Genomic DNA, 71,346 nt, shown 5'->3' with positions numbered 1-71,346 from the left:
AGACAGTTATCATTCAACTTTGTACTAAATTGGCTTTGCCTGACCATGATAATGTTTATAAACTATCAGTACTCCATTGTTCCTATTTGTAAAGAAAGGGGCAAACCAGTTCTTCATTATTATAACTCAGTGTTTCCTTGGGTTTTTTTTAATTTTTACTTTCCAAAAGTTATGAAACCAGGTTCTCTGTGTCTCAACTACTAGGCACATAAATGATTAAACTAGGAGAAGCAGGAATTTTTTTTACTCTGTGGATTGTGCAAGAAATTAGTATTTAAGAAGTTCACAACAGGAGAGGTCTTCAATTGAAGAGTCTCTGAAAAGAGAAGTGTGGGTCAATGCCACATCAAAAGAGTTGCTAATCAGAAGGACCCAAAGATAACTTTCTAAAAGAAAACCCAAATTTATTTGAGTACCAGTATCTATCACCATCCATTACAGTTATTCCAGAGATTTACACGAATGAATTTTATCACAGAAAATAATCAATAACTTCTATTATGAATATAAGTTTTATTATAATTTTGAAATTGTTTTCTTGTCTTGTGGGGTGTTTGGGGGAATTTTTTTAGCATATGAGTAGTAGATAAAGTCCACAGTTGATTATTTAACCCTGGTTTTTCTAATAAACAAGTCCTCAGGTGGACAGGTGGACTACAAAGGGATTTTGGCAGGGTACTGAACATATTGAGAAAAGTTCATTTTTTCTGCTATTATTTGCCATTCTAAGTTAGTCTCATGCCAATGTTTGTGGTGAATGTCACCAAAGAAAAACCAAAAACCAGGAAATAGACTGATGAAATATGCTTTAGAAATCAAACCATATGAAAAATTTTATTAAAATACATTTTATACTGAGTCCAGTTCAGTATTGTTCCTCCCATTCCACAGCTGCTGCGGTGTGGGTTGGACATTACCAAAGCTGACTTTGGTCATCTCTATGTCAACGGGTTTATAATGAGCAATGGCTATGTTGACATGGTAGCTCATCCCACATTCCAACCCCAAACAACTTGCAGCCCCGCCCAGATGTCTATTGGACCTTAAAAATATGAACTCATGTTTCAGCTGTGGCCCTCTGGGCATATCAGCCAGTCCTCAAGATCCAAATACTTGTACATCTCTTGTCTGTCAAAATTTCCAAGGACATATGACCATTTAAAGAAGTAAACTGTCACTGCTGGAAAATGGTCTATAAGATGGTGTATTGCCATTCCTCTTGGACAAAGAGTTAAACTGTTTGCAAACAACCTTCACCTGGTTCTCAAGGTTCAGCACACATGGAGCTTTAAGCTGCTTACAACACAGCATTTCTCCTGCCTCTTCTTCCATGGCAAACCAAACTCCTTTTAGATAGCAGTTTCCAAAAAAATTAAGTTCATGTTCTATAACAGTACTCCAGACTGATTTTTTTTTTCTAAAAGCCCATCATTTTAAAGTGCTTCATATATATATATATATATATATGTACAAGAAACGATAAACATATACAGTCTCCTAGACTTAAAGAGTGAGAAATTGCATATATACCTATATATGTATGTATCAGTATATGATCTCTCCTAATTTAAAGGGCTACGCAAAATGCTTGTCAGCATTTTGTTACAGAGAAAATAGTGGGAGAAAAAGTGGCTTATTAATACTTGCAGTATCACTGCCATCTGGAGAGGCTCAGCCTACACTGGGATGTAAGATTTGGACTCAGATTTCTGATGTGTGATCCTAGACCTCAAGTTCAATCAGTCAAAGATATGCCTGTAGTTTTAGCCAGCATTTCATACCCATTTGGCACCTGTATAAAGGACTACACAGGGTGCAGAGTAAATGCAGAATTAGTCCCACTGAGCTTAATAAACACCTATGAAGGGGGGAAAAAAATCATAGTTCATTTGTGGACCCCTGAGATAAGTATTTTTTTTATAACTTAAAAATGTTCTGAGAGGTGCCAGTATAAAAAAAAGAGGTCCAGTACATCCAAGAGGAAAATAAAAAAACACAAATAAAAACATCTGTAGACCCCTGGGAAAAAAGCTAAAATTTGTCTTCTACAAACCCCCAAACACATACTCCCCTGTTCTTCCTGCATCTTATGAGGAAAGGGTGGTTCTGGATTTTCTCTCCAGATGAAGAACACAGCAGCCTATTCCCATCGAGCACTTCTTCCATTATCCACATTATCCTGCTTCCTCTAACCCCTGCTACAAAATATTTCATACTTGTTCTGTCTCACTCAAGGTACAGGAAGAAAAGGACACTGGCACCACCAAAGGTTGTGCCCAACACTGTAACTGACTCTTCCAGAGCAAGCTGTCTCTACTGTCCTTGTGTTACATGGGTAAAGGTGTCTGTTTCATAGACATCATCCAAGGCACAGCAGCAGCACTACAGGAGCTGATACCTCAAATTCAGTGTGAATGAAAAGACTCATGAGATTCCCCTGGCTAGCCTTCTTTTATGATTTTCTATCTCATAGTATGTGATATTTTGAAGATGGAGTGCTCCTACTATTGCACATGAGTGGCCTGTGGCAATAAGTGAGGAAGAGACTTTTCCAAGCCCCACACAAGGAAATGTATTAAAAATACATTAAAAACCATGCTAGCTGTGTGGGTTCAGGTGGCTTATTGAGATGTAGCCTATTGTAACACCACAAAATCTATTACATGCATCTGTCATTGTTTAATGTCATACAACTTTCATCAAACACATGTTGGCCAAGATTATCCTGTCCTTCCAGATTCATGTTTGTTCATGTACACCACAAAGCTCAGTCTAGTTCCTTCCTTGTCCTACTCCTTATCAAGAGTGGAAGAGCCTGGAAAATATTATAGCCCCCTTCAAGTAACAGACTCTCCAAAGGCCCATGGACAAACTTGGAACAGCTTTGTGTCTGTCCATGCAGAGGCCAAGCCACATGCTCCGAAAAGCTTCATATTCAAAATGTTGTGCAGCAAAAAAAAGGGACATTACAGTTGCTGGATATGTTGTCTGAGACTGTCCTCAGTGGCCCAATCTTCACCAGGAGCGTCTGGTGGGACACTACAGGAGTGCAAGAGCAATACAAATCATTTGGAATGTCCATTAGAGGTAGCCTTCTTACCTTGAGCCATTAATTCAAGTATGAGCTATGTCAGAATAGAATAGAATAGAATAGAATAGAATAGAATAGAATAGAATAGGATAGGATAGGATAGGATAGGATAGGATAGGATAGGATAGGATAGGATAGGATAGAATAGAGTAGAATAGAATAGAATAGAATAGAATAGAATAGAATAGAATAGAATAGAATAGAGTAGAGTAGAGTAGAGTAGAGTAGAGTAGAATAGAATAGAATAGAATAGAATAGAATAGAATAGAATAGAATAGAATAGAATAGAATAGAATAGAATAGAATAGAATATTTCAGTTGGAAGATACCTACAACACTTATCTAATCCACCTGCCTCACTACTTTGCATCTGACCAAAACTGGCATTTGTCTAAATGCCTCTTAAATGCTGACAGGTTTGTGTTTCAGTATTTGAAATCACCCTTTCAATAAAGAAATGCTTCCAAATGACAAGCCTAAAGCTTCCCTGACACAGGTTTAAACCATTCCCACAAGTCCTGTTGTTGGACCCCAGGATCTCCCTCTCCACTTCTCCTCCTCATGAAGCTGTAGACAGCAATGAGCTCACCTCACAACCTCCTTTTCTCCAAACTAAACAAATCCAGAGTGCTCAGCTGCTCCTCAACTACCCAAGCTTAGGCCAAGAAGGACCGCAGTGGAGCTTGTCATCTCATGTTGGTAGGTCTATTTCTGTCTGTCCAAGGGTGTCTCCTTAAAAATGGAAGTTGACTTACAGGACCACAACAGAGTTGTTCCAAAGGTCAAGGACAAAGAAGCAGTGTTGGCATGATACGCAAATTATTAATAATTAATTATAAAATAAAACAATCTGACCCTTTTGCTCTCCAAAACTGAGACAATTGTTTGCAATAGATTCACCACACAAATTTCTCAAAGTAACCCAAGGGCTGTACTCCTGTCTGCTGTTTGTGTTGACCTGGAAAAGTAAGCGATGAGGAGTGAGTCCACGACAACTACAGATTAACCGTATGTGTCCCAAAGAGAGAGTCATATTCTCTACTCAGAAGTTGCTTTGGGATGCATAAGATAAGCATTGTAATAACATATACTGATTTAGGGAAATTATATTCTCGTATTATTCCAGGTTTTCTGGAAAATTACTGTTTCCACATTAACCACTTCTAGACATTGAACAAACTTTTATCCCACTGATAAGAAATGTGAGTAACCTTATATTTTCCATCCACTCTCACATGGAGCAATGCAAACACATATACTGTTGTACCCTTTTTACATTGGAGATAAGATTTTTCAATATTTACACCACTGTCCTGAAATTATATTCACACACTACAAAAAATTTGAAACAGTGGTAACAGCAGAGGTGGGAAAAATCTGCTTTTCCTTTTTTCCTGGTTTGCTGCTAATTTAATGATATGTGACATTGCTATCAGCGCAATGCAATAAAACTTAAATGGTACCCAATGTGCACAGACACTATGAAAATTTTAAATGACAACAGCAACAACAAAAATTTTCCTTTCCTATGTCCTTTGCATTAACATAAGGATATGTGACTTTGCTATCCATGCGCTGCAACAAAATTAAATTGGTGGACAGTGTGCCCATTGAGAGCCTTCAAATAAAAAAAAAAAAATTAAAAATTATACTCCTTTGCATCATGTAAAGGATAGACGATATGAGGAACAAATTTTACTTCAGTACCACATCACAAATAATATGCCATCTGAGAACCTATATTTCTTTCTCATCATGAAGGAGAAAAAAACATACTTTGGAACAATTTCTTCAAACTTCTTTTCATTTTTTTAAACACTAAAAATATGTTTTAAAACATTTTCTTATATTAGAGTCATTGTGTTTATACATTTCCTAAATGATTTTTTTTTGTAACATATTTGTGTCTAACATTACTTATATAAATAAAAATACACAGCCATTTTATGGGATAATAGGCAAACAGACATCTGCATGCAACATTTTCCTCATTAGATGTGTTCATGTTAGCATATTTTTATGACTTCACTGCAGAGTACAATGTGCTGATTTGAAACATTCTTAAATATAGCTTATTATGTATGTTAACAACCCAAATGCTTTAGTTATGCTCAGAGAATTGTTTAATAAAGGAGCAGTTAACACTACTGTAGTGTGAGGTGATGTGACCTAGAAGAATATGCCCACAGGCACAGCAGGAGCAAAAGCAGTAACTCCTCATCTCTGATCAGTAAACTGCTGATGGTCCACAGGTCCCTTCTTCAAGATGACAAGACAGCCAGCTCACTCTCCTTGTTTAGAGCTACTAAACCACATTGCAAATATTTAGGCATGTATTCGGTGACTTAGGACTGTTTTTCCACTATGTAGCTTTCAACATTAACACAAAGATGCATAGGTTACGTTGAAAATAGGCAGTGGAACACAGAGTTGTTCCAACGACCGTGAGTTTTGAAAAAATCTGGTCTGTGATTCAAAACAACAACAGTAAATGAAAGGCATCAGTCTAGAAGACTTAGACTAAGGAACTCTCCCAGTTTAATGGGAGTGAGCTCCATCTCTAAGTGTTGCAAACCAATTACTGCAATGGTTTAACGTGAGCACAACCTTTGCAGCTAAAAGCCCTCCATGGAACAGGAGGAACAGAGAGTTCAGCCACTGGCAACATCAGGCCAAAGAGCCTTTAACACATGAGCAGATTGGGGTATCTGTGAGTTTCAGTTTCACTAGGATGCATTTGACCAACTAAGCAAAAACCAAGGAATTGGAGGGGTTGATAATCTGGCTGCAAAACTGCACAGATGCACTGCTCAAGCACTTTCACATCATACTACAGAAGAGCCAGGCAGGCCAAGCTAAGGAAACCGTGGGCTTCTGACGAAATGATTTACACACTGGTCAGTCTGAACGAACAGTCTGTTCTGCTCTGGACATATTTAAAGGCTTTCTTCACTGTGATTGTAAGAACAGAATGAATCCTCCAAACCCTTAGTGCTTTCAGCTGGGTTTGATAGTATTGTTACACCTTCTATGCCCATGCTCTGAAAGATGAATACATAATTGAGAAATTCTCTCTTCTAAAATATTTCTTAAATCCAACAACAAAAGAGTTTAATCAGAAAGTTTCTCCCTTTCAGGGATAGTTCTGCCATAGCTGTTTAGATAAAATGATTTGAAATCAGAGCTATAGTCATTTAAATAATCTCTTAAAAAGCTATTACGTTTCCATAATGCTAGTAGTTTTGAAATGGCTCTTGGTTTGATTCATGAACAATACATGAACAGTACATGATTCACATGGGCAATTTTTATTAAGCACTTATCCTCAAAAGAATGTCAGACTGGGTGAAATCTATTGTATACTGCAGCATTTTCATACTTTTTTAATAGCATGCTTTAAGGTTCAACTTCTCACAGACCAAAGTTGACAGAGAAGTTCAGGCTGCCACAGAAGATCAAGGAGCCAACAAAGGCTGAAAGATATTATATAGATAATTGTAAAGATCTTGCTGCAGTTCAAGTGCTTTTGAAGTTCTGTAACGACTTCTTGCTATCAGAAACTGTCAGGTTTAATTGAATTCAAAGCTTGTTACTAAATCATGAGATCCATAAGTGTGTAAATATTAGTGCTGCTGCTAAGCAATGAATCGCCTTAGTATTAACTACAAAAAAAAAGAATACTTTGCACTGCTTTGAGAGCAGGGCACGTAGTGGGCTATGCTGAGAGGTGTACTGGTGTATTTGCAGGGAGGATCATGCAACTTCAGGAGATCGAGACCTTCTGCTTTTAATTCGCTTTTTAACTGACTTGGTGTAAGGGTTGGGTATGTCACTTTTCCTCCATAAAACTGTTTCTTCATTTTCCCTGCTGTTATGTATGGACTACATCAATAATCACCCACCTGGCTGGGATACTGTAAAGTTTAAAAATTTAACCATAATCTTAAATTTTCATATAATTTAAATTATTCAAATATTTCTCCAATTTGAAGTTCAGTATAACAGATAATATGTGATCATGAAGTCAGTCACTTAGGGCTTTGAAACCCTTGTAGTAAACATATCCATACTTCACATACACAGCCACTGTAGATATGATTTTAAAAGAAGAGTTGTTGTTAATTGCCATTTTGAGACAAACAATATGATTGAAATTCAAAATATTGTTTCTACTGTGTTATAAAAGTTGAATTATGCAATTCAGTACCAAAGTGACTTAGATTTCCTGAAACAGTTCTAAGTTATGGTGGGCAGATAAGCAGATATAACCAATGAGCAGAGATTTAATATGGATCACAATGGGATTAGTGAATAAATATCAGGGTCTTATGTTACCTGTTTACAATCACATTTAAAACTAGAACTACAGCTGTTAGTTATACTTGGGGTACCTTTCACACAGGAGACTAGGCAGTAAACTGATGTGTCTGCACAGCCTCTTGCTTGAGCTGCCTGGGACACAATATTTCAGTTTTGCAGATCATCCAGTTAAAGTTCATCTACTTTTCAAAGTTTTGTGGAAACTTTAACATAGATTTTAACACATGGCATTCTTACAGCTCTACAACCCACCACATACCGGAGGTTCCCTGGGGGAAAAAATGGTGTGGATAGGATCCTAGGTAAAGTGTACCTCTAGGACACATTAAATTTTAATGAACCCCAGTTGTACTTCATTTTGGGATTCCTCTTTTATTGTTGAGTTAGTCAGGCCAATAATCAGGTTCCTAATATATTCAACAAACCATCAGGATACACGAAATATCTTACCAGATAATCCCCTCTGGAATCCACACTTCAGTTTTTAAGTATTCCTTTCACTAATCTCTGTAATCCTGTGTTGATAGAGGTCAGTAAAACAGTGGCTAAAGCCTGTATGATAAAACTAAGTCTAGATTTTGCAATCATTCATTTTATACTTTTTGCTGTATTTTTCTCAGCTGTTTTTACTCCTGAAGGGATGTGACCAGCATTACAGACGTTGCATATGACAGTGCCCAGAAACCGTGAAGAAAGTCTTTACACCAGTACATCAGTGAAGAGCAGAGATCCACCAGCAAACTCAATATATATTCAGAAAATATATATGAAAGTCAAAACAGGGACTCTATGCTGCTTGATAACTGAGGTTACATTAGCTCACTGGTGTTCGCAGCCACTAGATTAGCAATCACATGTAATGAAAGTTAACAATGCTGGGTTTATATTGTCCAAAAAAATAGTTGAGTGTGTTTTCTCCTTTTGATTGCAGTTTATTTAAGGGAAGAATAATACTGCATGATTTGAAAATATTTTATGTGTCTTTGGCTGATGGAACACACAAAACATTCAAATAGGCCCATTTACTTAAGCAGAAGCATTAAAGAATAGTTTAAATGTGAACATCCATGTCACAAATTTTGTAACCTTTTTAATGTAGGACAAATCTGTGTATTTAAAATAGTCTTTCTTCAAAGCCATCTTTTCCTTCTTTTTTTTTCAAACAGTCATAAAGGAAACTCTGATTTGTGCTGCGTGAACAATGCCAGCGCTGTCTTTGTAATGTTATCCATATGGGCTTCTAATAATAGATAAGTTTTTAGAGATTTGTATTGTATTTCTTAGAGACATTTAAAGTCTTGATAAGGAAAGGCTGATTTCATTGGCCCCACAGTTAAAGGAAAGCAGATCCTAATTAAAAGAATTCTGTTCTGAATTAACTAGTTTGACATGTGCTAATTGACAGTTCCTGTGAAATGGTTCTAATTAAAGTCAATATGTCTTTTTCAATTAAAAGGAAATTAAGAATATACTAATATACATTAACAACTTAATCTGCCTTCAATATCCCATGCATCAGCTGCTTTTTTTCTAATGTTGTTGGAGAACCATCTGACATACATCTTCAACTGTTTCATTATGATATCTTATTATCACTCAACAAGAATACAGGCACTGGTGGATAACCTCTAGAGCAAGAAGAGAACTTGTCTCTACTCCCTGCATGCAATTCCTTATCACTTGCCCAATAAAAGGTTGTCATGGTTTAGGAATGGTACTACCCAATTCAGTGTCCCCACTGAGACTCTCCCAAACCACATGCTGTTCAATCACTCCCCCATTCCCATCCCCCTTCCCACTCCAGCGAGATGGAGTTGAGAGCTGGAGGCACAACAGGTAAAGATCAAAGGCTGAGGTAAGAACAATTCACTGAAAACAGTATTGAAATAAGGAAACTAAAAGTAACAGCAACAATATTAATAAGAGAAGTGTGCAAAAGAAAGGGTGATTCACAAACAAAAATACTCACCAGGGACCCCGAGACAATGAACAATGGTGAACAATGCCACCACATTTTTTGGACTGGAAGCCACGCACTTCTCGAAAGCCAGAGTGTTCCTTCCCCTGGTAATGATGTGAGGTGGTTTAGAATAACCTGCAGGTCCTGGCCAAAACTAGAACAAAGGTAATACTTCTATATTTTCCACAAAGAAGGAAAAAAGATCTTTCTCACAACCAGAGATCTCCTTATTAATTGCATGCTGGGGCAAGTATTGGCAATTAGTGAATTAATTCAATTTTTTTCTAGAAGTCTTATAAGCAATGCTTTTCTCCTCAAGTTTTCTTTCAGTATTTGGCCCAAGGAAAGGCAGGAATTTTACTTTTGAGTGACATCTCTCCTGCTCTTTCAGAAGTGAATGCAGGGCAAAGTTCTCTGGTGGGAATGGTTTTAATTGTGTATACAAGAAGAAAATAAAAAGCATGCCTCCTTGGTAAAGCAGTGCTGAAAACAATCCAATTGTTGTTGCTGGAAATGTGATGCAGTTGTTTTTAGCCACAAAATTAAGTATTCAAATGTGCAGTTGTGTTCTTGCTACCAATTCCAAGGCTCTACTGCTACTGACTTTACTAACTAAAAAAAGCACCATTAAAAGTAGCAGCCCCTATGCCAATAAGGACGCTGTCCTGAATGTATGGATGACTATACAGAAGATTGACATCTTCTCGTTTAAGCTTTGCTTTTGATTTTTCATAATTTTTATTTTCTTATTTGGGAAATAATAATGAAAAATTCATCTGATACATTTTGGGGAGAGGTGACAGAGTAATTGACTTAAAAGGGAATTATATGTCTGTTTTTAAAAAAAATTGCATCATATAGCCTGTTAAGGACATATTTTCACTTCTGTTATAAATTTTATATTTCATGGAACACAACTTCAGCCATGAATATTCACTCTGCTGAATGTTTCACAAAGAGAATATATTATCTAGCCAGATTTTACCAAAATATGACTGTGCTCCAGCAGCTTATAGCATTTTTTTAAGTGACTCTTTTAAATTATAATAAAAATATTTATCTCTTTTCACAAATATTAAAATTCAGCAAATAAAAATTTACCTGTGACATTATGAGACAAAATTAAGTGACAGAGAGTAGATTTTTGTAGCTCCAGAAACTGCACTAAAGAGTGCAACTAAGATTCAGAAACTGTATAAAATACTCTGGGAAAAATTGGGTGTTGTGGTGAAATGTTATTTTTCACTTTTGTTTGAAGATACTGTCTTTCCTGCTATTTGTTGAAATTCATAGTCATTTTAAGAAGCAGCTAATATCCAAAATATTTCATACTGTTGAAATAAAAATTACCACAATGCATGTTATTGTCTGGTTTTGATTAAAAAAAAAAATACAGCCAAACTTTTGGGACTGTGTGACCAGATTTTATATAGGCAGCTACTTAATTTTTTGCAAAAGCAAATGTCAATGAAAGACTTTAAACTTTGTCCCAAAGCATCTACTATACATCTCACAGGGCCTTATCTTAAGGCTAAGAACAACTTTCTTGATCAGCCTTCTTAAAAGCATAGAGACCACTTACACAAGGGTTTAGACTTGGGTAAAGCACCTTGAGTCCTAGACTAGATGAAGATTTTTAGATAGTCATTATGCGACCATGAAGTTTCTTACCCAGCTCCCTTCATTTGTGCTGCTGGTGGGTCTCTGCAACTCTAAAGGAAGATTTTGAAGGGAAAAATATTTCATAAAACCTGCAATAAAGAAAAGGAGTAGCTAAAGTAGTCATCTCAAAAAGTTACTGTTTGGTTTTGCCAAATGGAGGTAAATACCCAACTCCCCTTGAGGATGCAAAATAAATGGCCTGATGTTTTATTTCAATATAATAATTCTATTTGACAAAACTAGGTGCTAAGATAATCAGGTCCTAGAGACCCCAATGTCCTAAGGAAAAATACTCATACCTTTACAACAAAATCTGAAATAATATGTTAAATTTTTCCTTTATTTTAAATGCAGAAGACCCCCCACAGCAGCGAAGTGGACTGGACTTTTTGATGCCACATCTTTGTGTTCATTGTAATATTTTAATATTTCATTACCTAAGCTGGGGATACATTCATTTATGTGTGTATCTAGGGCTGTATATCACTCACAGACACCACCTTTCTCAGCATTAGATTTGTTAACCATAACCTCAGTATGGTGCTGGTACAGATGCAACACTGAACTCAGACATGAAATGTGTCTCTAAATCAACAAATAAACGGATATCTGGTAGACAGCAGAAACGCTGTTTGTATTCGTTAAAATTCCATGGTACTTGGCACAAGTGGAATGCTAATCCCAGAGCCTAAACTGAGAACCAATCCCACAGGTAGTTAAAATGTTTTTAAAATAGAGTAAGACTACCTGCAAAGTTCAGTTTGCAGTCCTGGGTGATCGCTTATCCTCAGTATTCTCCCTGTACAAAATGCTGCTTCTTTTTCCACTGGCTGCATTATGCTTTATTCTCTCTCCTTTCACTGTAGCTTTGCTGTAAACTGCTAGGAATTTATTTCATGTATTTCCTATTTTGGCTGCATTTTATGAACAAGTGACAGGATGGGGATTATGGCATGTGAAGCACTAGGAAAATTGTTTTCCTCTTATTCCCCTTGCTAATCCTCTTTCAGTATTTCCACTCCTTGGTCTAAAAGTGGGGAGAAAAGGGGAAAGAAGGAGTCACATAGTGTAAAAGCCAGTTGACTTGAACTTGAAAACAGTTATGAATAAGTTCCCCTTGACTCATAAAAATAGGCACATTGATTTGAAAAAGCTACTGTTTGCTGGAACTCATAAGTGTAATGCATTTCCAGGACATGTAAGAATATTCTTCCTACAGTGCAAACATTTGCGTTTGATGAGGTTGGTGCTGGTAGCTGTGGGGTACTGCTTGCTTGTACAAGTAATCTCAGAAGCCGGTGGGGCAGGAAGGAAGAGAAATTCTTTGTCCAAGTAAAGATTGTGCTTTAGAGAAATGCTTTATTATTGTTGTTGTTGTTGTTGTTATTATTGTTGTTGTTACTATTATTATTACAATAATAATAGTTGTAATTATTATCATTATTACTACTATCGTCATTATCATTAAATAAAGAGTAGCAATAATCTCGGGGTGGGGGGGGAAACCACTGTGTGAATCAGAGTAGTAATCTTGTGGATTACCTTCCTGTGGATGAAGGTCTAGATGGTTTCCGGTGGAGTCTGACAGCTCTGAAAGTCAAAAACACAGTAAGACCCAAAAGAAAATCAACTACCAGTTCCTACTAGCCTTCCAGAATGCAGCTATCTCTGCCTTTGTATAAATAATTGGGGAAGTAGTCTTTCTGTTTATATCCATCCTAGCTAGATAGAGCTGTCTGTGTGGGGAACGAACTGCCGTGTTCTTGATGCAAGCCAAGCACATCTTATGAATTTTACAGTCCAAGAAAAAAATTGTCTTGGCAACAGGTTTGCTTGAGAAACCAGCAAGTGGGACATGAGGTGCTGTGGTCCATGTAAAAACCTCTGGTTAGCAAGTTTCTTTGTCTCAAACATCTCTCCTTCTTACGATTTTTCCTTCTTCTTCCCTCCCTTTCTACAGCACTTACTGTATGTAGTCACATTTTCCTAGCTGTAAATGCTGTACAAGTTATACATGCTCTTAATACACGCATTATGGAATACATTTGGTTTTGTTCTTAGAAGAGATAAACATATTTTCAACATGGATTTTCTAATGAGCTGAAAAATAAAGTCATGTGAGGTGTTTTTAATATCTTGTTGGCTTTGCTATGGAGAACTTTGGGCCCCAGGCAGCCTCCATTTATAAACCATGCCCCACGACTTTTCTGTTACTGTTAACTGAATATTCACATTACAGTGTTCCCGATCTTGACCCCTATTTTTTTCACATGCATTTTGTACTCGGTAGCATCCATTTGTCTGGCACTATTAATATTATCATGCAAATAATTATTTCGTTAAAGTCATCCTCTTCACTGACTGCAAAAACAACTTCAGATTGAGAATGTGTCTGCATCCCTCTGTTTCATTCAGACAGATAGATCAGTACAGAAAATAACCATGGCTAAGAAGGAGTACCAGTTTAATCTCCTATATTTTAAGTATTCGAGCTTTTCTAACCTTTACTTTCATACCTCTACATTTTGGGCTAATCTTTGTGGTCTTCACGTTTGCTCCAAGAGATCTTTTTTAAGTGAAAACATGAAGTTAACTAGAAATATATACATTTTTTTTAACTTTAAGAGAAATTTCATCCAAAACAACTAACTGTTGGTAGTTAAAACACAGCATGGAGAAACTTTCCAAGAATGTTATCTTCCACTATGACAGAGAAATCTAATTGGAACTGTTCTTTGACTGAGATTTTGATAGCTGTATTCAAGTCATTCTGAGTCCACAACCAGGGAAGAGTGTGCTGAACACATGCATGGATGAAACTGTTGCTGAGTGGGAGGTGAGCAGAAGTGGTAGCAGGCAAGGAAGGTTGTACCTGTTTTGATTTAGTCTCTGCAATTCCTTGTATATCCAGCAAGGAGAAATCCTGTTGGGATGCCCTTCAAAGCATTCTGCAACTCCTGATAGTTGTCAAAATGGTCATCCAAAATCTGGCGATGGACTGAATTCATACCACCTGACATGAAATTTTATTCAACCTTTGCACATTTTTGGCCAGCCATGTGACCTTTTATAAGTCAAGGAGTTGCAGAAAGAATTCAATTGTGCATGGGTTCACTCTGAGACCTTCCAGTCCTGCTCTAACCCAGACAACCAGCTGTAGGCACATAGTACTCCTGTGTTGATTTATGAGCTAAGATACTCAGAAGTCCCAAAGCAGTTTTTCTTCTGGGTCCTCCACCATCTTTCCCTGAAATGCTGAAATGCTGCAGAAACAGTAAATGTGCCAGGCAGAGTCCAGTAAAAGTATATGAAAAGTACCCTGTAGAGAGTACTCATATTTCTGACAGGTAATATTAAAATAGATAGCAGTGAAAGCAGACTGGCACTGTAAAGCTCTCTAAAATATGTAAATATCTTTGTTCTACTATCACAGAAATAGTGACCCCGTGTAATGGTCTGTTAAATGTTTTGGGTTGCTAATTAAGCTTTCATGCCCATGTTACTTACAAGCAAATTTGAAAACTCCAATGTAAGACAGCAAAGACAAAGGAAAACAAGCATGGGTGTCCTGAAACGATCATCTTTTTTTCTAGGTATTGCCATTTTACTGCTGTAGTCCATTTCAAATATACTAAATACTGCCATTCTCTAACATATGTGTCATGGCTGTCTATCTTCTTAAAGCTGTGATAATACTTAAAGAATACTACACTTTTTTGATGAAGAAATACCCCATATCTTCAAAGTAAAAATTAACGTAACCTCAAAGACCAGACTAAATGTTCCAGTGGAGCTTTGTCGTGTTCTTGTTTGGGTAGTTAACTATCATGTCTTTGATCCATGAAATGTCTTCCCAAGCCAAAAAAGCAGTCCAGTGTTAAGCATGTGACTGTCTTTGCACAGTTGTAGTGGGTTTCTGTGGCTGGGCTTTTGTAGGGGAGGCGGGGGGGAGTAGCTACAGGGTGACTTCTCTTAGAAACTGCTACAAGCTTCCCTTGTCCCATGGAACCAATGTCAGCCGGCTCCAGGATGGACTTCCTGCCACTGGCCAAGGCTGAGCCAGTCAGCAGTAATAGTAACGCCTCTGGGGTAACATATTTAAGAACAGAAGGTTGTGGCACAGAAAGAATTCCAGCCAGGGAAGAGTGGAGTGAGAACGTGGGAACAATGTAGACGCCAAGGTCAGTGCAGAAGGAGGGGCAGGAGGTGCTCCAGGCGCCAGAGCTGAGGCCCCTGCAGCCCGTGGTGCAGACCATGGTGGGGCAGCTGTGCCTCTGCAGCCCAGGGAGGATCATCAGGGTACTGAGACCCACCTGCAGCCCCTGGAGGAGCCCATGCTGGAGCAGGTGGATGCATGAAGGAGAGTCCATGGGAGGCCCAGGATGGAGCAGGGTCCTGCTGGAGACCTGCAGCCCGTGGAAAGGGAAGCCCACGCTGGAGCAGGTTTTTCCCGGATAGGACTTGTGGTCCCTGTGGGGGACCCGCGTCAGTGCAGCTCATTTGTGAAGGACTGCACCCCATGGAGGAGTGACCCACGGGACAGCAGTTTGGGAAGAACTGCTGCCCGACGGATGGACTCACACCGGAGAGGTCCATCAAGGATTGTCTCCCATGGGAGGGACCCCACAGGAGCAAGGGAAGGACTCCTCTGTCTGAGCAGCAGCAGAAACAACAACTGACCATAACCCCCATTCCCCGTCCTCCTGCGCCACTGGGGGGGAGGAGGGAGAACATGGAAGGAAGGAGGGGTGGGGGAAGGTGTTTTTTAAGACTGTTTTTTTCCTCACTCTTTGGCTCTTATCCTGTTAGTAATAAATTTAAGTAATATCCCCACTTTGAGCCTGTTTTGCCCCTGAAGGTAACCAGTAAGTGACCTCTCCCAGGTGTTATCTCAACTCATGAATCCTTAGCTGTTATTTTTTCTTTTCTCTCCTCTACCCAGTTGCAGAGGGAGAGTGAGAGAGCAGCTTTAGTGAGTACCTGGTATCCGACCAGGATTAACTCACTACAACAGTTCGAATTGCAAGACTGGAGACTTGAAGCGATGTTAAAACAAGGCCAGATGATGGTTGTATGTGACACCTCTTACTCAGCCCAGTTGAAATAAATGGGACTGTGGAATGAAAAAATAAAATATTCACAAATGATAACAAGGAATTTCCAGTCTGATCTTTCATGTTCCACATAGTTTTTGTATATGTTTATTGAAAATGAGATGCCATTTTATATTTTATAGTTTGAACCACATAGAATCAGCTTAATTTATACAGAATCCCACATACCTGTTAAGTAGTCAGAATGCTTTTCAGGAGGAGAAAGTATGTATAAAGACAGATCCAATATATCTATATATGTACGTGTGCAACTAGCAGACCAAATTTACTGAAAATAACTTACTGGAAAGAAGCTCTCTAGCTGTGACATTTTACACCAGTCTTCAGGACACAGAAAGACAATTTTTTGTCTTCTTGTATCAAAAGGGGTTTTGAAATTCATTTCATTCCTTTTCCTGTTTTTCAGTAAACACAGAATGACAATTTGCTGGGGTGATGGGGAAGCCTTATCCTGAGGTTTCTGAAAGGCAAAACTCAGCCATATCCCATGACACAGGCACATGTAGAGGAGTTATTTTTGTGAGTGTACAGTGAGATAATGTGTTCAGGGACCCCTATTTCCCTGTGGGAGGAAGAGGGGTCCAAGAGAGTTAGTGGATGCTCAAGGCTCAGTTCCTTCAGGCTCAAGAACAATGTATCCCATTGACAAAGAAGGTAGGCCAAGGGAACAAGAATCTTCTGTGGATGATAAAGAACTCCTGTCATTGCTCAAGTATAAGCAAGAAGTTCACAGGAGATGACAGCAAAGTCAGGCCATTTAGAGTGAACATAGAGAGGTAGTCAGGATAAGCAGAAATGAGAGCTAGAATTAAATATGGCCCATCTAGACTTAAATCTGGTCATCGATGTCAAGAATAACAGAAAAGGCTTTTTTCAAATACATAAATGACAAAAGGAAAAAAAAGAATAATGTTGACCTATTTATAAATGGAAGGGGGACCCTGGTAACAAAGAATGCAGAGGAGGCAGTTATTGAATGCCTTCTTTGCATCAGTCTTCACCAATAAGACGAGCCCTCAGGTATCTCTGACCACGGAGACCAGACTATGTGAATGTCAGAAGGAAGACTTTCCCTCAGTGAAGGAGGATTGGATCAGAGAATACCTAAACAAACTTGACATCTGCAAGTCCATGGACCCTGACGAGATGCATCCACGAGTGCTGAGAGGGCTGGTGGACATTATAGCTAGGCTACTCATGATCACCTTTGAGAGGTCATGGAGATCAGGAGAGGTGTCTGAGGACTGAAAGAAAACAAATGTCACTCCAGTCTTCAGAAAGGGCAAGAAAGAGGACCCAGAGAACTACAGGCCAGTTAACCTCACCTCAATCCCTGGAAAGGTGATGAAACATCTTATTCTGGAGGCCATCTCTACCCACATGAAGGACAAGAAGGTGATCAGGATCAGTCAGCATGGGTTCACTAAATGTAAATCGTGTTTGACCAACCTGATTCCCTTCTATGATGAAACAACAACCTGGATGGATGAAGTGATAGCAGTGGATATTGTCTACCTTGACTTCAGCAAGGCTTTTGACGCTGTCCCTCCTGAAATCCTCATAGGCAAACTCAAGAAGTGTGAGTTGGATGAGTGGACAGTGGGATGGTTGGAAAACTAGCTGAGTGGCAGATTCCAGAGAGTTGTGATCAAAGACAGAGTCTAGTTGGAGAGTCTAGTGGTGTCCCCTGGCGTTCTGTACTGGGCCCAGTGTTGCTTAACTTGTTCCTTAGTGACTTGGATGAAGGGGCAGATGCCTCCTCAGCAAGTTCTCTGAAGACACAAAGCTGGGAGGAGTGGCCAATATCCCAGAGTGTTCTTCTGGCCTTTCAGAGGGACCTTGGAATGATGGACAGAGGAGAACCTTCTGAAATTTAATAAGGGTAAATGGAGGGTCCTGCACTTGGGGAGCTTCAACCTCAGGCACCAGTAGAGGCTGGTGGCTGATCCACTGGAAAGCAGCACTGAGGAGAAGGACCTGGGGGATCTGGTGGACAACAAGCTGTCCATCAGCCAACTGTGTGCACTTGTGACCAAGAAGGCCAACAGAATCCTGGGATGCACTAGAAAGAGCATTGTCATCAGGTCAAAGGAGAAGATCCTGCCCCTTCACTGAGCCCTTATGAGACCACATTTGGAGAGAGACATGGAGCTCCTGGAGCAGGTCCAGCGGAGAACTATTAAGTTGGTCAAGGATCTGGAGAATCTCTCTTATGACAAAAAGCTGAGGGATCTGGGCCTGTTCAGCCTCGAGAAGACGTGACTGAGAGGAGACTTCATCAATGGGTATAGATATCTAAAAGGAGGGGTGCCAAGAGAATGGAGCAGGCTCTTCTCACTGAAGCCAACCAATAGAACAAGAGGCAACAGACATCTGCAAGTGATGCACAGGAAATTCCATCTAAACATGAGGAATAAGTTTTTACTGGGCAAGTAACCATGCACTGGGGCAGATTGCCCAGAGGTTGTGGAGTCTCCCTCACTGGAGATATTCAAGAACCATCTGGATGTAATCCTGTGCCATGTGCTCTAGGATGACCCTGCTTGAACAGGGAGATTGGACCAGATGACCCACTACGGTCCCTTTCAACCTGACCAATTCTGCAATTCTGTGTGTAGGGAAAGCTGAAGCAGTAACTGACTTGAGTTGCAGCAGAGGTGTTGTGTTGTGTTTGTCTAGGTCAATGCAAAACAGGTGAACCTTCCCAGACTTTTAATCACCGTGGCTGTGATGAAAACATTGCCTGCCTGGGACTAAGCGCAAGGTGGGCCTTTTCTGCAGGCAGCTGCCAATTTTTTAGCTACCTGGTCTGCAGGTTGAGAGAGGATGCATCCCTGTTTTCAGCATGTGGGATCATTAAACTGAAATGAAAACTGAGAGTTTTCTCTGTGTTTATATTATAGATTCCCCCTTGTCTCTTTGTTTACAGCACAAATGACAGCTGCCAGATCTGAGATAGCCCTAATGCCAAAGTCTTATTTCTCAGCGTTATAGAAAGTATGTGCTTGGGTGTTACATTTTTGGTTTTTTGAGAAAGGATCTAGTCATTGCTCACGTACATTTGAAGTGTACATGTGTATATTCAAGTAAGAGCCAATGTATACTCATTTATAAAACATAAATTCCGTTCTATACAGCCTATGGAAAACATCTGCAGATTTTTAATGAAACTCATGCTTGGCATCCAGGGCTAACACCAAAATCTTTTGAAGAGTAGTGGAAAAGCAGTAGACAGAAGCTCCTGGCAGAGCTATATTCTAGCAAATTTAAATGTCCTAAGAGCCTATATAAAAAGCACATGCACCAGCAATTGCATTAGTACAGTCCAAATTGCGTGTGATAAGGAAAGTACTCAGGATTTTTGAAGAATAGCATTTTCAATCCTTTACCAATGTGTTGTCTACAAATATCACTGTTTATCTGATGTACCTGCTCTTTGGCATGGGGTGATCTGCACGAATTATCTTTGCAAGACATTGAGAAAAAAAGCTCAAGAAATTATACTGATCACCAATTAATTTTTAAAATTTGCCAGCAAAATGACAAAATAAGGAAGCAGAGCACAATATTTTACCTTCAGTGCTAGAATATGGGTACATGTAAAACATACATTATTATTAGAGTCTTGGGATCCCTCTCTGTGTTTGTCTTTGCAGCCATAAGATGAGGGAGTGATCACCACTGGGAAACAAATAGTCACTACAGTGTCAGATTGGGCTGGAATCTGTCATACTTGGAAACCAGGGTGAATAGCATGGTCTTATACTCAGAATAAGAAAGGAACATTAAAGTTCTGATTGGGTAAAATGATACATAGATAATAATAAAGCAAGACCACTCAGTTCTTAGGATGCACATAAATATAGTTGGACAATTCACATAGCTTAAGTTTATACATCATCTTAAAATTTTGTTGTTGTCTTTTTGTTTGTCTGTTTTTTAAAAACTAAATTTAGAAAAAAGTAATTGAGTATTTGTGAATTGCTCAGAACTCTTTGTAAATATTCAGTGACTTACTAGTGGTAATTTATTGTCTTACAAAGCCAGGGTACTCAAGAATTCAATACTTAGTAATGTATGGCCTTTGTTGTAGGTTATTCTAATGGAGAAGGCACATTTCCAGAATGCAGCGCACAAACAAACAAGCCCTAGCACAACTTGTTTCAGGTAAATACATTAAGTATCTTTTTGCTGATATCAAATTTGAGCTAAGATAATGTTTGTTAGCATAGGAGGAGGTTGTAATGGTTTAATCTAGAAAAATAATTATACTTAATTGAGGTACAGTTCTTCCAAAAGAGGTTAATGATATGTTCCCTTTTTTTCCCCCTTCAAAGAGACACATTACAAAGTCAATTAATCAAAGCAGCAGCTAAGGTCACCTTGACACATACTTCTCTGTCAGCCTTGTTGAATCAACAGATGTGTATAGTGACTGCAAACCACGAGGTGAACCTCAGTGCAGGTTAGAGATGAGCATTTTACTCTAAATTCCTTGTATGGTGCTGGCTGTTGGAGTGATCAATTGGTCTTTGTGATTGCATCACACAATAGACTTTCTAGTCAGGGCTAACTTTTCTTGTAAGAAAACCATAGTTTCAGCAACAATGGTTGAACACTTACCTTTTCATATGCCTTTTGGGGCCATATTGATTTGAGGCATTTATGACCTGAGATGCTTAAGACAAAGAACATAATGTCCAGTGAAGAAATTTACAAATTTTACTTGGAAATCATGCCCAACTTGCATCAAAGCGAGTTCGCACTTATCAACAGGGCCACAATTTTGCCTGGTTTTGCCATAATTGACCCTTCTACTGTTGTGTAACTTGATGTGTAGAGATAGTTAACATCAGATTTTCCCTCCATAACGCACGTGCACGTGGCAAAACACAATTGAGTATATATTTATTAACCTTTGACCATAAGCCAGAAACCTAAAAGAAGCTATAAAGAATCCTAGTGAGTATAGTATCTCTCCTGAGCCAAATCTTTGTATACTGAGCCCAGCCTAGTATCTCTCATTAGTATTCTTAATATGTCCAGTTGTTTGGCAGAAGATTTTTAGGCCTATTTGGGAATACAGGATAAAGCTGCTGTCTGCAGCCTAGGTCTTATTCTGTCTCTTCAGCTCCTGTCACACATGAAGTGATATCACAACCTTTTGAAAATTTTTCATGTCTTTTGGTATATGTGTAGGTACTACCATAAGACATTATAAAATTAATCTTTGTTTGACAGGGACTGTGTTTAATATTGCTCATTGAAATATCTAGCTATAAAAAATATGTGGGACTCAACTCACCCGACTGTAATTGTCTAAAATTTAGTCCCTCTCGTGTAGAAGTATTTATTTCCCTCCATGGATATAAAAGGTCAGAAAATAAAGAACAATACAGAAGAGTTGGTGTTTTCATTTCAGGTTGTGTACCCAACCAACTCCTCTTTATTTGAAAGAGATTTCTCGTGGTGGGCAGGACTATTGCAAGGTATTGCAGGTTTCTTGACTTCTCTCCTTATCATTTTGAATTTTTAGCTCTTTTCAAAGTTTGCAGTTGTAGGCAGCTTAGGAACAGAGAAGAGTTTGAGGAATATAGGGCAAGGGATGGCCTAACTTTAATGTTGTATTTGGCTTTATGCAGGAGATGGAGGGAACAAGGGTCACCATGGAGCAAAGATCCTCTTTGGGCTTCCACCTTTGTGCAGGAAAGGGATATTAAGTCTAGCTGACATCCTAACTATGTGATCAGTACAGGAGACTGGACTACTAACGACAACCTCTGTTGCCTTATTCTCTCAGCATCTTCAGAACAACTTTCGAAATCAAAGTGACCAAGTTTCATCTAGTCAGTTGTTCAAAAACTGTTTATGCCAAACAATTTGTGTCTGCTTGTGCAAATCAAAAAAAGTTGTTGCCCCCACATAGGGGTCACACATAAGTTACATACCCCACTCTCAATATCAAGGTTGAAAAATAATTTCACTCTTTCTAGACAGAAAAAATTAAAAATAGATCATTCATTAAAAAAGCTGTCTGCTACAAAGTACTCAGTTACATATATCTTCCACAATTCTTTGCTTGTGAATGTTTTACAAGCAGAACTAGATTTTCAAAAAAGTCAAGAGGGATAAAAAATAAATAAAGTAACCTAATTTTAAAGTGTCTTGGGAAATCCTTAGCCCTAAGTTTATGCCTGTCTCTGCTCTGCTGCAACTCAGATCTGTACGTGTCTCTCTGAAGCTGGCATTCAACCCTGTGTCTTCAAAAATGCTCAGTGCTGTCTCCTATATTGACGCTGTTTTAAAACTGACTCATGGATTATGACTGATCCTCTGATGTTTTGGGTGAATGTCTGAACTACCATTTTATGCAAAGCCTGGCTGGATTCCCAAGCCATCCCACCCAGCCTCATTTTTCTCTTATTTTCTGTCCCAGCTCAAAAAAAATATGCTCTCAGAGAAATTAAACAGATTCAGGACAAGATGGAAAAGACAGAAAGAAAGTTAATTGTCAGCTTGGCTCCCAGGGCTGCTCATGGACCTGCTCATACTCCTTACACCCACAGCTAAATTAAGAAATTGATCTGGTGGACAAGGATTCATTCCTACTACAGTACAATTTTTCGAAAATCTAGTACTGGAGACATCTAATCAGTTGCATGCACTTAAACATAGGTTAATGAAGGAGGACAGATAAAGAGCCAGGCCGTAAATCAATGGCAGAGTTTGAGTGATCTTCCACTGGCCATCTCTGCCAGTGGGATACAAGTACGGAGATTCAGACAACATTCTCACCTAGAAGCACATCTCATTGCTTTGGGATGAAGGAAAGGAAGCAAAGGGGGAAGGTTCTTTCTCTGCAGTCCCACAGTTTTGCTTTGGGTGACAGCTGTGGGAAATGGTCAAAAGTGTCCTGTCAAAATTTCCAAGTCTTACATGCACAGCAACCTGACTTATCTAACTGTACATATGAGAAGCTCTTCCTCACTCATTTCAGTCAATTTCTTTTTTATGTTCACCTAGGAAATGGGTTTTAGGTAGCTAAAAATTTAGAAAACTGTAAAGCATTAGGAAGTTATGGCCTGAAACTTTCTGACTTCCTCACCATGGTAAATCATATCTGTATTTTTTCCCTTTTTTCCTCAGATTATTCAGTGTAGCATTTCCATTGGCATTAATTAATGCCATACAAGCCAAAAGACAACTCGTGGGTAAACAGGAAAACCTGTCTTTTCTCATACATTTGCATGGGACCACTTGAGTCTTTGTTGTCTTTTTCTTGAGATGGCTTTTGACTTTGCTGGTGTCAAGTGAGGGACACCACAAACATTATTAACAAACCTCAGCCACACAGACACCTTTGAAGCAAAGGCGATTCATGGCTCCACCATTTTTTATTTTATACGAAACTCAATAACAGTTTTATCCATCAAGTACTTCAGGCCACAGGAAACATGTACACTTGTTTGTAGAAGTTGATGCCTGTCTACAATAGCTTGCATTTTGCACAGATACATACATGCACACTAGAAAACAGCACAAATCTAGAGTCAGTAAGAACAATAACCACAGAATTAATTTTTGAATTAATGCAAGAATTTCAAACATAGTTTCTTCATTCACTTCTTTCTACTCAACTCATCCACAGCACAGCCCTACCAGCTCTAAGGGGACTCTACTATAGGTGAAAACAGCTCACACACTGTGCTGCCCAGGGGCAGTAGCAGCCAGGACTGCTGAAGTAAGGCTGATACCAGCTCAGTGCACAGCACTCACTGTATTATCAGTGTGAAGATCCAAGTACTTTTTAAAGCTTTATTTTTGGGAAAGGGATCATTCTTCCTGTTAGCACTTCCTACCTACAGTCTCATCTCTCATTTGCAGTAGGTGAGTTTCATTCCTAAGGTGAGACGCACAGACTTCTAAAATGGTTATATGCTCTCTCTGATTTTTATTCCCCCAACTTTATATTTACTCCGTGAAAATAATGGACAGAGATCCAAAATGCTTGATAGGTCCTTGGTAACTCTTTAAAGTACTGTGCAGCAGCTGATGTATGTTTGTGCTGGCATTGTGGAGTGGAGTTCTGGGAATAAAGAAAATTTTTTCAGAGAAACTAGACCAGCTTCAAAGCGAGTAACTCTCCCCAGCTGATAGAACTTTTACTGAAGGAAAACAACAATGAAGTAAGAAGCAGGCCAGCGGTATCTCCTGTTACTCCTCTGCAATCCTTTTCAAAACTTTCTTTTCATTTATCTGATTATGCACTTACGTTTCTAAACTTATGTTTCTAAAAGATTGCTTTTGATGGTTTTACCTTTTCTACTAATTTAGGTGTTTCATTGTAGAATTCAGTGTGAGACCGTGTTACGTCAAGAAACTTCCTGTAATGCAAAATATCCTTGGAGGTCTCTCAAGAATGGGAAGCAAATATAAGGTCTACTCGAAAACTTATTTTTGTCTTTCTTTTTGTCTTTTTTTTTTTTAATATAGATTAAAAACCTGTTATCCCTCAGTAATAAGGTAGCCCACAGTTTTTGTTCACTCATGCTGTGGTATTTACATAATATAGTTGATCTAGTTTGACTATGCTTGGCCTCGTATGAGACGGTTGAAATTAAAATTTTGGACACCAAAACATGAGCCAGGAGATTCAAGAGAAGGCTGAAAATCGCAGACTATGAGAGGTTATGCTGAAAATTTTATATGCTTTAAAATTTACTTTTTCAAACAAAGAAGAGGAAAAGAAGAAGTCCTCCTCACATGGTGCCTAATACCAGTTTTGTGTTATTTTTAGAAGAGCAAGTCTGGATTCTCACAGTTAAAAATCTAGTCATTCCTATGGTGAAAATTCTGAACAAAATCAATATACCTACACCTGTTATGTCATTCCACTTTACACCAGCTGAAGATCTGTTTACGAGTGGACCTCCCAATGCACGTTACTGACGTGCGATAACATCTCTGCCTTTCACTTGAGGAAGATTTTTTTTTTTCTCTGAACTTTCCAAGTACAATTTCCTGACACTAATAGGTTGGGAAGGTTCTGTGAAAGTTGTTCTTTGAGCAGGGAGAGAGCTGCACCAACTTGTTTAGTTATTCTGAGTGTATGATGGATGAAACGTCAGAAATAATTCCACAAGCTGCTGATGTCTAAATCCCAGAGGACAAATGCCTGCGTTTGAAATCCCGCTGCAGGTTTAATTTGCCCAAATGAATCCTTGTTACAATACCTTTTGTTGCTTTTGCAAACAGTTATAAAGTAATGTGACAAATTGTAAACCAAGAGCAAAGGGACTATGGAATTATTAAATATCACTCACAAATTAATTTAGCTGGTAATTTTGTATTTGTAGAAAGAGCTTTAACCACAAAATGCTTTCTTTATTCCTGATCACTAAAGGCTCTGAATACCTTTAGGCTGCAAAACTTTAATGATACCTAAGTGCACAAGGACACTCAGGAGCCCAATCAATGCTCAATTCTTTGTGGTGGATATAAAGATGGTGAGATTGTTTCTCTGAATTTGACAATGTGAGATAGTGAGTCTGGTAGCAAAGCAAGACCTTTCCATGTTTTCATAACAGTAAAACAATATATTCAGCACCAAACAGAAAACCAGTGGGTCTTCTCACTCCTAGGGTCACGTTAGGGGGCAAGAAGGGCAGTCTTCCTCAGGAATGGGAAGATATAGATGGCCCAAGAGACCAGCAAAAAAGAGATCAGAGAGGAAAAGACTATAGAAATCAAAATTAAATTCTGATTCAACATTTACTACAGACAGTAAATATCTATTGACTTAATTTAATGTGTAAGTTAGTGTTCCCTTAAAGTGTCTGGCCCCCCAGACACTAAAACCAATTATAAAACCTTTACAGCCATTTTATGATCTGCCTGTCCTTATTTATTTCTAAATAACTGAGTCCAGGGAGAGGAAGAAGAGCCCAGACCTGAAGTGCTCTCTGATTTTCCAAGCATCATTGTGCACCTAATAATACAGTGGAGGGGAAAGGTTTATTCTCAACCTTCATGAAATGACACATGGAGAATTTGATAGCTGTCCATTTCTCTCACTGCATTATTGGTATGCTGCTGTTCTGCAAAGACCTTTGTTGGCAGCTCACTCCCGTTGCACATAAGAGTACACTAATAGTGGAAAATCAAACCCTCACTGTTGTGGATTGCCTCTTACAGAAATGGCTCCAACATTTCATTCCAAGCTGGGTGGTCAGATCATGCTTCTCCCTCTCTTTTTTTACCAGGGCTGAATTTTAATTACAGTGTAAAAATGCTAAATTAAGACGTATACAAGTGTCATATAACTTTGTAAAATCACTCCTCCATGTCAGCAATAAAACAGCTGCTTTCTGGAACAGAAATATTGCAGAGGTATGCATTATATTTTAGCTATCTTCTTTTTTTTTTTTTTTGATCAGTAAGGAAGATGAGCAACGATTCTGAATAAAAAGAGAGGTGCTTCACAAGGTCCTTGACTAGACAGAAGTATGCAGGATTCACTTGGTATTAAGAGGTAAGCTATTTTATAATAAGGTTTGAGATAATATTCTACCTATTGTAGCTTATGAATATTTTCATTATGTCTATATATATATTTCATTATGTATACAGATGTCTAATCCTTTTTGGATCCTACTAATTTCTTGGCCTAAGTTATACCTAGTAGCAATTGAGTTCAACAAGTTAATTACAGCTTTTATTTTAAAAAATATGCTTTGATTACACTTTTTTCGTTCTTTCTGCTTCATTAAATTCATGTTTCCTTAAATGGATAAACAGAAGGACCTGTTTTACCTTCTCAGCACAATTCATTACCTTAATTTGTGCTATTATATTCCTTCTTACTCATTTTTATCATTTGAATAGTCTCAGTCTCTTCAATTTCAATTCATACAAAAGTGTGTGTTCGTATATTTTTTTGCAAGGCTCAGTCTATGTCATGTGGGTCAGCAGAAAGGGGTGAAACCACCATCATTGTGTCATCCAGTCCCAGGTCTCTGTATGCTTACATGAAAGAGTATTTAAATAAACAGAAAACCACCCTGGGAGAAGAGTAGAACTAAAACGATGCCCTGAGCCCTGGAGCCATGCTCCCTTTCATCTTCTCTCACTGGCTCATCTTGTCCTGAATCCTCCCACTGACTACAACCATTCCCCTAAAGGGCAGTAAACGTGGTTCTGAGCAGCCCGAGGCAGAAGGGGAAATGGGACCCATGTGTCCCTCTTCCTCTGTCACTGCTCTGACAATACGGCTATTGCATTACAGAAAGGGGGCAGGCACTATCACTCAGTGTTTCCCTTCTCCATTCCCTTAGAAACAAAACCAAAAAAAAGAATATAAGACCTACACTCGTGTGGTTGTTTGTCTACTGAGTGAATAGATGCTTCTGTCTTCTGTTTTGAAACCAGTTTGAGGTGCAAGGTAGGAAACACCAGTTGCTCATTCAGCATTGTGGATTGCATGCTGGAGCCACCTGCACGATATGAGCCTTAGAGGCGCTTCAGTCCAGGATCACCTTGGCATCTTCAGAAGTCAGAGACCCAGACCCTGCCTCTCTCGCACAGTGCATGGACTGATCTGTCCTCTTTGTCAGCAGTAAAAGTGGTCTAGACTGCCAAATATTTTGAAGGTTAAAATAAGGTAGAATCTGACAGTTCTGCAGTTTACAAGGCAGTAGGGCCAATCAAAGCCCCAAAATCAGCTTTGAGACCCCAGCAAGGAAATACAGACCTGATTTTCCATTTTTACATTATTATTATGATGCAACTTGGGATCCAGCAACATAGTTTTTAATTTGAGCATTTTCTACTCATACTAGAATCTCTGCAGTTAGCTTTGCCTGACAGTGTTGCACTTTAGGGTATAAAACACACTTGTTACTTGGCATGTACAGTTTAGTTGTAACTATTTGTACTACTTCAACAGCTTTGATAAACATTATGTCATTAGTTTTGTTGCAGCAATGGATTCTTAGTGATACAGGTCCTATTACCTCATTCTTTGCTACTGAGGTCATCAGTCATGACAGCAATTTCACTGAGAATATGTAACAAAAGTGACAGGAACTTCTCAAACCATATCAAAACACTGCCACATGAAACATGTTTTGTGTTACCCAGAGTAGTTCCCAAAAGAGCTTCCTCACAAGCATCACTCTACAAATACCAAGAGAATTGGATTTAGCTGAGTACTTATTCAGCTTTGTTGAGTTTTGCTGATTTCAAATTCCATTTTCTGATTTTATCTATGATTTTAGTTGGACTTAGTGCATGTTTAGGACTTAACTGGTCTGTGTCCTAACCTAACTGAAAGACCAAGACTAAACTACAGCTTGATGTCCAGTTGGAGGAACTGTGTTGGGGTACCTGAGGACTAGGTTTACCTTTGTGTCTGTTATCTGCTATTCATAGCACAGGTGGGCAAGGCCGGAGGCTGCAGACTGTTCCTTTTTTTTAGTCCTAAGGCATGCTGGTATTTGGATCTGTGTAAAAAAATCTGTGAATTGTGATCTCTGTTGCTCTGTTTGAAAAGCAAAATAGGGTTTTGTTGTTCAGTAAAGGAGAAGTTGACAAATTCAGTGTTTACACACTAAACATCTCAATTGCCTGTCTTTTCCTTTTTGGTGACCTTTTTCAGCAAGGTGGAACTCCTTTCACAGCAATGACTGTCGATAAGGCAAATTATAAGAAAAGAAGTGAGGAAATAATTGTTAGACAGTTTGTTCTCAGCCTGCAGTGGGATGTAAACTCCCACAGCTCCTAAGTCTTCAAAGTCCCTTCCAAATGCTAAATAACTTATCATACTTCTCCCCACCTCACAAAGGCAGATTATTTAAGGCTTTAACTACAGGCAGGCACAGTTTTAAGTGTCTGATGGCATGGCCTGGAAGTTCAGCTACACTGTGGCTCTCATAGCACAAACTGTGGTGAAGCTTCTCCTGGGCTAGTATCAGCTAGTGATTCTCAAGCATCTCCCTTATGGGAAGGGAAGCACTATGGACCATCTCAAGACCACATGTGAGAGAAACAGGAATGTAACTTGAAGAGCACTTGAATCCCATCCTTCAGGTCATAATGCTTTCAATTAAAAGTATGTTAAAAATATCCTTAAAGTTTTAACTTAGCAAGCTCCATCACTTTCTAATGGTGCTATGTCCATGAATTACACCATTAGTACTGCAACTGTTACTTGTAACATTTACAAGCATATTATCTTTATTTTTCTCATAATTACCCACAAATCTCAACTGGAGAGATCCTGGAGAATATAATCTACTACAGAATATTTCCTAATGGAACAAATGTATCAGAGAGGAAAATGCTTCTTTAGCAGCAGAGAGCTGTGCTTTTTTTTTTTGTGAAGAAGACCATGATTGAAAATTAATCCTATGAGTACCTCTAACACAATGTACAGATCCAGCAGAACAAATAAATCTCATGTAGCTGACAAGCACTGCACTAAAGACCCCAACGCTGCCAACTGTCAGGGCCCCTTTCTGCTGATGACCAAAAAGGACCAAGTCAGACAAGAAACCTGTGGGCATCTTGAAGGAGGAATAGTCGCCTGCCACTGGTTTCACTCGGAGCAGCTAAGCTGCTCAAGTCATTTCTGGTGAGTGCTATATCTCCACAGGATTGTTAATTAGGTATTTCAGATTCTGTAAGACTCAAGTCAAAATATGCTGTCCAGTTATCCCATTAAAGGCATAGCCTAGCTTGACCCAAAAACTAGAGTCAAATCCTTTTGTGTTCTGACCCTGTTATGTTTCATTTCTATACACTAAAAAATTACTAGAAAGAGATGTAAATTTTTATGACACTAAGCATTTCTTTCACTTTCTTTCCATGTCTTACTACTCAATACAAGCCCAACATATGTTGTTAGGTGGGCCCATCAACTGTGGTATCTCACTAGACCTTTAAAATGAAAGCTACTGCCTCTGGTGGAAGAGAGATATATAATCTCCTAAAATATCTACAGTAGCCCCAAGTTAACAGTCAGTATTTTCTAATCCTTTTGGTTATATTAATACTCCTTTTTTTTTTTTTTCTAGAATGGAGTTGGCCAATATAATTTGCAATTATTACTTTGCTTAATAAATTCATGATTTTGAACTCCTGGCTCTGAAAAGCAAATCAGTCTGATTACATTATCCATGGAAAATGAATTTGTGTGGCAGGAAGAATTTCAACAACACCTCAAATTTGTTTGTTTGTTTCACCAAGACATATACAAAATATTCCTCCTCCTGGAGTGGAAGGGAAGGGTGGGATAGATTTTAATAAGACAAAAGAAAAATTTTTGTAATAAAATTCTGCCCAACCAAAACTCTCATAGTAACAAATTTTGTGGCAGGAGGCCTTTTGGTGGACTTTGTCCAAAGTCTTAGCCTGAACAGCAACCAGGGGCTCTGCAGAACAAGCCCGGTGTGGCTTATCACCTTTCCCCTCCAACTCCTCACCCCACTCAACTGCCTCAGGACCTTGCACTGGAGTGCTTTCCAAGCCTCTTACAAACAGCTTGTTTATTCCTCAGGAATGTTTTAAAGAATGCACCCAGGTTGCCTTACTCTATCTTGTCACTTTTCCTGGACCCAAACCAAAAACAAAGAACGTTCCATTGGTTTGCAGTAGCACCAGGTTGCTAAACTGTCAATCCACACTTAATTCACTGCCTACCATAAACAGTCTGAAGTTTTAATGTGCAAAGGAGTGCTTAAGCCATCACTGCTGAGTCTTGCACTCATCACCTATGTGCGACATAGTGATGGATGCGGATTTTTCCTGTTTACCTCAGTCTCATGAGTTAATTTCAGTACCTGTGCTCTCCCTTATTCTTCCCAAGATTCAAAACTGTACCTTCAACCTTGTGTGTATTCTTTCCCTTATTAGTTCAGTTCCCAGGCTGACATATTTTTATCTGCTATAATTTTCATTTAGGCTAACAACTTACTTTCTGGGCTGCTCACTTGAGTAAATAGCCATGAGGGTTTGTGGAGAATGCTGGCCAGGAGGCAATTTCTTGGTAGTGTTTTGTCACTGCTGTTGTTTCAGAAAAAGAATATTACAATAATTAGAAACAATGAGTCAGTGTGCATGCTTTTGTGGTCAGACACCATTTCTTTCATGTTAACATGAAACCACACAATGACTTTTATGGTGTATTGGCATATTCTGTGAGTTTCATCCTACACCGATTTGCAGGTCATACTATTTCATTTACTTAATGGAGGTAGTGCAGAGTGAAAATTGGTGAAGAATTTGACCTTTTTATCTCTGGAAGGATTTCTCAAGCAGCATTAGAAATCCTTCCTACTTCTGTTCTAATGTCATTGCTTATTAAATGTTCATATTTGGGGGTGTAATCTGACTTCATAATATTATTCGTTTGTCTTTTCCTCACATTGATATTTTGGCAAGACAAATGCGCAGATTGGAGTACAACAGTAAGATGTCAAGCTGCACACAATGTTCATTTGCTTCTGTGCAGACCAGTGACTGTATGTGAATACAGTTATTCAATAAGTACATGAGGAAATATTTTTATTAGGCTTTTTTCATTATTTTCAAGGCATAATGGGGGGACTACAGACACTTTTTCTTTTTTTTTTTCTTTGAGAAATAAGGCTGCAACTTCCATACGTGATATTAAAAAGCTACTACCTCCATATCTTTCACTTATTTAGTCAATTCTGAGACCTCAGCCAAGGGCACAGCCTAGGCATTTGCATGTCAAGATGAAAATAATCCATTTTGATCCTCTATAGAAAACATGGTAATAGAGGAAGAAGCTCAGAAAACATTACCCATCTCTCTGTGCCACAAGAGTCTTGAGGGAATAGCATTCCAGAGAGGGGTGTGATGCTGCATTGCAGCACTGCCTGAAATGCTGGGAAGAGCACAAAGAAGAATTCAGACACAACAGAAGTTATCCTGACAAAAATTGTATCTATGCTGATGAGAAGGAGGGGGGAAAAAAAAGGCAGAAAAAGGACTACTGAAATAAAGGCTGACTTCATCCCATCTAGTGGTAGCACTTTAATGAGATATCTAAGGTAGGGATGTTTTGACCACAGTTACTCAGCAGGGACAGAGAGGGCTCTGAGGTATTTATTAACAGTAGGTGAGTCAAATTAAAACTGAGACAGACTGGGCAGATACTGAAAAGATCAATATACTTGTAGATTTGCAGCTAGGTACGCACTGTTGTGTTTGGCCACCAGATCTGTGTTTTCAGGATGCGTTATATAACTGGGCTGACCTGGCGGGGCAATGTGATGCTCAAATAAAGCAGTGTGTGTCTCTCTGCTATAGTACCTCTTTTTGCTCTGGAGACAGATGTGTTCCTCAACTCAGAAAGCCTTTATACTGTCAAGAGGACCACAGACCTCGCTGAAGTCCTGCAGAGGCATAACCAGCCAGTTTGCATTGTGTGTATATGACAGGCTGGGCTTCTCCTGGGAGCTGCTTTGGGTGATGGGCTGTGGAGCACACCACATGCCTTTTCTCCATCCACATCCTCACTAGTGGATATGTATTTTCCTCTTTGGAGCTGGAGGAGTAATTTTGCTTTCAGCTACATACAATAGATATTTTATTACAACCTCTGGCTGAACCAAGGTAAAAGGACAATTCTATTTTAAACCTGCAGCGCTCTTCTAAGCCAGTTCCCCCCAGGACTTCTCTCAAGACTCAATACTCACTCTAAACTCCAGTCTTCAGAGCCACAGCCATTAACTGATGTTGACTTAAAACTCCTTGTAAGTGATGAGTACATGTTGTGAAGTCTAGACACATACAAAGACCAACTTACAGGAACCCAGAAAGTAAAGCAGTAAAGAGAAAAACAGTGGTCACATAAGTCTAACCCTCATTTCGTACTGCCTTGTGTCACCTCAGACCACCAGTCTTTCCAGATGAGGCCCCACTATTCTGCAAACATCAACAATTCCAATTTTATACTTAACCTTCAGAGTATCTATAAAGTACTGCATAAAATGCTCCCACACAACTCACTCCGACATAAACATTCAGCTTGCAATGCAGTGTGCTCCTTACACTTCCTTGGGTCCTGAGGAAATAAAAAGTCCCACTGCACCAAAAAGAAAGAAAAATGAAGAAGAGGACTTAAATTTGAAAAAACAAGTACTATGAAATAAAAATTGTGGAAGATAATGTGCAGGAAATCCACAGACTTAGGAAGAAATCTGTTACAGGCTAATTTTTAATGGGGCAACAACACTGATGAACAGATATTGGGATTTATGTTTTTCATTATTCTTTGGTTGTAATCCTCCTCATTTTAAACATGCTTTTTATTTATTGCTAGAACCTTCAGAGTAAACATGCTCAGTCTATAGGACTGAAATATGAGAGCCAGAAAAGTTACTCTCTCTCTATTTTTGCCTCTGTTAATCCTTGACGTATTATCCCACCAAAGTCTCATTTCTTGTCTTACTCTTCTCCAGAGCAGAACTGCTCCCATGCACTTCTTCTTCCTCGGCTCACCTGAGAATTATCCAGGGTCCTAAGAGTTAAGATTTAGATCTTTTTGGCAGCAAAATTCTCTTTAACTCTCCTGGATATTGGATAAGAGGCAGAGACTCAAAATATGCAAAAATAATATGTGCTAAAATTTGTGGAAGGAATAAAATTAATGTGTATGCTGTGGTACTACCCAGTACTACTTCCCATCTGGGAGGAAGGAAATAGTCATTGCAGCTTAATATATGCGTGGTTCTCCCATTAGATTCCAGAATCTCTTAATGTAGATATGCATCATTTTTTGGATATCAACAAACCACTTGAAGTATTATTTATACTCAAGGCTAGAATGATTGCCATGAGAATAATTGTGTAAAAGCTGGAATAGGAAAACAAAATTAACATTGCTGAATGGTATTCAGGCCTCAGTGATTTGGCAAACTTAGCAAAGTTCACATGTCAGTTAAATGACAGATATGAGCCGTTGCAAAAAATATACTGGTATTTCTCAAAAATATCTGATAGAGTAAAGGTTAATGTTATTAACATTCTGCTTTGTATGTAGTTGGTGTGAATGCAATATGTTCTTTAGGACTTCTGTTTTCAAATATCAATGATAACTTGATTTTTTTATTAATAGTGTGTAAGGATGTATTGGGGTTTGGCTTGGGGTTTTCTGGTGGTGGATTTTTGTTTTGTTTTGTAAAAATAATTAAAGCTGTTAAGGTTAGAAGAAAAAGGTACATGTTGAATCCCAACCTACATAACTAAGCCTGCAAAACTAATGCTTCCATCAGTCATTACAGTATTTTATTATTCTTGGTTAAATTCAAATTCATTTTATGCTTTCCTCTCTGGGATTCAAGAGCTGCTTTTTTGCAGACAGCCTCTCCCCAGCTTCATTGGGTTGTATGATGTTTTAGATTTCTTTTTATGCCCTGAATCAGTACAAAACTTCTGAAACCAGCAAACGTTCCAGAGAAGAAGGTGTGTACTGAGTGTAAGGAATTCATGTGCAAGTGATATGCTCATGGTAACCAAGTCTTTTGTCAGGTATATTACCTGTCCTTAACAGGCTGTCTGTGTCCATCTTTTAAATAAAGTCACCCAACCTCCATCATCCCCTCCCGGCAGATTAAGTTCTGTACGCTGCTTTTTGTTTTCTTTCCTGTCGTTCTTCTCTCCAGTCTCAGCTTCACAAGTGCTGGTTTCCTCTCACATCCCCATTAGAAAACTGCAATGAGTGTTGTAATTTTTGTAAGTACAGATGACTCCAGAAGTTCCTCCAGCATGAGAGTGTCTCTGTTTACTCATTTACTCTCTGGTTGCTGTTTAAGGAATACAAGTAAAAAAATCTTGCCTATTTACAGGTTATAGCTATGCTCCTGCTACAAGAGGTGGTGAGCTGGGAACATCTCAAGTAAAGTCCTCTGCATGGTGACGATGTGAGAGATGGCCACCAAGAAGAAAATGGTCACCTGAAAAGCTGCTGTAATTAACTCCCAACCAATATTTCAGAGCAATAGCAGAAATAACCTAGCAAAAATTCATGCTATGCTGACAAATAGTAATTACAAACAAATGTCAGGACAGGGAACGATGTGGAAAGGCCCACACTTGACATGGTAAACCAAAGACAACAAAACCATTGCAGCCTCACTGCCGCTCCATTTACTGCTTCAGACAGCGGTCCCACTCTGTGTGACCCAGGCATGCTGGAGGCTGATCTGCTGTGTTTGTGCACATAAGTGGACACAACGCTGTCAGATGTGGCAGCTTTCGAGCAGACTTTTCTGTGTCTATTCATGTTGCATACCTTTGCCTGGCAGTGCACAGCGCATAGCGTGTTGATCCATAGCAAGCACTCTTTACCTTTCATGTTTAACCACATCATATCAGATGTCATTGCAATCCATTTTTATGAAAGACAGACATGTGGCCTAAAACTAAGTGAATTTTCTATTGGAACCATTCGTTCAGTTTTTGACCCTCCACCTCCTCCATTCTGACCATTCTCTTAATCCACTTGTTTTTAAAACTATGCAGACTTTGATTTCACTCTTTTCTCACCCTTTAAATCTCATTTCTTATCCCCTAACTCAATTAACACAGCTTAGTTAAAATTGTTACTAACATCTTTTTTGGTATTATCCGCTTAATCATAATTTTAAAATGAATGGAATATTTAATAATCTGTACTCATGATGTAATCAGAAATTTAAAAAATCCTATGAAAGCTATTTAATAATATTCTAAACCACTCAGCATTCAATTAAGGTTATTAGGAGATTAGAAATTAGATAGAAAGACGAATAAAGAAGAAATCTGAAGTCCATAATCATTGTTTCTAAAATGAATGACCACATTAAGGTCTTCCAAAACTAAAGTGGTAATACATCTTTTCTCCCACAAGATCCTGCTTTAGAAATGTGCTTCTGTGTTTGAGAGAGGAAAGGGAGGGGATTGAAGTCTTTGAAATTGTTCTATAAATAACGTGAACGCACTAAACATCAGTGTGTCCCTTCATTGGAGCTAAAATAAGCATCCAACCACCAGGATACCCTCCCTAACAGGCAGAAGAATCCTCTCCTCCCTGAAAAACTTGGACCTGTGTTGTGGCTGCAGCACAGAACCCCATATGGGAAGATGCATTGTTTCAGCACATGTACCAGAGGATGTGGTGTACCCTGTCCCTCAAACCCCATGGTATACCATCACAGAATCATAGAACATACTGAGTCAGAAGGGACCCAAAAGGATCATCAAGTCCAGCCCTTAGGCTCACACAGGACCATCCCCGAGAGTCACACCATGAGCCCGAGAGTATTGTTTAAGCATCAGGCTTGGTGCTGTGATGTACCCCAGCCTACATCACCCCACATGGGAGCTGGCTCTGCTGACTGGGACACAAACATTCAGAGACTATCACACTCCAGAAAGCCAAAACAGCACTCTTGGCTACATCTGTCAGGCAGATGTGAAGCACAAATGCTGTTTATAGTGGTTTTCTACTCGGACATTCACTCACACAGATTTTGAGCAGTCTCAGACAGGTCTTTTTTTCTCTTTTTCTTTTTTTTTCTTTGATTTTGTTTCTCTGTAGGCATTTGAAGGTGAAATGCACCTCACACTAAACCTATTTTAGGGAGATTTGGGACCTGATTGTGCACTTGTTCTACACATAAGCCCCACCCAAGCCTGCCAGTCATTCTGCTTGCATAATTTACACAAAAGCCTGCGGGAGTTTTTCATGCAAGAGGACTTGAGGGTCAAGCACACATTAGAGGAGATTTTTCTTTGTTTTTACTTGTTTTTTTGGTTTTTGAGTTTTTTTTGGTTTTGTGGTGGTGGTTTTTGCTGGTTTTGCTTCAAAGTAATCTTAAACAGCTTTAAAACTGTTAGACATTTTCAAGCTGAGATCAGAGCCAGGTACAAGAGGGCAAATTGTGGCCCAGGGTTTCAGTGTCTGAGGCTTGTTTTCAGAAAGTAAAAGAACCACTTACTGCTCTTAGTCCCAATGCCAAATCTCCACTGAGGTCAGCGTGCATGAACTGAGGGTGTGAGGCTCTTAAAATAATTTCAGCAAAGTCAAATATTCAAAAGATATATCATCACAGCAGATTGTACTCTGAGAATAGCAGGAAGGAATTACATTGCACGCTGTTAAAATGTTAGCAACCACATTTCATTTTTGAAAAGGCAATTTATTTGTCCTGAAATAAAGAGTTGATTATATCTCTTATTACTGTTACAAGAACTTGATATATCACAAAGTGGAAGAGTTACAACATGTACCAATTCTCAACCAGGAAAAATGAACCTGATTCATAATTCACTTTGAGAATGTGTAGTTAGTCAATCAAGTGATTTGTAATCATAAAGGCTGCCAGGAATCAAATGAATAATGGACTATACTAAAATCCTCAGATTTTCTAGTATTCTTATTTCATTATGTGACTTTTATTGCTCTTTCTGATAGTTATCTCTCTTTCAGCAGAAAAAAATTAAACTATTCATATATACTGGAAGGAATATATTTGACTATTTAATGCACATAATGAATACACAAATTGAGTGATCACCCAAGGTAACAACTGAATGTGAGGTTTTCCTCCATAGAAGCCTTTAGGATGTGAAGCTTGAGCAGAAAAACCCCATTTTTCCTCTTGAAAGGATTTTTGGGGTAGTCAATCCTAGCATACATCATATTGTTACAGTATAATTTCTCGAGCTGGTTTTTTATAACCGTGGAAATTACATAATTCATATAGTGGGGAATCTGTTAAAGAGCAACTGCTTTACTCTCTGATGCTGAGAAGCATCTTTACATTATATGATTATTTAATAAGGTGTGACCTCCAACTCTCTATTTTTACCAGTAATCTGGCAGAATCAGATAGATAGTTACAGACAGAGATGGCAAAGGAAACAACCACTGTAAGTATGAAATTGTGCAGAAGTTGTAGCTTAATATGTATTAATCATACTCAGAATTGTGGATTTTTAATGTTAATTCTTTTTTTCAGGCTTTTGCTGCAAAACAAAACTTCTGAGTCACGCAGCTATTAATAAGCAGAAAGTACCTTAATTGCAGTTTCTCGTATATTGAAATTTTAATTCATTGTTTGTTATACTATTTATTGTTATCTCATGCATTCCTAAATATATGTTTTCAATATCCTGACAACTGAATCAGGCAATTTTCAAGTGATTGACACACCCACACTGTGAGATGATTTATTCTTGGCATCTCCCCCTATCTACAGAGCAGGTCCATGGAGAGAGCACTGCTTCTTGTTCTCATTTACATTTGTACCACTGTAATTTTTATTTTTTTCACGGTGGGGGGTCCATATGAGAGAGAAAGAAGTGGTAAGTGATAACATTGTATTTATTACATATTTTGGTTATATTTTAGACAGAAGGATTTTAATGATTTTTACTGGCCATTTGTTGGCCATCCAGACTCTAATTTTACACTTTTACAGTAAACCCAAAGGTTATTTCTTCATTAAAAAAAGAACACAGGACATGGAAATGGCTTCACTTAACAGTGAAACACAGCCAGTCTGGGTCCAGAAAGTAGTAATGGAAAAATAGGGTTTTTTGGAGGCTTTGGATCAAACTGACAAATAAACTTTAATTTAGAAAAGTAGGATGTAGTTAGTCAAACTGGAATATAGCCAGGATGTTGTTCCTACTGTTGTCGACATTCTCATTCTATTTTATAATGACCACAAAGGATCACTGCCTGCATTTTACATCTTCTCTAAAGCTGTAGTCATTTCAAAGGTACAATATCAAATCAAATTTAAACTACAACTTAAGTGCAACCATGAGCAAAACTCATGTCTTGGGACATATTTTATTTCAGTAAAAACACGGCATTCTGAACCCAAATCTGTGGAAATGCTCATAGCCCAGGCAGGAGGCCCTCGTGTCAGTGGACAAAAAAATAATTAAAAACCAAAGTGGCAAAACTGGTGATATAATTTTTACTCAGTTAGCAAAGCTGAGAAAAATGACAAAAAGCATCATAAAATGCTATGATATTTTTGTCTTTACTATTCAAATGTTAGGGGAAAACCTGGAAACATAACTTAGAAAATACAACACAGTTTTGATAGAGAAGTATCCCAGTTAATTTTAGTGTCCTTTCCAACTGCTAATGTCAATTCAAAAATTATTTAGAATGCATAAAAAATAGAACACACCAGGTGTGTTCTAACATGTAATGTTAGTGCAATATGCTCTATGGATTAGACCTATGCACTTTTTCCAATTAAAGTCACTGTCACTGTTTCTATCTGAAGGAGGCCCGTAGCAGTTGGTCGTGAAAGTCCATGTTGAGCTCTCTAAAAAGAATGTCTCATGCACATGTGCAATGGTTGTCATGTTAAAAATCTGTGAATTTTGGAATGAAACAACCATACTTCCCTTCCAGAGCCATGATCTCCACTAGCACACATATGTGGTTTCCTAGTGATGGTCTTCTGGGTATGCTGGAATACAGTAAAGCTGAAAAGCTGCTTAGACCCAGAACTGCACTTCTTTAACTTCCTTTAACATAATATAAATTAAAGAAATTACTGGTATAGCTAACTTTAATAGCTACATAAAGAATGTAGCTATGTAGAATCCTACCATTTTTAATAAATTGCCTGTGATATTAGTAATGGGGTACTAGTGTGGTGAGCCACATATTTTTCACTCACTTGGAAAAAAAAAAAGTATCAATACAGCAATGGCTGTAAAATGTGAAACAAGCAATTCCTACTCATTCATTTGGAGTATTAATTCATGCTTCTTGTGGACAAACAGAATCTTGTTATTCATTGAATGCTGAGTTCTAACCAAACAAATATATTTAATTATGGTATTCTTTCCACGGTTCTGCAAACTGCAGAACTTTGATCTTCAATATAGCAACACATACGGCAGAGAGGTGAATTTTACTGCTGCCAGGATAAAAGCCCCATAATAGCAGAGGTCAGTGGGTGGGCAAGAGACACTACTTCCTTTCCAAATACTGTTCAGAAGTCCATTAGTGTTAACCACTTGAATGCCATTTCATACATTAAGCAACCTCAAATTTCTAGGTGAAGTAAAAAGAAATACATTTGATGGAAAAATCAAATTACTTGCTGGGAAAACATCTTTTCAGAGAAATAATGGTGTCAGGTCTTGGGTACCTTGGTGTACAAAGGTATTTTTTCTAACCCTTCATCTGGCCATTTGAGCTAATGACTTAGAGGTAAGCTGAGAGTAGCAGGACTGATGCCCTCTAGTACCTAACCTCTACCTTTCACGTATCCAGCAGTTCCTGCCTACCCATACGTACAGCTACAAACGCATGGCCTCCAATAATGAAAGAAAAGCTACTTTCCACTGCTGAACACAAAAAAATAAAAACAGTGTCAGATATCTGCCTAAATGTTCACCTTTTCAGTTAGGAACTTTTCTTTTATACTATCCAGAAGTTGGGCCCAAGGTCTAGTAGTGCTCTTATACAAAATATATAGAGATGTCTTAGCAAGACATCAATCCCTATTGTATCCATCAGAGGAGACTGCTTTTTTTCTCTTCTGTGTAGGCTTTGTTTTCCCTATACCTGTTGATTCAGGCTGACCAAAGCCAATATTCACATCTTCCAGAACTGCAGGGTTTCGGCACTGCTGCAGCTAAGAGCAAGTCCCATACCCTTACAATTTTACTGTACTCAGTGCAGTCAAAAACCACCTTCACTCAAAGATCTAATTCTAAAGCAACTGCTCTAACTTTTGTCTTGTTTCACTTAATGGTTTGAACATTATGTGATAGATGAGACCAGGACTGCCCTAGCAAAGTGTTTTGATGATCCCTTAAAATAAGTCTCTTGTAAGAATTGCACTGAAAAAACTTTTACTTCTGTAGAATTCATATGTTATAAGAAGAGTTAGACTAACAGAGTGTGATCAGAGTCAAATCCAGTGTTTTTATCTAACCCAGCAAATCCTAGGAAACAATCAATCTGTGTTTTCATAGCATGAAGTTTTCATATTTTAAAGGAAAGTTTGACAAACTTGCTGTTCATCCCAATTTCTTCTTTTTCATAGATTAGGGGTGAGGAAGAAAACTCTTAGAGAGAAGTCTCTTCCAAATTAGCTAAATGGGAACAGCTATGCTACAGTACAGCCAGGGAGAATTCCACAGGGACCCAAATCCCCATGTGAGTAGAGTCCAAGCAATGATCTACTTATGTGCAAATCCAGCCCTGGCATAGGTCTGGGTTTTGCCCAAAGATGAGCCAATCCCAAGGTCACAGCTGGAAATTGTGTGTGGTCTGTATGCAGCAGAACTGCAGGGTGAAGCATGCAGATTTTGGCCCATCTGCACCATGAATGCCAGAAACGGGAAACAAATTTTTAAAAGTGTGTCCTAGCAGAGTACAAATGGCTTTTTCCAACTATAGTCATAGTCATAAGACATCTCTGTTTTGCTCCCTGGTGGAGAGCACTTCTTCACTTCTTCACACAAACTTCTCCCGATCGATAGAGTGACAGCCCTAGCGTTAGTGTGTGTGATGATCATACAGCTGTCCCTTCAGTAGACGTTAATGCTACATCCAGAACAATGTGAGAGGTTAATATTTGCTAATCTAACAGACTATTTCTTTCCTGAAGGGATGAAGGGATGTGAGCTTCACTTAAGCTTTTTAAATTTGGTCTGTGATGGATTCTGCCTGTTTTATTGCAAATGGGAGAGATAGGGGTGGAAATCTGTCTCCACTTCTGACTCAGACTTTCTAAGCCCAGAATATTGTTATTATTATTTATCAAGAGCATAACTTTCCTTAGTGCCTAGCAAAGGAGCAGAAAGATTCCCCTGTGTAACCTGAAAAGGATTGGCAAGGAGAAAGGGGCAGAGGGGATGAGAGCATTTGCTTCCGAGCAAGACAAGCCCTGCCCTCAGAGCCAAGCCTCCCTGGAGCTTGACTGAGCAGGAAAAATGTGAACAGTTGCATTTTGTATCTTTGCTCTCAAAGTCACTTGACAGTGAAAAACCACCGGGAGTGGGAACGCCAGGCACAGAGGGTCTGTGTTACGCCCGAAGAGTGTATCCTCTCTCCTTAGCTGGGGGTTACCTGCTCCTGATAGCAGAGACTCTTGTTTGTCCTGGTGACATATGGAAGATTCCTTCCTTAAGTTCCTCTCTTGGCTTCTGGTGGCCCTCTTCAATCTTCTCTTTGAGGCTCTGGACATGTTCATCCAGGTTTTTTTTCCACAGATAAGACATGGACTCATAATGGGACAGTGACAGTGTCTTCATAAATCCTGATTTTACTAACTAATGCAGCCATCTTGTCCTCTCCTTCCCTCCTTTGCAACGTTGCTAAGTAGTGGGAATACATTTCTGATGAGTGGTGGTAGAAGCCCCCGGTGGTAGAAGTCCTGTAGAGTGAGAGAAGGAGACCCTTGATCTCTCTAGTGAAGTCTGAGTAGTCTTTTACTGGGCTCAGGGTAGGTGGGGATGCCTCTGGTACCTCCCCTTGATCAGGAAGTCCTTCACTGGATGATTGATACTGGATCACAGGGACATTTCAAGAGTCTTTGACACCTTCTGAGCACAGGTGGACCCATTATGGCCATGAGCAGAGATTAATATCTTCAGGCCATGTTACAGCACCAAGGCCTTTGACGGGAAGTTTGCAGCATTCCCCAGGTTACCAGTGCTTTCCAGGCTGCTGTGCCTGGATGCAGCCACCCTTTTGTTACTGCAGGCTAACCCACGCTGTAAGGTTTCCCCAGACAAAGTAGGGATTTCTAGGGATTCCCAGGAGTGAACACTAGAGTGAAATTTTTATACTACTATTAAAGTTCCTTCAAAAACTATGTTAAGTACAGAAAGGAAAGTTAGACTCAACACACTGTAGAGGGATCTCATGCAAGTAAACACAGGAACATTGATCAGGCAGGACAAGGCATATTTTCTGGCGGGATATCAAAGAAATCATGCTGTGACCCAAGTCATGGTATTTGGATTACACTTGAAAATACAGAAAAATTAAAATAGAAAGTAGCAGGCTAACATCCTTCCGGGGTGGGGGGGGGGGGGCTATAAATTCAGAATTCCCCAGGTTTGCAATGCAGTGGACCTGTGCTATCCAGTACAATAAATTTACTATTCCTTTGAAAGTAGCTATTGAGCTACTCTCATCACAAGGTAGGTACAGAGGTGAAACAAACACTTCTCTACCCTCCATGATATCTGAAAGTGCTGTTTTTGCATGGTACAGCACAGTTTTATGCAAGCCTAAGCTGGAATGACATTAGCATATAACAATATTAATTTTTACCATAGCACTAATTATATCTAAAGTTTAACTTGTGAAGACTACATCAATACAATATTTAGTGCTGCATTGTGGAAACAAACAGATGAGTACAGCTGACCTGTTGGTAAAGCGGGTCTGAAAAGAACAAAGCTGTGGTCAGAATAACAGCAGCAGACCTCATTCTCTCCCCTCACCCTTCCACAACCTGCACTGAAAAGGGTACCATTTTTCCATTACAACCCGGCACTTCAAGGCCTGATCAGATTATCCTGAAAGCATGCAAATTAATTGATCTGGGAAAGTCCAGTCCCATTCACCTTCCCACCCCCAGCCCCCCCGCACACTGGACCAGCAGCTTCAGGACCTGACATAACTGCATTTCTTCTCAGTAGCCCAGATGGATTGACAATTGATCAGCCTGACGATTTTGAGAAAGAATGAACTGTGAGTTTTATGCAATCCTCCTGTAATTCCGATCCCTACTGTTGAGCATGAACAAAACATTTCTCTGTGACCATCGAATGCCCACTGTTCACATCCAGCTGCTGGTTGAAATTGCTCTTGAGACTAAGCAACTCCTCCCAGGACACTGCAACCTTTTTATAAAAGGGAAGTGGGGAAAGAAGAGAAGATGGACTCACTTTTAGAATTAGTGGTTTTACAGCACAAGGAAAAAAACTTCTTTATGGCTTTCCTGGGACTTCAGGATTTTGTGTTTCTATTTTTACAAGAATGGGCTGATTTGTCTTAGGCTATTACTGTCTATTACTGCTGGAAGTCCTGCAGAAAGGTGGGAAGCAGAGAATTCTGGCAATCTGCCTAAAGAGAAATCAATGAAACAAATTAATCCTTCACAGGCTGCAATGACACAGTAATCCATCACTCAGAGCTGCTTTTATACACCAAATCAGAGAGCAGAGGAAAGAGCCCTGGGGGACATCACAGACAACAACTTACAGCAACACTGGGAAAATATTAAGGAATCAGTTTATTTAAAGAGGATAGTTTTCAGTTGATTGCCTATTTAGTTTTATAGAGATTTTTCTTCATGCTATGTGAAGCTCTGGGTGGATGGCTCTATCTGCTGAGCATTAGCTCCCCAGAACTGCCTCCCCCCCCCCCCTCCCCCCCGTGGACTTCCAGTAGTGTGGGGGGTGGAAATGTTCTTTTTACCCTTGATGGGCGAGTGGCTGAGATACTGACTTCTGACGGGGAGGGGCTCCGAAGCCCCACGCAGGCTTTGCAGGATCGGGCACCAGCCACATTGATCCTGACCCCCCTTTTCAGCTCCACGGAATGGACGTGGGGCTGAGGCGGGGAGGAAGTGGGGAGAAGGGGGAGTCACTGTCCTCAACAGCGATTTTTCCTGGTTGTGGTGGTAGAGGGGCTGGCAGAATTGGACCTGCTTTCCCCCTCCGTCCTCACACCCCTCTGTGAATCACTTTTTAGAGAAACCCACGCGAGGCGAGGGACAGGGATTTAATACCATCGACTGGGACTTAAAAATCACGTGGTGGTACCCAGAGGTATACCCTCGAGGGAGGGTGCTTGCCGGGAGCGACGCCGCTGCCGGACACTGGCCCCCGTTAACAAAAAATAAAACAAAACAAAACAAAGCAAAGCAAAACAAACAAACAAAAAAACCCACACACACCAAAAACGTGACGTGTCTGCGGTGCCTAAGCGGGTCCAGCCTCCGCACCCTTGCTGGTTTGTCCCTCCCCGCCTGGACGTCACCGGCTTCTCGGGAGCGGGACAGAACCGGGAGCATCACCCATCCCCCGAGACTACTCTCCGAAAGCGGTGGGGGACAGACAGGAATTCGGCAACACGCCGAAAAACAGCGTGAAAACCGTGAAGTGGGTAAACTGCCGTGGTGCTATGAGGAGACGCTTTTTTTACTTTATTTATTTACTCTTCCCACCCTAAGGGCAAAGGAATATTTTTGATAGCCCGCTTGCATGACACTTGCGAGTCATGTTTTATTTTTTAAGAGGTGGATAACGTAAGGATCTGGTGGTGATGCTGGGGTCGGGAGAACTATGCTGATTGGGGAGCCTAATTGCTTCAAGAAGACATGCCGCTAAAAATGGAGAGGACCGCTGATGGAGTCGGTCTGTTCCTAATAAAATGAAGAGGCACTGAATTAAATTCTCAAGAAAGGGACTATAAAAGTTGCCACAGTGTAACTAAATTACTTCACCTAACTATTACCCCTCAGATGACATCTTGAAAGAAGGCAGACTGAATACAGCTTCCATATTCATAAATTGGCTGCGCTTAGGCCAGTAAATCTGGACTGATTTAAAAGGGCTTTTTCATCCTCCGAATCAAATGAAATAATTGTTAATTAGATGTATTCTGTTGAAAATGTCGCTATTCCCTGCATCACCTGTTCACATATTTAGTGAACTTCTTAACATCTGGTCCATCAGATTTTTCTCTTCTTTTCTTTTTTTTCGGTGTCAGGCTGAAAGGTGTTTTTCCTCTTGTGACTCTTCGGGGCCAATATCATTCATTCTGCTCCTTGGAATGCCTTCCCTGGAGATTTTTAGAGGTTATCAATGTCCCTGGCGGGTCCGAGTGAAGAGGGAGCCTCACGAACCTGCCCTCACGGGGAAAAACCTGTCAGGGATCCCCACTGGAATGGCAAGGGTTCCCAAACAGCCCAAGCGGGTTTCGGGGTGCTGATCGCCTTCAACATGTCACCGGGGTCCTCTTGCTCGGGACACCACCGACAAGGGCGTAAGTTTGAGGAGAGAGGCGAGGAGGAAGGAAAAGAAAATAAAGAAACTTCCCTCTGACAGCTCGAGATGTTGGCAAACAAAAGAAAAGTCGCAGTTCCAGCAACTCGGGCTCTCCACCTCGTAGTGAGAGCATATGGAGACGCATTTCTCTCAGGTCAAGGGGTTTATCAGAGGTTTGCTTTCTGCCTGCTCGGAGGACATGCAGGGTCGCGACTTCTCTATCCTCCCTTGCTAGCACCCGGCGCGACCCAGCCCTAGGTTCTCGGCTCTTCGTAGTCCGCAACAAAGCCCACGCGTGATGAGAAGGACACAAGCGGTGTGCCACAGCTTGCGAATGGGACAGGACGTTATCCCAGCGCGGGATACGGTGGTGCGTGGTGCCTAATAGGTTCTGCAGAGGACTGCGGGAGCAGCGCGGAGATACGTTGGATCAACCGTCCCTTTCCTGGGCTGGCAGGAGAAACCAGGTGCGTCCTGCTTAAGTAAGTATAGCCTAATAGAAGGTGTGTTTTTGCCAAGCGTTTTGCATTTAAACCTGTGACCTCTTCAGATTGCCCTCTGCCACATTTTGTGCCAGTTAAGCCCGTCTTCATCCTACTTAGACAGAGTCAGTTGTCTGCTTCATGTGTCTCTCTACCGGAATTGGCTCCAAATAAACGGATCACGAATGTAAAACTATCCCCCCAAGACATATAACTAAAAATTGTCAAAGAGACTTTGGTCCACTATCCATGTCTTGTGCCAGTCGCTCATCATGGTCCCTTGTGGTGTGTCATACGTCATCATGACTGATCCGTGACACAGTTTAGTGCTATTTGGGGACTCTCCGGCATCCTGACTCCACCCTACACCTTTGTAGCTCTCTGCAAATGCATCCCTTACAAACTCTCCAAAGGATCACTGCACAGCCCAAGTTAAAAGCCACCATCCCAGATGTTTTCTGGCCAAATGCACACTGCTCGGAGTTTCTAAGCATTTTCCTGTTTCGGGGTCGTTTTGCCTGTCCTCTCCACCTCGTTTTTGACTCGGGTCCTTCAGCCCGGTGGCTAACCTCACCCTCCCTCCCCTTCCAACCTCGGGCTGAAGGGCAGTCCCCGCTCATTTCAGGGGTCTCTTCTTCCTGCCGTAGGCTAGGCGCTCCAGACATTAAACCGAAAAAGATACCTGTCCTTGCATGAGCTACCTATTCCACGCGTGGGCGAATAGCGGAATCTCTATGCTTAGTACAGGCAGTAGAGGTCAGCGGGCGACCAGAGAGGGGCAGGAAGGAAGAGTAGGTGAGGACGCCAACTGCCCCTCTATCCACCTCCGTGGGTAGTTACTGTGGGGGGACCCCCAGCCTGTGAGGATGTTCATGGCGGCGTCTGGGGGTCACCGTCCGACCCGGGTCCGGAGCATTCTCAGGGGTCTCGCTGCGAGGCTACTGAAAGGATGCAGACAATAGCAGCTGCAACACCTGCGATCTATCATGGCGATGAAATATGTACAGTAGTACGGAGTAATTGCTCTTACCGCTTCCAGAGGGAGCTCAAAGCTGGAAAATCAAGATTAGAGTCTTCCAAACTGTAAACAATTTCCACAGGATATATCCATAGCACACGCAGATCGACAGGGAGACAGAGAGAGAATTCCTCGTTTGTCTCAGAAGGGACTTTAAGATTCATTTAGCCTCATGCGAATAGGGATAAAGACTCGGTCTTTATGTGCTTAGCCACATCACGGGGCTGAAAAACTTTTACCTGTGCGCGGTGGGGAGAAACACAAGGGCGGTACAAGGTCAGCGGGGATCCTGGGTGATGTATGACAGAGTAATTAAGATGTACACCGGAGTAATTAATTTACTGCAGTCCACAGGGTTGTTTAGCGAGTACATAAACTCCATTTGGAAATAGTGACCTGCTTATGCACGTCCATGCAAAGATATCACGCGTGTTGTGCATTTACGGTGTACGGCTGCATATGAGTGCTGGTGTCCCGCCTGTGTACAGAGTTTCGAGGTGTGGGCTCATGTGATACGCCCCAGTGTCAGGTTGTCGGGTGGGATGTGGGTATACACATTCACCGCCACGCACGCACCTTGCTCTGCAAGCTCTGCAAGTTTTCCCTCCGTGTAACTTCACGCACGTCTGTGTCACATGTTTTATTAAACGCAGATAATCCCACTCGGCGGTTCACAGTTCACCAGCGGCTGACACTGAAAATTTAATGCTGACTTGGAAGTGCAGCACTCAAGTTACGAGGTGAGAAGAGCGCGCAAGAGTGGCTGGGATTTGGGTCTGGGCTGCTCTGATCTAGATCAGTGCTCAAGAGGTCAAAACCCGTCCTTGCCTTCACCCTCATCATCCTCTCCCTCATACTCCTCACCCTCATCCTCCAGTCAGTGTCGTGCCCCCCCTGTGCTGCCCCCTCACCTGCTCAGCCTGTACCTCAGCTCACACGCACACATGTTCACTCACACAAGTGATACCTGCCTCCTGCTCCTGCCAGGAGCAACTTCCCCACTCATCACCTCTCCCCCCGCAGCCGGGGCGAACCGTTCCCGGCCCCCAGGACTCCCAGCAGTGTCAAAACCCGCATATAAATCACCGGGAATAAGCCGCAGGTTCGTTTCCTTTCGGGAAAATAAACAAGTAAAAATATATAAATGAACCCAGCTTCATTGCTCTTTTAACAGGGAAGACGGCACGTCTCCACTTGTAAAAGGCGGGGAGAAAGACGGTGCGTTACAGAGTCACCACCGCCCCCTGACAAGTGATTACGCCTCTATCAGCCCCTGCCGCAATCAACCGCACCTCGCGAGGATGCTGCTCGCACTCAAATTGGGCTGGAAACTAAGGGTCTCGGCGGGTGCCCAGGATGGAGAGTTCCCCTCGGGCGGCCCCGAAAGAGCCGCAAGTCCAGGGCCAGCCCCGGAAGCGGAGCGGAGCGGGGCCGGGCGGGAGGAGCGGCGCGGAGCGACGTGGAGCGGGTGCGCACCCGCGGAGCGTCCAGAGGCTGGGGGCACCGGGAAGCCGCTTCGGCCCAGGGATGCTCTCGTAGTGCGTGACGCCTTTGGGACTCCTACATGGGCTGCCAAAGCTTTTTCCTTTTTATGTCTTTTTTCCCCGAAATTCCTCTCCCCTCTCTCGTGTCTTGACCCACAGCACAGTCCAGCAAATAATTCTGTTTATATCCTTTACAACAGCAATTTTATGCCGTACAATGCGACACGTAGCAATGGATATGTATGGAGAGTTGCGAGGGAATATGAATGCGTACGGCAAAATGCCACCTTCCCTACCTGTCCATTTTCTTAGCTGGTTCGAACAAAAGGCGTCTCGGGTGCATTTTGTGGCACTGAATTAATTCCAAATATTTGGTACACAAACTTAGCGAGCCCAAAGGAGATTAATTCTTCAGAGTAATCCAATTAAAAGATTTCTAAACTAATCTTGGGGGGGGGGGGGGGGGGGGGGGGGGAATAGTGCAAGGCTAAAGAGGAAAATCGGGTTTATGATAGTGATTTATTGCACCAGTTTGATCTACAGAAAGAGGCTTTCCTCGTTTGGAGATGACCACCCTTCCCCCCTCTGTTCCCTTTACCCCACTGAGGTCTCAGATATATCCTAGCATATATCTTGTTGAATCTGTTTCTTTTATTTTATTCTAATTTTCTGGAAATACTACCATCCAGGCGCGAATCTCGCCCTTAATGCTGCAAGAAAAGGAGTTTGGTGGCTCACAAGTACCCTAGACCTTTTTAAAGGGCTAGTAGATTTATGGTCTCTTTTCCGACGCCCATCCAGAATAATTAGCACATATGTTCTAAATAGATGATAGTTTTGTGAGCAATAAAGCAATTATCCATCTCTAGAGCTGACACTTCCTCCAACTAAACTCCAACCAGCAGCTAATTGGAAAAGTCATTTCAGTTTCATTGTCTGCAATTAGTCCTGCTAAACTATTATACCCAAACTACCTGGTTTGAGGTTTATTTATTCATTTCTTATTTGCATTTACAAACGTTTACCAAGTCACGCTTAACTGTTCCAGGAGAAGGGCGTCTCTAGGGGTTGTTGGGGAGGTTTGAGGGCTTAGGTGGGGAGGGGTTGTTGAGGGGTTTTTTTATGCCTTTGCAACCAGGAGAGTCACTCTCCCATCTTGGCGGTGCTGGAGGGCTCAGCCGTGCCACAAACATGTGTCCACTCTGCTGATTGGGGGAGATAAAACTATATTTTCCCTACTAGTGTAACCAAGGAAGCAGCGAGAGCGGTGGGGAGGAAGGAGAAGGGTAAAGTTCCTAAAAAAAAAAAAAAAAAAAAACAAAAAACAAAAAAAAAACAAAAACCAAAAAAAACCCCAAAACCAAAAAAATCCCACACCACCACCAAATAATTCACCTCCCACTTGAACTCTGAATTTAGGGACAGCCTGGATGACCACCCCGCAACCCACTTCGCAGGTCCTTCTGTGCCAGAGAAACCCGTATGTCTGTGTGTCTGTGTGTGTGTATGTGTTCCCAGCCCTGCCTGTGGACACGGTGTCCCCCTGCCCTTCCCCATGGAATTTGAGGGCAGGGAAAGGAAGGTCTGTGGGTCGGGCGAGCCTTTTTCTGTCCACCTCGCACGACTGCCGCCTCCTCGAGGGTGGAAAAATTAAACAAGATGATGGAGGCTGAGGACTTGTGCACAGTGAGTGGAAAAAATGTGTTAAACATCAGTTTGACACCCCGTCGGAGCTTCAAAATATACACCGGCTGGATTTCTTCTACTTAATTTAATCCTTATTGGACTGAGTTTCTTCTCGCCATCTATTTACCAGAAGTCCCAGCAAAACGTACCTCGGGAGAGAAGGAGGGGGGTGTGACACACAGTGGTGGGGGGAGGACTGTTTAGTCCATCATTTGAACCTCCAGATTAAAGCAGGTATTTAACAGGGAGGCACTCCAAGGAGTTGGAAGTAAGTCTCTTGAGTCAAGACTTCTGCCCAGGACTGGAGCTGCTCCTAGAGTGGAAGAGATTTGTGTGTTGGGATGGGAACTTGTAGCCTTAGCAACAAAGTAGTCACTTGAAGGAATTTACAGCAAAAGCATCCCAGACTGAGAAAGAAACGCCGATTTCTGAGCTGTTAGGAAGGAAGAGATAGTGCCCTGAATTGAGCCTCTAGAACAAAGTTTTTTCTGTTTACCAGGGGCCTCAATTTTGTCCACTTCTTGTTAAAAAACAAACAAACAAACAAACAAACAAACAACAACAAGAAGAAAATAATAGCTTTGACAAGATGATTCCCAGAAAACCGCGGACACCTCCGTCGGTGCCTGCGCACCGACCAGGCTCAGGCAGCAGGCAAAGTGGAGTCGGTTGCCCACCGAAGAACGGCAGTTCCCTCCAAAATCTAATCTTTCTGGGGGCCGGGACTGTCTCCCAGTCCAGGCACCCCCAATAAGTGCAAATTACCAAAATCTAGAGGTCTAAGAGTGAGAGGGAAAATTATGTCGGGCCAACTCTCCGCGCTACGACTCCAAGCATCAACTCTCGAGAAAGGTCCCCACCGCCCGGGCACTGAGAAGGAGTCTCAGGGCTGCTGGTTGTTCCCCACCCCAGACCACCCGGCCCCATGCAGGGAGTATTTTGGCGCGGCAGAATGGGAAGGGCGGGACACGCCTGTGTCTCCGCAGTCACTCAGGGCTCGGGTTGCAGGGGGTCACCCACGCGGGTCCTTGTTGCGCGCATCCAAGGGTACGCACCTCTGTGGCCAGGCAGCCCCGCGCAAAAGCATTTTCATAGCTGCCAGAGCACACACACATGGTTGTTTTTTGCCTTTTTTTTTTTCTTCCGTTACGAGCGATTTGGTAATGTCTATTCAAAGTTGCTGATCCAGAGACAAAATAGGAGTAGATAAAAGGAGATTTCAAGCGACCTCCTCGTCCCTTTCACACCAACCTGAGCCCCAGAATAGCCAAGGATCAACTCGGACAAAAGCCCTTTCCTTTTCCCTTTCAGCTTCAGAAGATTCAGTGGAAGGAGCTGACAATAAAACATATAGCTCTAGACCCATTTGATAGGATCAGGCAATTTTGTATACCTTCTAACGACACTGTTGGATATGCCTGGGCTTCAGCCCTAGAAACGTGTGAATAATTATTTTAAAAAATCCTTGGTGTGGTAAAATAGATAGCAGTCATTTACAGCTTTTGTGTTGGGCTGGAGCGATTTACTGTGTTTATTCTGTTGCGTTTAAACTTTATCTAAAGCGCACCCCCGTCCTCCCCACGCAGACAGAATTACGCTATAATAAACATATCTTGCTCCTGACAGTTTCAATGGAAATGCTGAGGTTTACTACTCAGATCAACTTCTGATGAATAAATACAGTTGTAGAGCTGCTGCGTTTTCCCCAGCAAACATACTTTTGTACCTTTTTATCTCGGCTGCAGAGGAGAAAGTGACGTTAAATACTTAAACATCTTGGAGCCGGTCTCTGGTCTATGAAAAGTCCAGCTCAAATCTACTCCTGACGGACTAATCCCCGCAGTAAAATAAATGTGATCTCTGACAGGTAAGTATTAAGGAAATTTTTATATACTGTCATTGACAGTGTTGTCAGGACAATCTCACAACTTACAAACTCGTTTCCAAACGTCAGCTCTTCATCAAAATCTCCAGTCGAATTCGGAATCATAAAACCCATCAAATTCATTCCTAACAGAAGCCGAAAGTTTAAAATACAGTCAGAGTTGTTTCAATGCAAAGCTTCGTGTTAGTGCGTTTTGCACAATTTTCTTTCACTTGGCTTCGGTGCTCAAACCACCGCAGATTTTTTTTTTTTTTTTTTTTTTTTTTTTTTTTTTTTTTTTTTTGTGTCGAATGTAAATATTTGATCCTGGATTCACCAGTGTGTTGAAAATTATTCCCAGATTTGCCTTATACAGGAAGGTTTAATTTGCATCAAAAGGTCATTAATTTCTGTTCCTGGAGCTCTACTTGGGAATTGCTATGTTCCTTTGTGCTTTTAGACAAGTGGCCTTTGCTTTGGGTGCTTTCTTTCCCCTCCCCAAGCAGACATGGTTATTTTGTTGTGTGGTTTGTTGGTTAGGTTTGGGGGTTTTTTAGTTTTGTTTTTGGTTTGGTTTGGTTTTTATTTCCAGGCACAGATCTAATTTTTTTTCCTTTATTCATTTTCTTTTTTTTTTTCGTATTAGAAAAGAAGGCAGACTGTCGGGTGCTCAGGCGTTTCTGTTTGGAGGGATGGCGACCTCCTGCTTTCTGGTTGGCACCGGAGCATGGTACTTTTGAGTGCTAACAAATGACAAACACGGATCGGCGCGGCCCCGCTGCCGGGAAGGGTGCGGGGATGGCAGATTGCCTTCTCGAAGGCGGGGAAGGGGGAGCTGGGGGGGGCCGCTGTCACACCGCTTTTTTGCAAATCCCATCTAAAATAATTCCAGGGAAGCAGGAGGGGAAGGGGAGTCGCACCTCTGGGTTAAGCACACGCGGAGGGCGAGGAGCAGCAGACGCACAGCGGTGGGGTGAGACACACGATACCCTTCTCGTGGGTCGTGGGTCGTGAGACCCGCTGCGATGTGCAGCTGCTTCGGAAAGCGCGGGGATGTCGGCTGTGACCCCGGGATGATGTTTCGCAGTGGAGGCAGGGGGAAGGAGTATGCTTCAAAGAGAGGTTTTGGGGGTTTTTTAAATAGATAAATAAAGCAGGTTATGCACGATGGGGTGGCTCAAGTATGTGCGGGATCGGGTTGGAGAGCTGAGCAGGGAAAGATGGAGGGCCTCTTTCCTATGGCCAGCTGCCTTCCTTGGGATGTACTGAAATGGCCTGGCTGATGGGTTTGGGTGACAGTGACAGGGATACCTGGAGGGGAGGGAGAGATACCCACCCAGGAAGCCAGGGGCAGGGTGGACCTACCCTGGCATTGGGTTTCCTTTGAAAAGCAGCAGGTTGGCACAAAGCGGCCCAGTGTGCATGTCCCGCAGGACCTACTGGTAGGTGCTACAGGAGGCAGCGAGTGAGCAGCACAACACCCCCAGAAGGAGCCAGTCCGACTTCTTCTTGTCTGCTCAGAATGATGCCACTCACCCCAGACTACCTGTTCAGGGTAGAGGGTGACCCTCCCCCCTTGAAAAGCACCATTTTCCACACACACATCGTGTGTTGCACTGCTCCAGAAACTTGGTTTATCCTTCAGGTCTGGCGGGGGGGAGGTGGTAAAAGTGAGGAAAAAAGAAAGGGGAAAAAAAAGGCGAAAGGAAAAAAAGGCCTGGGAGGAAAGGCCCTAGCATCACTGATGGGAAATGAGGCCTGGCTGGGCACCACAGCTTATGGAGGCCTGGCACAGCACTGCTGTGCCCAACCCAGCTGTGAGACCCTGGGGGGCAGCAGAGCTGGGACACGTGATTAAGGCTGGGGTGGTCTCATTGTGACTGTTCACATCCCCTTTACAAAAGACCCGGCCTGGGAGAAGGGCCGCCCTGACGGCTTCAACCATGGGATACGCGGAGACTGCAGGGAGCCCCAGCGTGACCCTCTGGTTTTCCAGCATTCTGACTTGAAGATATCTACAGGTCAGAACTGGGAATGACTAAAAAGGCTAAGAATTGGGAACAACAAGGACAATTTTTTACACGTCAGAGCTGTTCACTGCACCCTGTGTAAGTCTGCACTTACTGTCCTCCATCTACCCCATTTCCTATGTGTGTGCATAAATATATACATATATATACACATGTATATAAGTACATCCGTATGTGTGTGAGTACATTTTTTAGTATATATGGTGCCTTGTGAAGCTTGACAGATGAAACAGGCACCTAATGTTTGTTTAGGAAAACACAGACTACGTATCTCAGCTCAAATTACATGCAGCCCGACCTCTCACAAAATAATAATAATACCATCAATTGGGGTTTATATTATACACTAACACACACCCGACCCACCCCATCCCCCCCCACCCCGCCTTCCTTCCCACCAGAAACAGCGTGTGAAAATTGTCACGACTAATCTCCAGAGGAACTTTTGCTTTCCGGAGGGGACAAGAGGACTGCAGAAAAGAGGGGAATCAGCTCTGTCCCGGGTTGGATTACACGAGAGAGGTGGGGGTGGAGAAGAGAGACACAGAAAGGGGGAAAAAAAAGAAAAAAAAATAGGGGGAAAAAAAAAAAAAAAAAAACCAACAAGGAAAAAACGCCAACAACAACCACCAAAACCAGCTCCTGAATCCTCTCAAAACTCTACCACCTTCAGATCCTAGCGCGGACCCTGACCTGGGGAAAGTAGTGTCTGGTGCTACAGGGAAAAATTAAGTCCCCAAGTCCCCAGCGCCGTCCCCCTTACGCATTCCAGATCTGCAGAAGTTAAAAAGGAATCAAAGCTCATTTCCCAATTAAATGTGAGTTGTGGCCATTTCTAAGTGTCCCAGTAATTTGTCGGGGAGAGGAAATGCCTCTCGTCGACTGAACTGTGCTTTAACCTAGTCAGCTGAGGCATGAGGCTAGTACTTTTACTGATGGATGCCCAGCGTCCCTGCTCCCCTCCCCAACAGGCTACTGCACAACCACAGGACGTCGCAGATGGGTTTTCCTCAGGACTCACACAAACTTCACCGGACCTTTACCCATCTGCTTTTTCTAAAACCCATTTTAAAAAATTGCTTTTCCTCCACACGGAACGAATGAAAACCACCAAGCGTTTCCAGTCAGGCGACGGGAGAAAATTCCTCCCCGCTGCACAACTCCAGCTGCCCAGACCAACGCAGTTTGAGCGTGTTTTGGGCCCCCCTCCGGATTACAGTTGCGCCCAGCCTGGCTGCGAAATATCTGATTGTTGTCCCTGTAATCTGTTGACACTATTACCCAGATAAACAGGCCTCAATCGATCTTTTCATTAGGTGATCAAATAACAGAGCAGGTGAAAGAGAAGACCGATAGAATGCTTGCACTTCCCCACCCCGGCGCCCTGTCTCTGCTGCTGAAGCTAGGATGTGGGGTCGGTGCCTGCCTTACCCGCGTGGGTCACCTCTGCGAGACACGTTCATTATCTGGCGAGGGGGGCAGTGGAAATACCCACACATGTTTCTATAGGGGGAAAGGGGAAGGGAAGGGAGGGGAGGGGGGAGAGAAAATCTCGGACAAAATGAGCACTATGTACCTCTCACTGCTCCCAAATAACGGGATGCCCAAATTGAACGAGGCCAGTGGGTGAGGCGGGGGGTAGCCTAGGGGTGGGGGAAGGTTGGGGAAGGTCTCCCCGCCAAGTGTCGCGGCCCCACACCCCTCCCTCCGCCCCGAAACCACGAGGAAGGAAGCGGCGACTTGCCTGGGGTGGCCCGGGGAGTCGGGGCCGTCGGCAGGGTGCCCGGTCCGGGAGGAGCCAGGCTGCGGCTGCTGGGTCCGTCCACCTTCTCTCAGGCTTTCTGCCTCTGTCTGTGTCTCTGTCTCTGTCTCTCTCTCTCTCTCTCTCCCCCCTCTCTCTCTCCGTGCCTTGCTCTGCCTCTTTTACTCTGCGCCTCTTCACAGTCTGGGAAGTAAAATCTAGATGATATACATACCAAGCTTGCTTTTTTTGTCCTATTTAATCTTATTCGTTTCACCTTTTCACTGACCAAAAGACAGGACCGAGAGTTTATTTGGAAAGAGAGAGAGAGAGGAAAGAAGCCTACTGTTGCATAGTCAATAACATCCTTTTTATCAATGCAATATACAACAGAGACGGCTTGGTCAAGGCACTCATTGAAAATCTCTTCATTATTTCGGGGCAAAATCAAGCGTTTATTCTGATCTCAGAAATGATGAAGGATTCTTCTCTCCAGGCGGCTCCCAGTCTCAGATTTCAGAGCTGACAGGGAAAGAAAGAAAATATCATGATCACGATACATCAAAGTTAGGGACCTTTTTTTTCTCTTCACTCTTAATTAAGCAACATTACTTTACAAAAATAAATAATTACAATAAAACTTCTGTCATCTATTTCATCCCTTTTCTCCCTTCCGGCAGGTTTTTCATGCAGCTTCTAATCTGATTATAAACTTTAATGGGAGCTAGGAGCAGGGTAGGGTGTCCAGTAGGGCAGGCTGCGGGTGTTGTTTTTTAAGGTCTTTTTTTGTTAGGGGGTTCAGTTTCTACAGTCTGTTTCTTCTTTTTCACATGCAGTCTTTCAACCTGATTTCAGACCTCTGGCAAAGGGAAGCTGCCAGGAAGGCAGGCTAGTGAGAGAGGTAGAAACCAGAAAGAAGGGGTTATTCTCTCCAGCGCAGTTTTATATTAAAAATTTAAAAAGCGAGAGAATTTTTTTTTTTTTTAAGAGGGAAGGGGGGTGAAAGGCCGCAGACAACCTCGGTGGCCCCCCCAGGGCTCCCTCGGCCCGACGGCTCGATGCCCACTAGATGGCAGCCGGCGTCAGCGATTCCTGCTCCGCCGGGGCCGAGGCCGCACCGGGCCGCGGAGGGGAGCGGAGAGAAAGGAAGGGGAGCGACATCCCACCATCCCCCCCGCGCATCCCCCGTACCCACACGGCGTGACTCATTTTGGGAGATCAGGGGCTCAGGGCACGGCTCACACACCCCGAAAGTAAAATTAAAGGGGAGGGGATGAACCCCCCCCCGGGGAAGCGCGGAGTCCTTCAGGGCTGCGGGTGGGTGTGTCAGGTGAGGAATGAGGGGTGAGGGAAAAGGGACAGGCGGCAAAAATAGCCCAAGGTGAGATGGGAGCACATATGGGGAGGTGAATATGTGCGTGGACACTCACGCACGTGTATGCAAGGGTGCGCCCACAAGCGCGCTGCTTCCTCCGTGCAGCGCGAGTGTTTTCTTCTCCATCATTAAACCCCCTGGACTGGCTTTTGCAATGGGAAAGCAGGAGAGAAATCCCGACTTCCGACATGGAGGTGAAAAAAAACCAAAAACCTCACACTAACTTTTCATGGGGAGCTCCTTTTAATTCCCCCTTTCTGCCTATCGCAACGCATCCTCCTCTGTTCATATGTGTGCTGGGGGTGGGGGGGCGGGTAGAGGGACCGTAGACGACCCATACTAATCAGATCTCAAAGTAAATAGCAGCACAGGGAGATCTCAATGTAAATTGTGCTTGTCAGAAGAATCCCCGTTCCCTCTCCTTGCCCTCCCTCCCCCCCTCTCTCCTTCCCTCCCTTCCCCATCCCAGTCACTAGGTAGCGGAGAATTAAAAAAAAAAAAAAAAAAGGAGGGGGTGTCGGAAAGCCCGAGGTGGGGGGGTAACCAATGGAGTGAAAGAGGCTTGGCTAACCTTAGCCTCCCATTTTCTCTCCCCCCAATTCAGGGCTCTGACCAGTCAGTCGCCTTTGATTATCAGTTGCCAGCAGCCCTTCTCTTGGCTCCTTGACACGAGCTCCATATAAGGCAGCGATCTCCATAGAAACGTGTCAGTTTCAATAGTAGTGTCAAAGTTCACTATATACAGACATTCGCGCAGATCCCCCTTTCGGAAACATTGCTCTGCTAGGCTTCCCGTTTAAACGCATTCATTTTTTGGGTCTCTCTCTTTCTCTCTCTCTCTCTCTCTCTCTCTCTCTCTCTCCCCCCCTCTCTCTCTCCCTCTCTCCCCGTCTCTCCCCCCTTCCCCTTTCTTGCATATTCTATTAGTTTTTTGCCCCCCCTTCATCTCCCTCTTCTCCTTCCTTTTCTTCTTTTTTCCACCCTTCCTCCTTGTGCCTTTCGCTTCATTTCTGCAGGAGAAGAGAAGAAGAGAGAGGTGAAACTGAAAAAAAAAAAAAAAAACCAAACCAACAACAACTAAAAAAAAAAAAAAAAAGAAAAAAAAAGAAAAAAAACTCGGAAAGAAAGAAAAAAGGGGGAAAAACAGAGAGGGAGAATTGGGGGGGAGGGGGGAAAGTCCGGAGAGAGAAAGAGAGAACGCATTCACATCTTAATACCGTTACTATTTTGACCATTCTTGCCTATTTTTTTTTTGTTTTGGGGGAGGGCTTCTCTTCTGGCTGATGAGTTTTTACCCGAAATACTTTTTTTAGGCAAACAAACAAACAAACAAAATAGAATCTTTTTGAGGGCAATTTCCACCGATTTTCTTTTTTTTTCTTCGCAACCGGCATCGTGCGCTCTCACTGGAGAAGAAGGAGGAAAGGGCAAGAAAGAGGAAGAGAAGAGGATTTATTTACCCGACCTACTTTGGATCTCTCTTTTTCCTGCAAGTGTCATTATTATTCCCGTTCTCTATTTTTACACTTCGCCGTGAATTCGTCTCCTCTGCGAGTTTAGTCACATCCGATTTTTTCTGAGAATTTTTTTCTTTTTTAAAAAAAAAAAAAAGCGAGAGAGAGCGCGAGCGAGCGAGAGAGACAGAGAGCGAGAGAGAGCAGCTCGGGAGAGAAAGAGCAGCGACCGGCAACCTCCTCCTTCTCCTCCTCCTTCGCCGCCACCGCGACAGGAGATCAAACTGCCTCAGCACCCCGCCAGCCTCTGCCGCGCTCCCCAGCTCCGCCGCCCTGAATGGCTGACGGCGCCCTGCCCTGGACCTGGCCCCCGGACACCTCCATGCTCTGATCGCCGGCGGACGGCTCCTCTCTCCACCTCCCTCCTCCCCGAAAGCCCGCACCGGCACCAGCGGCAGTGGCGGCGGGAGCAGCCTCCGCGGGAGCGGCGGCGGCCGGGCCCCGGCGGCGGCGAGCGGCGAGCGGCGACCTCCTCCTTCTCTTCCTTCCCCTCCTCCTCCTCCTCCTCCACCTCCTCCTCCTTCTCCTCCTCCTCCTCCTCGGCGGCGCCGCGGCTTCCTCTATGCCTGCACATCCTCCGCGCTCTTAGCGCCCGGACCGCGTGTGTCTGTGCCCGTGCCCGTGCGTGTGTGCGAGTGCGCGAGTGGGGAGCCGTGTGCCGGGCGTGTGCGCGCGTGTCTGCCTGCGTGTGCGTGTCCGGCGTGTTACTCTCCTGAATGCCTCTCCCGACAGCCTTGTTTGCCGTTTCTGATTTTGCAACTTGAAGTGGCGGCGGGGGGGGGGGGGGAGGGCGAAGAGAGGCGGTGAGAGCCGGGGAGAGCGGGAGCAGAGGGGGGAAGCGGCCAGGCGGGGGTATTTTAAAGAGTGGGGGGGAGCACAGGAAAGGGCAGGGAAGGAAAGGGAAGGAAAGGGAAGGGTGGAAAAGGAAAGGGAAGGGGGGGGAAAAGAGAGAGGGAGAAAATCCTCCGTCGCCCCCTCCCCCTCCCTAGAAAAAAAAATAGCTAGACCGCGAGCGAGAGGAGGGGGGCTCGCGGCGGCGAAAAATAAATAAAATAAAGAAAACGGCAGGAGCGGCTCCAGCCGGCAGCAGCGGCGGCGGCAGCAGGGCAGCGGCGGCGGCGGCGGCAGCCGAGGCGGAGGCAGGCGGCAGGCAGGGTCCCCTCGCTCTCCGCTCGCCCCCGGCGCCCGGCCGGCCGCCTCCCCCCCGCCCCCCGCCTCTCTCCCCGGCAGCCCGCAGCGAGACGCGCCGCTCCCCAGCACTTTTTTGGGCCCGAGATATGGCAATGGTAGTTAGCAGCTGGCGAGATCCGCAGGAAGACGTTGCCGGGGGCACTCCGAGTGGCCCCAACCCCGCCGCGGCGCAGCCGGCCCGGGAGCAGCAGCCTCAGCAGCAGGGGGGCTCGGCAGCCCCACACACCCCGCAGACCCCCAGCCAGCCGGGACCCCCATCCACGCCGGGCACGGCCGGGGACAAGGGAGCGGGCCAGCAGGGCTCGGGGCAGAGCCAGCAGCACATCGAGTGTGTGGTGTGCGGGGACAAGTCCAGCGGCAAGCACTACGGCCAGTTCACCTGCGAGGGCTGCAAAAGTTTCTTCAAGAGGAGCGTCCGCAGGAACTTAACTTACACATGCCGTGCCAACAGGAACTGTCCCATCGACCAGCACCACCGCAACCAGTGCCAGTACTGCCGCCTCAAGAAGTGCCTCAAAGTGGGCATGAGGCGGGAAGGTGAATATTTCTTCCCTACTATGCTATCGCTCCCCTCTCCCCGCGGCTGTGCAGGCGTGCGTGTGTGAGGGCTCTCCGTCTGTCTGTGTCTGCCTGTCCGTACGTGCACACACACTCACCTATATGCATATACATATATATATATATATATATATATATATATATATACGCGCTCACAAGCGCGGAGTGCAAACGCACACACATATGAATATATATATATACATATATATATATACACATATATATGTATGTGTGTGTGTGTATATATATTTACAGCTCTTCGTGGCGATCTAGGTCTCTCTCTATATTTCCATGCACACGTCAATCTCTCCCTCTGCCTGCACTCCATCTGGCAGCTTTGCGCCAGGTTCTGTTGTTATTGTCGATGGTGGTTGGTGGTGTTTTCTTTTGCTTTTCGGTTTGTGCCTCCTGCCCTCCCTCCCGCTACTCCCCACCCCCTTCCCCGGCACTGCCGCACTCGCCCTTTCCCCGTTCATTGTGCAGAGAAATTATTATTATTATTATTATTATTATTATTATTATTATTATTATTACGATCGCTTGATAAACATTTATCATTTAGCCGCTATCCCCGCTTCTCCCTGCGCGCGCGTGTATGCATGTGTGCGTGTGCGTGTGTTTTGGATGTGGTTTTGTCTATTGTTGGCATGAAACCGGAGGGTGGGGGGAAATACATCTTTCTCCCGTACGAGATGTGATTCCATTCAGCTTCCTTCCCCCCAACCCTCCCCACCCCTTTTCCACCCCATCATTTCTTTTTAAACCCGCAACACTTCTCAGTAGATCCATTTCTCAGGCTCATTTTTCTCGAAAGAAAGATGAAAGACGTGTAAGTAGGGAGAGAGGAAAAGGGGTGAAGAAGATGGAAGGAAAAAAAAAAAAAAGAAAGAGGAAATGTGCTACTGTATCTCCTCTTCCCTGTGCTTTCCGGTACCCCGGAGTGTGCTTCTGTGAGAGATCTGGCCTTGTTTTCATTCCATGCGTTCAAAGCAAAGTTTGTGACTGAACCGTGTTTCTGTACTTCTGTCGTTTCTTTCTTTCTTTCCTTTTTTTTTTTTTAAGCTCGCTGCTCATTTTATTTCTTCATCAAACTCCACCCTCTCCTTTAAACCTACATACAAACCTCGATTTGTAACCTATTTACCGGTTCTTCTCATTTTAGAGGTATCCGCAGCCTGCATCTGGCAGCGGGCTCCCCACCATTTCCAACTGCTCTATCTCTTTTTTTCCTCCTACTTTCCAAGAGTTGCTGTGGTTTTCCTTGAGTTCAGACTCATTCTCGTGTAGGGAGATTTCCTGCCCTCCTTTCCCCTCGAAACGTATTTTCTTGGTTTATAGTTAAAGTTTACCCTGCGACTGTCGTTAAAGATGTCCTAGAGTTACATCAGCGAAATAGTCAATTTTGCGGAGCGGGGATTACTACTGCCTTAATTGGTTTTTAAATTATATTTTATATGCCACAAGAAAAGGAATGAAGCTGCAACAGATCTGAAAGAGCTCATAAATATGACGGCTCCATTGGTAGCTTCAGAGGCTGTTGTTAGGTGTCTAGGGGAGTGGGGAGAATAAAAAAGAAAAAAAAAGGAAGGAAAAAAAAAGTGAGACTTGTGCTCGCAGTTAAACGAAAAATAACTGCCAAGTTTACAAGCAGATTGAAGAGGGAGAGGAGGGCTGGAGGGCAGCAGCAAAGAGGTCCAGCCCGGGAGGCGAAGAGGGCTCGTTGGGGAAGAAAAGAGAAAGTTGAGAAAAATGTGGCACGCCGGAAAGATGAGTGATCTGTGTGTGCGGGTGTGTGCCAGCGAGCGTGTGCGGGTGTGCGTGTGCGTGTCTGTGTGTGCAGGGAACAAGCCTGAGTAGCCGTAGCTTCCCCTGAAGTTACCTTTGTTTACATGGCATGCGACTGCAACCGCTGGCACTGATGAAGTAAAACACACGCACACACTAAAAAAAAAAAAAAAAAAAAAAACCACCACAACTTCGGTCAGCTTTCGGGACTCGAGGCATGCTCACGCTCTGTGTGGAGATGGTTAATGAATCCAGTGTTTTTGCAGTTGCAAGCTTGTGCATTCACTGTGCAACGCTGACTGCAGGCTTTTGCAGTGGCAACAGCTCGCCAAAGATATTAATTACACCGTCCCCTTTTTTTTCCACGAATGTTTGGCTATTGTAAGTTTGGACCTTTTTGTTTTATTTCCCCATTTCCCGTGATAATATTTAACCTTTCTCTTCCTTTTAGCAGGGAGAACTTTGCTGGGCGGGGGAGGGGGGGGTCCTCTGTGGAAAGCTGTTTCTATGTAATAAAGTTAGCGGTGGGAAGCTGGAGGGTTGCGACCTGTTCCAGCTTGAAGGGTAACGACGCAGTATTTTTGAAGAATACGGACACATTTGGTTTTATGAATTATTTTATTTAATATTTTATTTTAAAAGGCGACACATCAGTTCACTTGTAAATATCAGTGCTACCAGGGCAATCGGCTGGGATCCACAACAGAGCTTGGCTATAATTTTTACACTTGGCTGTGATTTTTGACTCCACTTTCTCACCACCCGGAGGATTTGATTTTATTTTTTTTACGTGGGGGCTGCCTTTTGTTGCGAAAGGGGGGGTGGGGGGGCGGGGGTTTGTGTGCGGATTTGTCTTGTTTGCCTTGGCTTTTTTTTTTTTTTCTTTTCGTTTAATATCTCTGTTTATTTTGTGAAGCCTGTCTGCATTGTGGGCGGGGGGGGGGGGGGGGGGGGGGGGGAGGGGGGGGGGGGGGGGGGGGGGTGGGGGGGGGGGGGGGGGGGGGGAGGGAGGGAAGAAAGGGGGGGGCGCTTGACTGCCGCTGGGCTGGGGCTGCCTGAGCAGGGGTCGGGGCCGGGGCCGGGGCCGGGGCCGGGGCCGAGGCCGAGGCCGGGGCCGGGGCCGAGGCCGGGCGGAGGGCGCAATGCAGGTCGGCGGCAGCTGCCCGGCTCCGCATGCCTCTGTCTGTCCGTGCCTGTGCGTGTGCCGGGGGCGAGGCGGTGGCGGGGAGGGGAAGAAGCCCGGCATTGTCTCCGGCTGGCTGACTGCGCCGCCGGGGCAATGCCTGAGAGCCTCCTGGATGCACATTTCCTCTCCTTCTCTCCTTCTTTTTGTCAGCGGTTCAGCGAGGAAGGATGCCACCCACCCAACCCAACCCCGGCCAGTATGCCCTGACCAACGGCGACCCCCTGAATGGGCACTGCTATCTCTCGGGATACATCTCCCTCCTGCTGCGGGCCGAGCCCTACCCCACCTCCCGCTACGGCAGCCAGTGCATGCAGCCCAACAACATCATGGGCATCGAGAACATCTGCGAGCTAGCCGCCCGTCTGCTCTTCAGCGCCGTCGAGTGGGCCCGCAACATCCCCTTCTTCCCCGACCTGCAGATCACCGACCAGGTGGCCTTGCTGCGGCTCACCTGGAGCGAGCTCTTCGTCCTCAACGCTGCCCAGTGCTCCATGCCCCTCCATGTGGCCCCGCTCCTGGCCGCCGCCGGCCTCCACGCCTCCCCCATGTCGGCCGACCGCGTTGTCGCCTTCATGGACCACATCCGCATCTTCCAGGAACAGGTGGAGAAGCTGAAGGCGCTGCACGTCGATTCGGCTGAGTACAGCTGCCTGAAAGCCATCGTCCTCTTCACCTCAGGTGAGGGGATGGGTGGGGGATGTGAGACATAAAAAAAAAAAAAAAAAAAAGAAAGAAAACAAACCACTTGTGGAAAAATTAGGAAAAAATGAAAATAGAATTATTTTTAAAGAAAAGAGGCAGCAGGCTGAGGTAGCATAGCACCTGACAGGGGTACACTCCGGTGCAGGGGTTGATCTCCCCCTCATCCCCACTGACACTGGCTTTTTAACGCACAGCCCCTCAAAAAAAAAAAAAAAAAAAAAAAAAAAAAAAGAAAACAACACTAAAAAACTCAAATCAAATGAAGTGTAGGCGGTGGAAACATGCATGTTAACAATTTTTCCCTGTGATAGATGGTTCGAATTAACTAGCGGGAAAGTTGCATTAGTATCGCCTTTGAAGTGCTCTGGTCGTAGCCTATAAAAATATAATATGTATACTATTATTGTAACCTGCGAGGGAGAATTTATAAACATCAAAGGAGAACTATGCGGAGGAAATATAGGAAGTGGAAACAAGGTGAAATAAGAGACTGGGCAGTGTAATTTTTTAATTATTATTCTAATTGTCATCATGATATGGCTAATTGCCACTTTTTCTTCTTGTTTTCTTTTTTCCTTTTTTTTCTTTTTTTTTTATATACCCACTCTCCCCATCTCCTCTCTTGTTCCCATTTCTCCCCTCTTTTCCAAACCAACCTTCTCAATTAGCAATGACTAAACAGTTCCAATAAATGTGACTTAAAACTAGGCCAGGGCAAAATTGAAAGCATTCCTGAACAGAGATGGCAAATCGTTCAAAGGTCTTGTTTAACACTGAGCAGTTTATAATCCATCAATATTTGTTGCCTTTCATGCATGAAAGATAGTATTTACATTGTATTAAAATGACTCCTAAATTTACACAATATTGTAATGTAGCAAATGTAGTATTAATATCGATTTGAACATCAGATAATTTATTTAGACAGGAGTATATAATTTGTATGCAGGGTGGTCGGAGACGTGTACTGTGACTGCCCCCTTTTACTTCCAGTGCAAATGCAGTCTCGCAGTGTTGGAGGGAATATTTCTTTGCAAAGGATAACTTGCAAATCTTAGAACAAATGGAAGATTTACTGAATAGCCAGATCGACATTTTAATGTATTTTATCATAATAAGTCTTCTTGATGGAAACATGTTTTTCAAGAGTGACAAAGAGACCTGCCAGCATTTATCAGGCTGATTTAACTCCACAGCCTGCCTGCAGACTCACAGACTTTCCCTTCCCATTCATTTCAGGGTGCTCATCAATACGCAGGGACAGTTGAGGAGAACCTTTCCTTTTTTTTTTTTTTTTCCAGATCCAACTTGAGACATTCTTCCTATGCAGAGCTAGGAAGATGGCTGGCCTGTGTCTCAGCCTTTCTACCAGCCAAAGGCCCTTAGAAAGAGGCTACCCCTGATGGGGACACGTTCGAGGGGATATTTTACTTTTTCCTCTCTTTCTCTTCTCTCTCTCCGCTCTCTCCAATCTCCCCCCTTAACCTGCCCAAACGAGCAATGTTGGCTAGAAACAGGGTAAGTGGTTTTAGAGGACCCCTTCATTTACATATATTAAAAAAAATGTAATGACACTTGTGAGGGAAGAATCCCCTTTCCACAATGGAACTGAGAGTGAATGAGGCTCAGGAAGGGAACAATAATATTATTTTGGAGCAGGATCACACGAGGCATCTCAGAAAATGGAAATACAGCTGTCAGGAGTAATCTACCGCTTACCCCCATCCGCACATTTCAACTTCTCACTAAACTTGTTTTGATTGCTTATCCAGAGGGGAATTCATAGGAAGCCTTTCTCAAAGTCATCCAACTTTTTCACTAACTTTGACTGATGGAAAAGACATTTTTAGGCATTGTGTCCAAATTCCTTTGCTAAGGACTAAGTGTTTAAAGCTGGCATGGGTTTCTCCTGTTGTAGTTTTTACATTCGGGCTCCAGAGAGCATGTATTTAATCCGTAAAATTCTGGACACCATCCAAAGACTGGGTCGTAACCCAAAACCTGCTCCTTTCTCACCTACTTTCCCCTTCCTTCCACTCTCCTCCTCCTCCACCCCTCTATCCCTCACCCCCATCCCTCCACGGCCCTGCTGCCAAACTTTAGTGTTATTAATTCCTGTATCTACCTTTTCCTCATCATAAATAAACGTTTCCAGGAAGAGATAGAGACAGATAACATAAATTCAATAAATCTATTTGCAGCGCAATAAGAACTTTGATTTCTAGTTAGGTGGCAGCTGATTACATCTATATTTTCTGAACACTAAACTCTTCTGAACGTGTAACATGAAATACATACCCGCCACTACGAAGGGGAAGGCTGGAGTGTGTTGAACAGTAATGGTTATTTATTTACATAATTTCTTTTCCATAGACTGCAAGAAGAAATATAGAGCTTTCCCTTATTGACACACTGCCACATAAAAAACCGAGGCACACACAGGATTTTCACATTAGCCCACTTTCTGGGATGCAATAATAATTCACTTTCAGTAAACATGGATTGCGTTATTTCTCCCACGGATTACACCTCTCTGGGCTGCATAATCGAATCGAGCTGTGGATCCCTTAATGATTATTATTTTTAATCTCGTTCTGAGGGGAGAGTTAAACCTTCTCACCGCCACCTTTAAGGATACAGAATGAAACCCAAATAAAGGCATATGCCAGTCCATTTAAAATAATTAAAGCTCAATAGATATTATTGGTATAAGAAAATTCTGAACGTTTGGAGGTCTAAGGTAAAACCCAAGGCGTATTTTTCAAACACACACACACCAGGCTACTGCCCTTTTAGAGAGCAAGTTCCCCATCCGTATTGTCCAGTGACCTGCAGTTATAGGTGCACTTATCGTAAATGTCTGATAAATATTTTACTAACCTTAAGGGTATGACATATGGGGCATAAAGAAAAAAGCCCTGCCAGGGTGTCAGTAAGACCCTTTCATATTGCATTGTTTGGAAGTTGAATAGGATCCTAATGCATAATGGGCAGATAATGCATGTAAAATAGCAAGATATATGTAAATATGGAATGTGATTTGTGGCAATCAACATATGAACAGGCCTGTGTTTTTGATATGTATTGCAAACAAGAACAGGCCCCAGCTTTTGATAGATATATATGTTGCAACCTGGTGCTTTAGATGTTGCAAAATATCATTGCATTAAAGGTACAGTATGGATTAGTGGAGCAGCCTGGCCCAGATAATTGTGCGTCTGAGGGATGCCAAGTCCGCAGCTCAGGTCAAAGGTTCTCCTCCTCAGAAGCTCCTGAATTATGGCTTGTTTTACTTGTATTTTTGCTCGAGGCCATAGTATTGTAGATGAAGGTGTTCAGAAATCTTTGTAAAGTCAGTTCTTGATAGGGAAAGACAAACTCCAAAAATGCCTTTGTGACAGATTTTTTTTTTTTTTTAGCTTTGAATAATTTATTAATTTGTTGTGTCTTTCCAGGGTCATAAGTCTACATTCACATTTTTGTAATGTCCTTTTGGGGGCCATTAACATGCACTAATTCATATATGGATCTATATATTAGCCAAGTCTGGCTTTGATCTGTTTTAAACAGCACTGCTAGCTGACTGCCTTGCTCTGATCTTGATGGTTCAGGGTTTATTTGCTTTTTCATTTTTTTTTAAATATTTAATATTAATCTTATAAACAATGTGGATCGTTTCCACCATCTGGGCATACCCACCACTTTTCCTTGACTGTGGTTTCCTGAGCAAGTCCCTTAACAAGCAACCAGTGAACAATTTTCCCTTGGTTTGGGTTATGTGTTCACAGAGATAGGGTATATGCTTGTATGTGTCTCTATGTGTGTGCAAATGCACAGATGCATCTATACCTCCCTGCTTGTATCTGTACACATAGAATAATATGTATAGATACAAATGCACGGATGTGAAGGGTTTCTGCTCTTGGATTGGTACACCTTTGCCTGGGTCGTATAGTTCTGCAAGGTGCAAGACGTGTGTTCCTGTAGGGAGAGAGTCTCACTGGCTACTTTTAGGCACGGCTTATCTGCCGCAGCTCTCCCAAGCTATGTGTCTGAGGGCTGCAGATGCCTGCTGAGTGCAAGCTAGGACTAACCCAGCCACCAGATTTATCTGGATTTCCACCAGATTTATCACACAACCCACAAACATTTGGCCAGTTTGTGATCCCTGGCAGCATGGCAGGGACAGAGGTCCCCCTTGCACCCCGGCATCCCCCGGCCGGCTCCCTGCCAGTCACTGCAGGTCCCAGCCGCTGCCTCCCTGTGATATGCAACCATGTCAACAAACTCCCTCTGTCTCTCTCTGCTTGTGCCCACCTCTGCTTATAATCATACTATTATTAATATTATTATTATTATTATTATTTTTCCCAATACCCCTATTTTTGCTCCACTCAGTGTTATTTAACAGGGGCTGGTCCAAGTTTCCAGCATCCTGGTGGTGGGCTCCCTGGAGTGGGAATCACGCTCACCAGCACAGAGTGTCCATAGAGGGGGATATGGAAAGGAAGCATGGGGGGCTGTTTGTGTGCGGCTGGGACGAGCAGGGTGTGAGCACCCCACTGTATCCTGGGTTAAAATACCCACGGCGGTGAAGAGGCACAGAGAGGTCGCGTTATTTATTCAGCAGCGGTGCACGGGATGGGTTGGGGGGGGATGAGAGGGGGTGGGCTAGTGTGGGGTGGGATGGGATGGGGGGTGCGCCTTTGCCGTGCCCCCCATCCCAGCGGCGTTTCCCTGTGTGCTTCCCAGTCACTAACCATCTCCCCCCCGCTTCCTCCTCCTCCTCCTCCTCCACCTCCTCCCTCCACTTTCCCCCCGCCTGCCGCCGTTCTGCGGCTGCCTCCGCGGGCGCGGTGCGGTGGGCAGACGCCTGTGGCCTGTCGGATGCTGCGCATATCGAGAGCCTTCAGGAGAAGTCACAGTGCGCGCTAGAGGAGTACGTGAGGAGCCAGTACCCCAACCAGCCCAGCCGCTTCGGGAAGCTGCTGCTGCGGCTGCCCTCCCTGCGCACCGTCTCCTCCTCCGTCATCGAGCAGCTCTTCTTCGTCCGCTTGGTAGGTAAAACCCCCATCGAAACCCTCATCAGGGATATGCTACTGTCTGGGAGCAGCTTCAACTGGCCTTACATGTCCATCCAGTGCTCCTAGAGCCCATTCCGCATCCCCGGCAGAGAGGCGGCGGAGCGGCGGAGACGGGAGCGCTCGCACCGAGGGGCAGTCGGGGTGCGGGGGGGGGCCCGGGAGGTGGACACTGAACAAAAGAAAGGGCCAAGTGAGAGCAGAGATGTGGCCGTGTAGGGGAGAAGAACGGACCTCTCGTCCGTGGAGGTTGTGGTGTTTTGCTTTTTCTTTTTTTTTTTTTTTTTTCATTGGGCCATATTTTTTTTTTTTTTGAGAGGAGGAAAAAAGAAATAAATAATATTAATAAAGGAGACAAAAAAAAAAAGAAAAATTAAAAAAAAAATGAGTATTGAGGGGATATTAATCAAACCTGAAGGGGATACTGGATCTTCCAGGATTTATTGTGGACTGTTGCTGATATATGCTGTACAGTAAACCAACAAAACAAAAAATCATTGAAACTGAACTGAACCTTGTGTAGAATGAAAAAAAAAAACAAACCCAAAAGAAGTAAACAAAGAAAAAAATTCTACGCGCAAACACTTATCACGAACATTGTTACTCATTTTGTAATATATTAGTCTTTATTTTCATTTTTGGTAAAAGTTAAAACATCATATGCGCATAAAGAAAAAAAGAAAGGAGAATTAGGGGAAAATAACATTTTCCAAATAATTATAAAAAAATTGTCCTGTGTCTATGTATCTATATCTGTTTTGTATTTTTTTCTGGTTCCAAACCAGGTTTCCTGTGATTCTATACTAATAATTTTTTGATATAACCCTTTGCTTCTTATAATGAGTGCGATATATGTTGTCAAAATTGTTCTTCAAGAATTAAAATTGAAGTGAGAATTTAAACAAAAAATAAAAGAATTTAGCAAACTCCCCCCTACTTATCACCCCATAAACCATGAGTCTTGTTGTTTGAAACATGCCAACAATTCACAAAAAAAAAACCAAAAAAAAAAAAACAAAACAAAAAAAACAAAAACAATAAAAAAAAAAACCACAAACCAAACAATGACAACAAAAGATCTCACCTGGATTTTTAACTCTCTACTGGTGCTAAAAAAGAGAACTTAAAAAAATACTTGTGAGATCTAGCCAAGTTGTGTAAACTACATGATGCTTCAAAACGGGCTTGGCTGGGCTTAAGCTTAGGGCTGAGCTGTCAAGGTCTAGGAAGAGGGAGTGGGAGGTGCAGTGTGATGCCTTAGGTGACCTTGCCTCGCTGAGACTACATCGCAGACTCCCTACCAGGGCTGATGGCCTACCCTTTTTTTGAAATATCTTTTCCCATCAGCTGGATTTTCTGCTGAGTTCACACCTTGTTTTTTGCTCTCAGAAACCATGGGCATGGACTGCAGTCACCATATGCCACCACCTCTACCCGTG

General features: G+C 42.7%; 2 protein-coding genes and 1 long non-coding RNA gene across 10 annotated transcripts; 2 read left to right on the top strand and 1 right to left on the bottom strand.

Annotated features, from left to right (window-relative positions):
• The first annotated feature begins 38,057 nt into the window (after positions 1–38,057).
• LOC120322843 lies at positions 38,058–49,611 on the top strand. 2 transcript variants are annotated; one of them, XM_039379178.1, is made up of 4 exons: positions 38,058–38,086; positions 46,446–46,692; positions 48,364–48,450; positions 48,885–49,611. In XM_039379178.1, exons 3-4 carry the CDS (start codon positions 48,416–48,418, stop codon positions 49,504–49,506), a joined length of 657 nt encoding a protein of 218 aa, XP_039235112.1. In that variant the 5' UTR covers positions 38,058–38,086; positions 46,446–46,692; positions 48,364–48,415; the 3' UTR covers positions 49,507–49,611. The 2 variants fall into 2 exon arrangements, with proteins under 2 accessions (XP_039235112.1, XP_039235113.1); XM_039379179.1 differs by lacking the exon at positions 38,058–38,086 and having other exon boundaries at positions 46,653–46,677.
• A 7,335-nt stretch (positions 49,612–56,946) lies between these two features.
• Positions 56,947–58,762, bottom strand: LOC113994787. 2 transcript variants are annotated; one of them, XR_003543207.2, is made up of 2 exons: positions 58,462–58,762; positions 56,947–57,037 (listed from the first exon to the last, which is right to left on the bottom strand). It is a non-coding gene; the product is annotated as an uncharacterized LOC113994787 (long non-coding RNA). The 2 variants fall into 2 exon arrangements; XR_005562780.1 differs by lacking the exon at positions 58,462–58,762 and adding an exon at positions 57,149–57,737.
• A 1,570-nt stretch (positions 58,763–60,332) lies between these two features.
• Positions 60,333–70,859, top strand: NR2F1 (nuclear receptor subfamily 2 group F member 1). 6 transcript variants are annotated; one of them, XM_027734215.2, is made up of 4 exons: positions 60,333–61,132; positions 64,275–64,802; positions 69,696–69,883; positions 69,968–70,187. In XM_027734215.2, exons 1-4 carry the CDS (start codon positions 60,682–60,684, stop codon positions 69,974–69,976), a joined length of 1,176 nt encoding a protein of 391 aa, XP_027590016.1. In that variant the 5' UTR covers positions 60,333–60,681; the 3' UTR covers positions 69,977–70,187. The 6 variants fall into 6 exon arrangements, with proteins under 6 accessions (XP_027590016.1, XP_039235109.1, XP_039235110.1 ...); XM_039379175.1 differs by adding an exon at positions 63,205–63,319 and having other exon boundaries at positions 69,696–69,975; XM_039379176.1 differs by lacking the exons at positions 69,696–69,883; positions 69,968–70,187 and adding exons at positions 63,205–63,319; positions 65,495–68,018.
• The last annotated feature ends 487 nt before the right edge of the window (positions 70,860–71,346 follow it).

Source organism: Pipra filicauda, unplaced genomic scaffold (assembly GCF_003945595.2).
Source record: "Pipra filicauda isolate LSUMZ 115617 unplaced genomic scaffold, ASM394559v2 scaffold15_size4787011_pilon, whole genome shotgun sequence".
NCBI classification, from domain to species: Eukaryota; Metazoa; Chordata; class Aves; order Passeriformes; family Pipridae; genus Pipra; species Pipra filicauda.
This window is presented reverse-complemented; position numbering and strand designations above follow the sequence as displayed.

What these genes read in the sequence shown, in the direction of transcription:
- NR2F1 (XM_027734214.2), top strand. Translation starts at nt 60,682, where the DNA reads ATGGCAATGGTAGTTAGCAGCTGGCGAGATCCGCAGGAAGACGTTGCC. An exon ending in AGTGGGCATGAGGCGGGAAG is followed by an intron (nt 61,133 to 64,274) that starts GTGAATATTTCT and finishes TCTTTTTGTCAG; the next exon opens with CGGTTCAGCGAGGAAGGATG. An exon ending in CATCGTCCTCTTCACCTCAG is followed by an intron (nt 64,803 to 69,695) that starts GTGAGGGGATGG and finishes TGCGGTGGGCAG; the next exon opens with ACGCCTGTGGCCTGTCGGAT.
- LOC120322843 (XM_039379178.1), top strand. Translation starts at nt 48,416, where the DNA reads ATGCTGACTTGGAAGTGCAGCACTCAAGTTACGAG. An exon ending in TGCAGCACTCAAGTTACGAG is followed by an intron (nt 48,451 to 48,884) that starts GTGAGAAGAGCG and finishes CTCTTTTAACAG; the next exon opens with GGAAGACGGCACGTCTCCAC.